General features: G+C 46.4%; 1 long non-coding RNA gene across 1 annotated transcript; it reads right to left on the bottom strand.

Annotated features, from left to right (window-relative positions):
- Nucleotides 1-27,854: 27,854 nt before the first annotated feature.
- On the bottom strand, nucleotides 27,855-56,537 carry LOC146870106 (uncharacterized). Its single transcript, XR_014958984.1, has 4 exons — nucleotides 56,388-56,537; nucleotides 55,343-55,538; nucleotides 31,791-31,893; nucleotides 27,855-28,341 (listed from the first exon to the last, which is right to left on the bottom strand). It is a non-coding gene; the product is annotated as an uncharacterized LOC146870106 (long non-coding RNA).
- Nucleotides 56,538-72,089: the final 15,552 nt, after the last annotated feature.

Here is a 72,089-nt window from a genome sequence, read left to right as displayed (position 1 = left end):
AACGTTTTATTGATAAATGCACCTTGTATACGATATTACACATTGACTTCGTGGGTTCCATCTTGGAGCAGTGGCCATCTTATGGTTGCCCTCACATAGGCTACACATTAAGGACAAGCACAGGCCTTCAGAACACATGTGCCTTCTATTGAATTCTCTGTGACCTATGCGATTTGGCTCCACCGCCCCAGGTCAGTTCAGTCCCACGAGCTCCCCGTCCTACGGCCACCTGTGATTAGCATCAGGGTTTGACACACCATAAAGCCTTTTCATCCCACACAAGCCTCCGGCTAATCTCTTTCACACCTAACTCTTCCTACTTTATGGCTTGTTTTACCAACAGGAGGTGCCTGTGTTTATTCGGGTCTGCTGATATCTGAGGAGGGATCTGAACCTCGCTGGGTAAATAATTGTGGGCTGGCTGAACTGGAATGTGGGATGGTCATCATGACTCTGCCTTTTTGTTTGTAATGTATACATATGAATGACCATATCGTAAAACGAGGAATGTGTGCCTGAAGCATGATATTTTGTATATAAGGAGAAGGCCGTTTCTGTAAGTTTAAGCAGTCTCCTGAGAACATACATTGTGTTGTACTTCTCGGATACCTGTAATTGGTCTGCAGCCAATAAATACGATCTTTGACTTCACCTAGAAGACTCTGTGTTTCTGTGGGTCTGAAACAGGAAGAACTCGAAGTCTTAGGGTGTGTTCCCCTGCACCGCTGGGTTTTAAAAACCCAGTACTTCAGTTGGCGCCCAATGTGGGGCGATTTCAGCGGTACCGGTCCAAGCCAGAGGTTCGTGAGGAGCTTCATGTGGAAATTCTGGAGGAAGGCCGCCACTTCATCGACCCCTGCATGTCGACGTGGTCCGAAAGTCTTTTCTGCGAGGTTCTCCGCATCCCGACGGCTACGAAGGACTGCTGCCCTGATTAATCGCCCTGTTTTGGACCCTTGATGATTTGGTAGAGCGAAACAATTGAGAGAGTCTTCTGGTGACGCCATCGATCATCGATACCTCAGTTAAGTATAAGTGGAGCGTCTCCCAGTTTGTTTGGTATCCTTCGGGATTTTTGGTATCCTTCGGGATCGCTTTGATTTGGAACTTGCAAGTGCCAAAGCCAGAGGACTCGTGTATTCACGAGATTATCGTATTCGATAATCCTTTGAAGTTTGAAACTAGACTAGTGAGCGAAGATGCCTGGTTCTAGTGTATTTGGAAGTTTGTTTTGTTTGGGTTGTAAAAGGGATTCCCAATTAGAGGATTCGTGTCCGGTTCCTCCAATTGGAACTCCAACTTATGAGCTTTATGTAAAACATGGCGTAGGCCCCATTGCATATAATGAAGTATGGATACGATACACCAGAAAGGATGGTGTTTTAAAATGGCCCCAAAATGGTAGTTTCGATACAGATATCTTAGATAATTTGGAAGTTAAATTATTTAAAAAGAAAGCCCGGCCGGCGATGTTTGATTCTTTCCGCCTATGGCGAAAGGACGCCAAACAGAAGGAAATTAAGCTAGCAAAAAGGAATAAGAGAGAAAAAGGTATGTCAATGATGCAAGCAGCTGTGCAATTTAAAGATAATGAGGAGGAACAAATGAATGAGCAGTTACATAGACAGCGCAAACTAGGGATCGATAAATGTTACCCAGTTTTGTCACCCCTTCCACAAGATGAGACGAAAGAGAAAGAGAAAGATTCCCTAATGTCCCATTTGCTAAGTTCGCCACCCCCGTATGCGCAAAATGCCACAGCGCCTCCACAGCTCGTAAATGTGCAGCCTCCAGTTAATGTGCCGCAAGCCTTCCCACAGCCGCCAGCTCCCCCTCAGCTGGCTCCTATCCCTACAGTGCAGCCCTCTCAAGGGCCGCCAATCTCGTTACCTGCGCTTCCTGCGACTTTGCCTAGTGCATCAGCTGCCTCCCTTGGCGCTCTTCCTAACACTGCCCCTGTACCTGTATCTGCACCCGCTTTTCTTCCCTCTGTCTTTCCCCCCATTTTCGCCTCAGCTTCTCCTTCTGCACGACAACGAATAGCTAGTGTGGTTACTAGTTTAATGTCGCCTCTCTTTGGGTCATCTAGTATGACCCCTGGTTTACAACGTAAGCAGTTGCGTAGTCAGCTGCCTGATTCTGAGGAAAAAGAGGTATTAGACCATATGGCACGTAGGTGGATCGTTTTTTCTTCCCTCTATGATGCGGAGTCAGTCATTAATGTTTTTCACCAATGGGATGCCCCGAAACAGAGGTATGTGTTTGAGAAAATGTGTGAAATCCTCTGTGAAGAGTTGGAAGATCATGGTTCAAACTCAAACCCGCAGGGGTTGTGTCGAGTGCGATTTGATTTTGGAACAGGTACAATTGTGGGTCCCGACGTAGATAAATCAGTTGCGACTTTACTGTCCTTCAGGAATGATGATTGTCAACAATCATTGTTCGAACAGGAATTCCCTGTGGGGAAAAAGGTAAAAGCGCGCCAATATCCAATGCGTGAGGTTCCTCCAGTTTGGAGACCTGGTGATGCTAATGCTGTTCCACCTGTTTTGCCACATTTTCAGCGTGTTTGGGTACATGTCCCATGGAAGCGTTCTGAGGTTTTAGCGCTTAAACAGACATTGCCTGACCCCCGTAAAAACCCTGCAGGATATTATAAGAAGTTATCACAGACTGCAGAATCGTGTGTCATGAATCTAGCTGACATAGATATGTTGTTCGGGAATGTGGTTCCGCAGCCTTTATGGGGATCCATTCGTAATGTAGATCACGCTGCAGAATTGGGTAACACATGGGCTAATATCGTTGCCGCAGACACTAGACAAGTTGGTGGTGCAAAACCTGAGCCCCTCGTAGCAGAACTCCCTGGTAGAATTATTACCTACATGAAAACTTTAATGCCCGCGATGCGTGTGAATTGGGATAAACTATCGGCATGCAAACAGAAGAAAGATGAAATGGTGTCTGATTTCTTCACTAGATTTGAAGAAACATTTATCGACCACAGTGGTCAAGACATGAGTACTGAAGGTGGCCAACGGTTATTTGTGGATAAATTTGTGCATAATTTGCTCCCCGAGTTGTGTAAGAAGTTAAAAGATTCAGAGAGTTCTTGGGCTGTTTCCTCTTCAGCGCAAATACTGGCTACTGCACAGTATTACAAAAATAGGGATAAAGATGAGAAGGATAGAGCAGACAAGAAAACGAAAGAATTGAAGACGAAGGTTCTGTTACAACAGGCCTACCCACCGCGTGGTGGTCAGAATAATTATCAGCAACCTCAACAGTTTCAGAGAAACATGCAAAGGTTCGAGTATTCCCAACAGCGTGTTCCTGTAGGTCCCAATCAATGTTCGTATTGTTAAGAAGAAGGTCATTTTAAGTATAGTTGTCCTAGATTGTTGCAGCGTACTAATAATGCGTATTGCGCAAGAGGTAGAGGTGGTCAGCAAGCTCCTAGAGGTAGAGGGCATGGAAATGTTCCCCAGAACGCGCGTCCTCTTCCGCCTCAAAATACGATAAATAGCTTTGATCAGCAAGGCAATGCAACTGGTAATACAGCTCAGTACTATAATAATGATTATTATGCAGAAGACGACAATATGGAAGGTAATGATTACTAGGACAGCCATAGACAGAGAGAGGGAGTTGTTTCAGTGCCAGTGGATCAGAGTGGACCGTATGTTAAGGTGACCACAGCAGGTGTGTCAGAACCCTTTTTGCTGGATACTGGTGCTGCAAAGAGTTCAATTATGCATTCAAAACTCCCTGGCGCGCCTTTGTCTGGCAAAATGAATGTTTCAGTAGGTTTTTCTGGCGCCCCAGTTAGGAACCCGATTTCTAGTCCTATGCCACTTTCTGTTGGACCTTGTGAGTTAAAAGCACCCCTCATCCTAACGACGGGTTGTGGTGAAAATCTGTTAGGGTTGGATTTGTTAAAAAGATTGCATGCAACGCTATATTGTTCTCCCTCAGGAGTACAACTTACATTGGGTAAGGAAGTGATTTCCCCGATGTACTTGTCAAAGAATACATTGCCACCTGAATTGTCATCCCTACCGGATGTCCTTTGGGCTACTGGTCCCAATGATGTGGGTCTCTTGGAAATACCGCCATATGTGGTCACTTTAAAGGCTAATGTCAGATTGCCACGCATTCCCCAGTACAAGATCTCCAATGAAGGTCAGAAAGCGTTGTTAGCAATTATCAGTGATTTGATTAAAAAGGGTGTAATCAAAGAGACAAGAGGCAACGTTTGCAATAGTCCTGTTTTACCTGTTTTAAAACGTACGGACCCTTCACAGCCACCTGTTTACAGATTTGTGACTGATCTTAGCGAGGTAAATAAGATTGTTGTGCCACAGTTTCCAGTTGTCCCTGATATAACTGCCTTGTTAACTATGATTCAAGCCTCCGCTGCATGGTTCTCAGTGATCGATTTAAAGAATGCTTTCTTTAGCATCCCAATTGCAGAGGAGAGAAGGGACATTTTGGCTTCAGTTTAGGAGGTCGAAGCTTCCGTTTTAAACGCGCTCCACAGGGCTACTGTGAAAGTCCATCAATATACAGTCAAGCTTTAAAAGCGCAGCTTGATGCACTTGTTTTACCTAGTGGTGCTACCCTCATTCAGTACATTGACGATTTACTAATCGCCGCGGATACTGAAAAGATTTGCAAAGAAGCTACATTGTCATTGTTGCGTCATTTGTCTGCCTCTCATCACAAAGTGTCTCTCTCAAAACTGCAATATTGTCGACAAGAGGTGACCTACTTAGGTCATCTCTTGTCGAAGGAGGGAAGGAAACTGACCCCAGAAAGAATTCAAGCCATTGCACAATTGAGCGTGCCAAGAACACAGAGAGAAGTGCGTGCTTTCTTGGGCATTACTTCATACTGTAGGCACTGGATCCCAAGTTTTTCTTTGCTGGCAAAACCTTTGTTAGCATTAACCTGTAAAAATACACCGAATCCTGTCCCATGGTCTGAAGAGTGTCAGAAAAGTTTTTGGGAATTACGTGATGCATTATGTTCAGCTCCTGTGTTGGGTACCCCTGACTACAGCAAGCCTTTTACATTGTATGTTCATGAAAAGGACGGTTGCGCATTATCAGTGTTAACACAGCCTTTTGGCGACAGACAGCGTCCATGCGCATATTTTTCGTCAACTTTGGACCCGGTAGCGAGGGCATTGCCAAGTTGTTTGAGAGCTACAGCCGCAGCAGCTGTGTCTATTCGACAGTCTGCTGGACTAGTGATGAATACCACATTGATTGTAATGGTTCCACATGCTGTGGACACATTGTTAAACCGGACCAAGACACAGCACTTAACTAGTGCTCGATTGTCAGGGTATGAATTGACACTGTTGGCAAACCATATACACATAAAGAGATGCAACACGTTGAATCCAGCTACATTATTGCCGATTCCAGCAGACATAGATGAGATTGAGCAGCATGATTGTCTGTTCAGAACAGATGAAGAGACGAAAGGGAGAGTGGATCTTAAAGATACTCCCCTAACTGAGTGTGATGGTACCTTATGGGTGGATGGTTCGTGCTTCAAGCTTCCGAATGGTGATACGACTGCTGCATATGCTATCACGACTTCGCACACGATTGTCGAGACTGCACGCATACCACATAATTCGGCTCAAGCAGCAGAATTAATTGCCCTTACAAGAGCATGCGTGTTGTCTGAAGGAATGAAAGTGAACATATATACTGACAGTCAGTACGCCTTTGGCATGGCCCATAGCTTTGGGCGATTATGGAAAGAACGTGGGTTCCTGACTTCGCATGGAGCTAAAATTCAGAATGGTCAGTTGGTGAATGATCTCCTTGAGTCACTGACCTTACCGTTACAAGTTGCAATCATGAAATGCAGTGCGCACAAGAAGGTCACTGATGATGTTGGTCGTGGTAATGCATTTGCTGACGAAATCGTGAAAGAAACAGCAAAAGATGTGAAGACTCGAATGTATGTCGCAGGCCCTGCAAGATGGGTTGGTGATGTTGGAATGTGTGAAGACACGATAGAGAGTGTGAAGTCCCTTCAAGCTGAAGCCACAGAGAAAGAATTGAGTATGTGGAGAGAAAGTAAGGGTAAATTGGATGAGAATGGTTGTTGGGTTGATTTGTCAGAACATCGGCGATGGTGGTTACCTGATGCATATGTGCTTCCAGTGGTTACTATGGCACATGGAATGGCACATATCAGTGTGAAAGGAATCTGTAAGTTGTTGGCTCCAGTATGGCAGAACGCTGGAATTCCCAAGTGTGCAGAGAATGTGGTCAAGAATTGTATGGTATGTTTGAAATACAATCCTGGTAGGGGAACCCCGACTCCAGCTGGTCATTTTGCGCCTCCATCATATCCATTTGAGGTTTTGCAGCTAGATTTTATCCACATGGAAAGGTGCAACAACTTGAAATATGTACTGGTTGTTGTTTGCGCTTTTTCAAAATGGATAGAAGCAGATCCCCTAAAAGACAACACTGCTTTATCAACAGCCAAAGCCCTTGTGAAAGAATTTTTACCTAGGTTTGTAATGCCGAGAATGGTGTGGAGTGATAATGGGAGTGAATTTGTGGGTCGAGTGATGAAGAATGTGTGTGAGGGATTGGGCATTAAGCAGAAGTTCCACGCTGCAAATCACCCCCAATCAGCTGGATTAGTAGAGTGCTACAATGGCACTCTGAAACTCAAACTGGCCAAAATCCAGGCGAGCTCCGGTCTTAAATGGCCTGACGCTCTGCCTTTAGCACTCCTATCAACAAGAATGACTGTGCATTCACGAGTGGGACTTAGCCCATATGAGATCATATTTGGCCGCCCGGCCAATGTATGGGGTGTGCCAAGACCTACAAAACTCAGTGAAATCGAACATCCAGTACTGCTTGACTATCTGTATGAATTGACGGCTAAATTGCGTGTTTTACACCAACAGGTGCACGATACTCTGCCCCAGGCCTCTGAAGCTCCAGGACACCCTATCGACCCTGGCTCGTGGGTGCTTGTGAAAAACTTTCAGCAAAAGAGCAACGATGAGCCCCGTTGGATTGGCCCTCACCTCGTACTTCTATCAACAAGATCAGCGGTTCGAGTGAAAGGGAAAAAGAATTGGATACACGGCGCCCACTGCAAACGGATCCCTTTGCCTCCACCATATGACCGGTGGGTCCAGGAGGGTATCGCTGATTCTGAAACTGACACTGTCCCCCGTTTTGTGCCATTTAGTGATGCACGTGTAAAGGGAACGACTTCAGAACGAGAAGGCGACGATATTTTGCAGGAAGCTGTGCCACCGTCAACTCGAATAGACACCACAGAGCCTGAACTCTTGTTTCAAGACCAGACAGTACCTGGCAGAAACCGCTATAACTTGAGACCAAGGCCTATGGACAAATAAAAATTCCCTTCCCTTACTATTTTTTGATATTATAGCTCTCCCATCTGAAGGACTTTTTGATTTTTATTTTTCGAACCACCATCCGGGTTCAGCCGCAGGGTCGCGGTGCCAAGACTTCGGGGTACAGGCCGAAGACGTTAGGTCAACGGTTGTGGTTGGTCTGGGGCGTTCCCTGGACTGACAGGCGTACTCCTTAGCAGAAGATACTCACCCGCCGCGAGCGGCACGATTAGAGGATGGAGTTTTTCAAGATGGAGAGACCCGCTGAGGAAATGAACTTTAAGACGAAAATATGTAGAATAACGAAGAGCAAACGTTTTGTATTATTATGTCTGTTTATATTATTTAGTATGATGGTGTTTACTTTAGGTTATGTATTCTTCTCCTCTCAAGTGCCATTTGCACCCACTGTACAGCCTATACCTCCTCCTACTGTCTCCTTACACTCTTTCCACCCTCTGCCTGAACACGAACAAGCTAGACGATCTGAGTTCGTAAACAACTCGTTTATTCAACTCCTGCACCAGCACCAGCTAGTTATGAATACAACCAATTGCTGGGTGTGTGGTTTAATGCCACATACCATTAATAAGGGTATCCCATATCTAGTGCTGCCGTTTAGCTATAATGGATCGTCCTGGGCATTTCAGACCATGTTTCTTTTTGCGTTAGATGCCTACTCCCCGCGACAACCGCGTTCCATCAGACCTAGCACAAACAATAAGGCCTTAATGAAAGGAGTTGCTAATATGAGCAGAGATATCGACGCATACTCATCTATTCCCAAAGATGAATTGCGAGCTTATGTAGGTTGGAACGCGACGGGGTATAGCATTAGTCTGGGTGAAAGGCAGCGGAAAATTTCATCCCCAATTTGGGTCGTACCCCACATAGGTCGGTTCTGTTTACAAGTTAATGGCCAGAATCCAAGAGCTCAACTGGGGAAAAGTGACTGTACTGAAACGTACACTTTTCCATCACAGTTTTCCCCTGCGTTTTTGGCTGCCAAGGGTACATATTTTGTTTGCAATGACCGAGTATATACATGGTTGCACCCTGATTTCTCGGGCACATGTTATATTCAAATTTGCTACCGCCGACATTTACTGCTGCCTCTGATTATCGCAAGACCAGAGTTGTGAGAGGCGTTTTTAGTCAGGAGGATACTGCCGGTCAGGAAGCGGGAGACTTCTTTTTGGGTTTCCTGCCGTTTTGGGGACCGATGGTCAATAGTAGGAACCTGAGACAACTGACTTGTGTGGTTGAATCTACTGTTAATGTAACGGCTGGTGCCCTTGGTAATTTGACAGCTGAGCTCCAAGCGGATCGCCTCATGACTTTGCAGAACCGTATGGTTCTAGACGTCATACTTGCAGACCGTGGTGGGGTATGTAAGGTCATCCAATCTAGCTGTTGCATTTTCATACCAGATAACGCTCCAACAGTTTATCAAGCCATCTCCAAACTGCATATAATCTCTGAATCTATTCGCGTGGATAAAGGAGATTGGTCACTGATGGGGTGGTTCTGGGAACTGATATCTGCCTGGGGTTGGAAGATTCTGATGGTCATTGGAATGATCTTAGCCATTCTTTTCCTGTTCTGTCTGTGTGTACAGTGTGCTCCCGCGATATGTGGCCTCTGTGCTACATTATGTGTAAGGAAACCTGTATCGAGGGACGAGCTAAGTAATAGGATGATGCTACAGCAACATCTCCATGACCTTATGAATATAGACCTGGACTCGGATTAATATGAGTATAGTTATTGCCTATGTAAGGGCAAAAGGAGGGTCTGTGGTACTTTAAAATTTGGGACCGCGTAGGAGGCAGGGCCCTACCCTGCCTATTCCGGTATCAGCGAACCGCGAATGGCCAATACAGTATGTACAAGGGTTTTGCGTAACGTTTTATCGATAAATGCACCTTGTATACGATATTACACATTGACTTCGTGGGTTCCATCTTGGAGCAGTGGCCATCTTATGGTTGCCCTCACATAGGCTACACATTAAGGACAAGCACAGGCCTTCAGAACACATGTGCCTTCTATTGACTTCTCTGTGACCTATGCGATTTGGCTCCACCGCCCCAGGTCAGTTCGGTCCCACGAGCTCCCCGTCCTACGGCCACCTGTGATTAGCATCAGGGTTTGACACACCATAAAGCCTTTTCATCCCACACAAGCCTCCGGCTAATCTCTTTCACACCTAACTCTTCCTACTTTATGGCTTGTTTTACCAACAGGAGGTGCCCGTGTTTATTCGGGTCTGCTGATATCTGAGGAGAGATCTGAACCTCGCTGGGTAAATAATTGTGGGCTGGCTGAACTGGAATGTGGGATGGTCATCATGACTCTGCCTTTTCGTTTGTAATGAGTACATATGAATGACCATATCGTAAAACGAGGAATGTGTGCCTGAAGCATGATATTTTGTATATAAGGAGAAGGCCGTTTCTGTAAGTTTAAGCAGTCTCCGGAGAACATACATTGTGTTGTACTTCTCGGATACCTGTAATTGGTCTGCAGCCAATAAATACGATCTTTGACTTCACCTAGAAGACTCTGTATTTCTGTGGGTCTGAAACAGGAAGAACTCGAAGTCTTAGGGTGTGTTCCCCTGCACCGCTGGGTTTTAAAAACCCAGTACTTCATCATTTACTTGATTAGTTCATGTTGGCTCTATTGTACACATGTCAGGTTGGGGGGCACTGCCAGCACAGAGTGGGTTTCTGCACATAGTATTGCAGGCAGGCTGTCCAGGGTCATCATGTGTGTTTTCATCCTATATGTGTGCCCAGTGGTGTATGTGTGTGGTCATCTTGTGATGGCCAGTCATCCTTATCCCATGGCTTACTTTCCATTTGTGCTCTTGGATTGCAAGGTAGTGTGCAGTGTGAATGAAGGGTGTGAGTTTGTGGGGAGTGTTGATGTGTGCATGCCTATGCAATGTCAACTACACACGTGTCACCCAGGAGTTGTGTGCCTGTTTTGATTGTTCATCCCTGTGGATGTGGTTGTGTGCCCATGTGTGAGTTGTATGTTGTGCAATGTGCAGTGTGTTGGTGTGTCCTTGCAGTTCTGTCTGACTCCTACTTGTTATTGTTGTCACTTGTGAGTATGCAGAGGGTGTTACTGGCAAGTCAGTGTTGTTTTGTTGCACATCCATGTGTCTGGTGGCTGTTTTTGGGGTCTGTGCAGACCTGCTGCTCCCCACTGCCATTGTGGTTGTGTTCTCTCATGCCTTGCTGTCCCATGGTGCCTTCTTGCCTCCAGTGTGGCATGTTGTGTGTGTTGTCATGCCCTCCCCTATATGTGCATTCAGCTGCATACCCATTGTGGGTCTGCACTCCCTCTCTTTGTGTAGGGTACACTCCTGCCATGTCCCCTACTGACATGCAGTACACTTCTCTTTGGTGTGAGCTGTCCTCTTGGTTTGTATGTGTGTGTGTGCCTCCCCATGACTTAATTTGTGCCACTGTGCTTTGTGGTACAGTTCTTTGTCCAGGGTCAATGTGTCACTCATTGCATTTCCCCAATGGGTCATGTGTGATGGTCTGGTGCTGTTTGTCAGTCATGGTTGCTCCTATGCAGTTCAACTGTGTATGCTGCCCAGTCCTGTGGTCAAGTTGTTTCCAGCTTTGTGTCCCAGAATTGTGCATTTATTGAGTGTTGTGTTGGATGTATGTGTGTTGTCTGTGTTATTGCTTCACTCCCTGGGTGTGCTGTTGTCTTTGTGTTGTCCTGTATGGTGTTGTGTGGGTTGCTGTTCTGTCACTGATGTCTGTGTGTGTCTGGTATGCTTGGTGTGCACACACAGCTTGTTGTGCATGCAGTGCTGTGTTTGTATGCTGCCTTGTGATTGCCTGGTGTGCATCCCCTGATGTCCTGCTGTGTTTGCTATGTGATTGTTCTGCCTATGCATCTGTTTGTTTGCTGTGGCTGTATTCTTCTGTGATGGTGCACTTCTTGTGTGTGTTGTGGTATGTTATCTGTGCATTGTTCCTGAGTGATGAGGGTGTGCACTCCTGTTGTGTCTGTGCTCCCATTGCCTTTCCCCAGTTAAGCTGCACAGGGCATGTATGTTGTTGTTGTGGCTCTGTGTGTGTTTCTGTTGGGTTGTGTGTTTGTCTGTTGTATTTGTTTCCACATTTGTGGTGTCATCCCTATGTGTGTGTGAGAGAGGTTTGTGGCTGTGCCCAGGGTGTGTGGTTGTTTGTGTGTGTATTGCCTGTCAGGTATTGCCAGCCTTCAGTGAGCTTGGCACTGGTGTTGTGTGCTGCTGGTGTGAGGCGGGTATGTGTGAAGATTCTTACTGGTGTTTGTCAGTCCTGAGGTGTGTAGATGATCCCTGTGTGTAGTGCTGCTGGTGTACTCCTGTGAAGTAGTTGTATGGATGTGTGGCTGTTCCCAGTTTGACTTCAGGGCCTTCCTTTCATCCTTGTGACGATACATGGTTTGCCTTGCTGTCTCCCTGTGTTGTTGCACTGAGCTGTCTGTGGTTTGATGTCACTGACTGTGCCAGCCATGTGCGCTTTGATGGTGTGAGGGTGTTGTGCTCTGTTCCTTGTGTTGATGTGATGTACACATGCTTGTTGTGTCTCCATGGCCTTCCATTTGTGTGCAGCCCACTTTTGTTTCCCTATTTGTTGTGTTCCATTGGTGTTGGCATGTGGGGTGTGTATGTGTGTCAGTCTGTGATATGTATGTGTGACTGTGCAGGCTGTGTGTCCATTTGGAGGTTGATTTCTTGTGTGTGTTCATTTGTTGCTTGTCCTCATTGCTTTTTCCCTCAGTGTGGTGGTGTGTGTGTTTCCCTGGCCCTGTGCTATTGTGCTGTGTGTTGTGTGTTCCTGTGCAGCCAATCCTGCATTGTGTGTCTCCATGATTGTCTGTTGTGTGGTGCAGGGTATGTATTGCCCTGGCTTGTTGTTATGCATGGGGTGCACAGGAGGGGCACACGGCATGTGCCTTCATGGGGTGTGCTAGTGTGTGGTGGGAGTGGGTGTGGCCCTGTGGTCTTTGTGCCCTGCCCATGCCTGGCACTGGCCCTGCCTTCTGCATTGTGCGCATGTATTTGCTTGTGTTCGTCGCTGCGGTGACGTGACCAGGACATTGCTGCATGGGGGCGGTAGCTGTGTGTCCAGGATGCAGCGCGGTGACTTTGTGGCAGGTGGGTGATGTGTGGGTGCCCTTGTGGATGTGTCCATGTCCCCATGTGGATTTGGACCCCGTGTCAGGCCGTGGGTTGTGTGTTGTGTTATTGCGTACCTGCGGCGGCGTCCACGGTGGTCAATCAGTTCCTGGTGATGTAGCAGGTACAGCACCGGAAAGACATGTAGAGCTGGGTCCATGGCGGTTGTGACTGGGACTCTGGTTTGGCGCTCCGCTGTCGAGCTTCAGCCGTCTCTGGTTGGGCGGTGTCTCCGCTGCAGTGCATCTGCTTGCTTGTGTCATCCTAATTTGTGGAGTGGGGCGGACGTCATTCCGCACGGCGGAGGTTCTCCATTGGCTCCCACCGCGGCGGTGCAGGCGCACTTTGATGGCGGTGTGCGTCGCACCGTGGCGGTCGGAAATTGGCCTATGTTTGACCATACTAATATGGCGGGCGTAATGTCCGCTGCTGGCGGAAAAAGGAATTTTTCCGCACTGCCAGCGCCGGTCCCACCGCCTACATCCTAATGGACTCCAAAGTATTTTCAATATATCCAAAAATGCAGAATACACATTTTGTAGTTTAAAAATGGGGGGTCATTATGTGTAAGCATATGTACCAGAAGAACTGTATAGGCGCTACAAATGACAGATTGCACTGTGTTTGTTTGTCCTTCATCAAAAACCCAAACATGTAAAATAAACGCATTATACATTTTACAGGTTGGGAGTGTTCAGGGGTTAATAAGTACGAGGAATGAGTTTAGGTCCTCTATACAACAGAAACTGAAGCACTGAATGGAGGAGATGAACCTTCAGGGAGCTATTGGAGAGTGGGAAAGCTGAAACAACACCCAGCACACCTGGAACCAATTTGCGGTGGAGGAATGGAATCACTGCACAAGGGGTAGCGGTTAGGGGTGCTGAGTTGAGGTTTATGAAGCACAGGTTTCTTTTGATGGTACAGGGAAAAAGGACATAGCATGAGTATACATGAGAGGTGAAAGATCAGATATATGTAAAGTGTACAATTTTTGTCAGATAGCCATCATGCCAGGAAGTTGAAGAAGGTGCATCTAATAAACCAGACGACTTTCACTGACTGTTTAGATACACACCGATCAGGTGCGTAGCTGGACGTTGGATTGGGTGAGATTCAGATTTCCAGACAATCACGCTTGCATATAATGTAGAAATACATTGTAAGACAAGCAGGGCGCTTGAGGGAGGCTTAACCCCTTCGCTGCTAGGCCTTTTCCCCCCTGTACTAAGCCTTTTTTTGGCTATTTGGGGTAGTGCGCGCTTAGGCCCCTGTAACTTTTTGACCACATAAGGTATCCACGCCAAATTTGCGTCCTTTTCTTCCAACATCATGGGGATTCTAAAGGTACCCAGGGTTTGTAGATTCCCCTGGAGGGGTCCCAGAAATTAGCCAAAAAACAGCAGCATTTTGGGTTTTTTGGGGGGAAAAATTGGAAAAACGGGCTGCAAATGAAAGTGTCTGGGTTTTGCTCTGCAAATGGTATCAAAAAAGGGTTTGTGGGGCTGAAATCACCGTTTTCCCAGCTTTTAGTGAATGATAGACTTTTGTCAGAAAACCAACATTTTTTACACAGTTTTGGCATTTTTCTGGGACATAGCCTATTTTTACTATATTTTGAGCTTTCAACCTCCTTCCAGTTAATGGTAGAAATGGGTGTGAAAGCAATAATGGATCCTGGAAAGCTAGACATTATATAAAAGTAGACATAATTCTGAATTCAGCAAGGGGTCATTTGTGTAGATCCAGCAAGGTTTCTTTATAGAAACTAACAGTTAAATATAGGATAAATTGAAAATTAGTTGAAAAAAACAGCCTTTTGTGTCAACGTTTTCACCTGTAACTTCTTCTAATTATGTCAGCTCTTTGAAACCAATATACCGTTACAGACTTGTAGGTTCACCAAGAACCCGACGAACCCAGAGTCAAAAACTGAGCAGCAATTTGCAATGGCTTTTTATTATGTACCGGGTATATAGCAATAATTGTGGGAAAATGCATACATGGAAAAATCGGTATGAAAGACATCTATGTATTTCTGAAATGGGAACAAATTATAGAGTTTAGAAATCAATCAATCAATCAATCACATTTATAAAGCGCGCTACTCACCCGTGAGGGTCTCAAGGCGCTGGGGGGGAGGGGGGGGGGGGGGGGGTCAGTGCTCAAAGAGCCAGGTCTTGAGCTGCCTCCTGAAGGAGAGGTGGGCAGGTATGGCGCGAAGGTTGCTGGGCAGAGAGTTCCAGGTCTTTGCTGCCAGGAAAGAGAAGGATCTTCCTCCGGCGGTGGCTTTGCGGATGCGAGGTACGGCTGCCAGGGCATGTCCGGTTGAGCGTAGGGTGCGCGGAGGAGTGTAGGAGACGCGGTGGTTGATGAGTTTTGGTCCGAGGTTGTGAAGGGCTTTGTGTGCGTGGGTGAGGAGTCTGAAGGTGATCCTCTTGTTGATTGGGAGCCAGTGAAGTTTCTTCAAGTGTCCGGAGATGTGGTGGTGGCTGGGTACGTTCAGGATGAGTCGTGCGGCAGCGTTCTGGATCCGTTGAAGTTTCCTCTGCAGCTTGATGGTGATGCCGGCGTACAGAGTGTTCCCGTAGTCCAAGCGACTGGTGATGAGGGCGTGGGTGACGGTCTTTCTGGTATCGGTGGGGATCCAGCGGAAGATCTTGCGGAGCATGCGGAGGGTGTTGAAGCATGCCGAGGTCACCGAGTTGACCTGTCTGGACATGGAGAGGGATGAGTCCAGGATGAAGCCGAGGTTGCGTGCGTGGTCGGTGGGTTGGGGAGTGCTGCCTAGGGCGGGAGGCCACCAGGAGTCATCCCAGGCGGAGGGTGTAGGGCCGAGGATGAGAACCTCCGTCTTCTCTGTGTTCAGTTTCAGCCTGCTGTCTGTCATCCAGTTCGCTACTTCCTTCATGCCTTCGTGTAGTCTGGTCCTTGCTGAGGTGGGGTTGTTGGTGAGGGATAAGATGAGCTGGGTGTCGTCGGCGTAGGATATGAGGTCGAGTCCGTGTTTTCGTGCGATGTTCGCCAGGGGGGTCATGTAAATGTTGAAGAGGGTGGGGCTGAGGGAGGATCCTTGGGGGACGCCGCAGATGATCTCCGTGGCTGTAGATCTGAAGGGGGGGAGGCGGACTCTCTGAGTTCTTCCGGAGAGGAAGGAGATGATCCATTCCAGGGCCTTGCCTCTGATGCCGGCGTTGCTGAGGCGGTGTATCAGGGTACGGTGGCAGACCGTGTCGAAGGCTGCAGAGAGGTCCAGGAGTATGAGGGCCACGGTTTCTCCCTTGTCGGTCAGGGATCTGATGTCGTCCGTGGCTGCGATGAGGGCGGTTTCGGTGCTGTGGTTAGCTCTGAAGCCGAACTGTGTGGGGTCGAGTGAGTCGTTGGTTTCCAAGGCGGTGGTGAGTTGAGCGTTGACGATTTTCTCAATCACTTTGGCGGGGAACGGTAGGAGAGAGATGGGCCGGAAGTTTTTGAGTTCGGTGGGGTCTGCTGTTGGTTTCTTTAAGAGGGCGTTGAGCTCTGCGTGTTTCCAGCTCTCTGGGAAGGTGGCGGAGGTGAGAGATGCGTTGATGACGTCTCGGAGGTGGGGTGCGACGATGTTGTCGGCTTTGTTGTAGATGTGGTGTAGGCAGGGGTCGGATGGAGATCCAGAGTGGAGCGAGTTCATGACGCGGGTGGTTTCCTCGGTGGTGGTTGGGTTCCAAGTGAGGATGGTGGTGATGTCGGTGGCGGGTTCTGGGGGTGGGTTCGTGTTGGTAGTGGTGAAGCTGTTGTATATGTCGGTGATTTTGTGGTGGAAGAAGGCTGCGAGGGAGTCGTAGAGGTCCTGTGAGGGAGGGATGGAGTTGTTTTCTGCGTCGGGGTTGGAGAGCTCTTTGACGATGCCAAAGAGTTCCTTGCTGTTGTGGGCGTTGTTGTCTAGTCTGTTCTGGTAGGCTGATTTTCGTGCGGCGCGGAGGCGCTGGTGGTGTTGGCGGGTGGCGTTCTTGAGGGCTGACATGTTCTACTCGGTCTGGTTGAGGCGCCAAGTCTTCTCGAGGGTGCGGCATTCTTTTTTGGAGTCCTTGAGGTCGGTGGTGAACCAGGAGTTTTTCTTGTGGTTGTTGGTGTTAGCTTGGGTCTTCAGGGGGGCCAGGAGGTTGGCGCAGTCTGAGATCCAGCTCGTGAGGTTGTTGGCGGCTTCGTTGGGGTTAGTGGTGCTGGTGGGTTGGTTCTGGGAGAGGGTCGATGTGAGCTGTTCTGTGGTGACTCGATTCCAGTGTCTTCTGGGTGGTTGCTGGGTGTGGTGGTGCATGGTGGTCTTCTGGAAGTGGACACAGCTGTGGTCCGACCAGGTGAGTTCGGTGGTGTGGCTGAAGGAGATGTGTTTGCTGGAGGAGAAGATGGGGTCGAGCGTGTGTCCGGCGTGGTGGGTGGGGGTGTTGACTAGCTGTTTCAGTCCTAGGTTGGCGAGGTAGTCCAGTAAGGCTGTGGTGTTGTTGTCGGTGTGGTTCTCCAGGTGAAAGTTGAGGTCCCCTAGGAGGATGTAGTTGGTGGACGAGAGTGCATGAGGGTTGATGAAGTCTGCGATGTCTTCGCTGAACTTGGTGCGTGGTCCTGGTGGTCTGTACATGAGGGTGCCTCTGAGGGTGGTCTTGGGGTCGCTGTGGATCGCGAAGTGGAGGCATTCGGCGTTGGGTTTTGAGTCGTCGATGTGGGTCAAGATACGGATGGAGCTTTTGTGTGCGATGGCGACGCCTCCTCCGATGCGGTTGGTGCGGTCTTTTCGGATGATTTTGTAGCCGTCGGGGATGGCTATGGCGATGTCGGGTGCCGAGGAGGGGTTCATCCAGGTCTTGGTGAGGAAGGCGATGTCCGGGTTTGTTGAGTTGATGAGGTTCCATAGTTCGATGGCGTGTCTGTGGACGGATCGGGTGTTGACCAGGATGCAGTGGAGATTGCTTCCGGGGGAGTCGGTCTTGACGGGAGCGGTGTCAGTCCGTAGGCAGGTAAAGCGGCAGCTGCTGCAGGTGAAGGGTCCGTGGGTTCGTTTCGGGGTGGTGCGGTAGCAGCCGGCGTGCGGCCGGGGTTGATGGTGGTGAGGGTGGTGGGGTCGTAGGTCTGGCGGGGGTAGGGGGGGCCAGGGGTTCGGGCGCTGGGCGCGGTCCTGGCACGGACGGGCGCAGACGGGCTTGCCTTAGACGCGCCTTCGACGCGCCAGCGGCGCGGTCGCGCAGCGGCCGCCATTTAAGGCTAGCTGGGAGGAGGGGTCAGCTGGGAGGCGGGTGGAGGGAGGGTAGGGGCCAATGGGATGCGGGCAAAAACAGCGAGAAAAGCGGGAGAGGGAATGGAGCGGCGAGGGCCGCAAAAGGCGGGAAAAAACGAGGAAAAAGCGATCGAGAAAACGAGGCAGAAAAAAGGCGACGGGCACGGCGAGGGGGGTACACACAGGCAAACAGGGGTACAAAAGGCAAAAAAGGAGAACACTCGCTCAACAGCCAGGGGTAAAGAAGGCAAAAAAGGAAAACACTCGCACAGACAACCAGGGGTACAGAAGGCAAAAAAGGAAAACACTCGCACAGACAACCAGGGGTACAGAAGGCAAAAGGAAAGCACTCGCTCAGGCAACAAGGGCACACTCACGCTCAGGGGCAGCAGTAACCAGGGGGCCGGGGGCAGAGGTGGCGCTCGCTGTCGCGGCGTGGGGAGCGACCTACCCGGAGGTCAAGGGTCGCTTACCTGCGTCGCGCAGCGGCCGCCATTTAAGGCTAGCTGGGAGGAGGGGTCAGCTGGGAGGCAGTTGGCGGGAGGGCAGGGGCCACTGGGATGCGGGCAAAAACGGCGAGAAAAGCGGGAGAGGGAATGGAGCGGCGAGGGCCGCAAAAGGCGGGAAAAAACGACGAAAAAGCGATCGAGAAAACGAGGCAGAAAAAAGGCGACGGGCACGGCGAGGGGGGTACACACAGGCAAACAGGGGTACAAAAGGCAAAAAAGGAGAACACTCGCTCAACAGCCAGGGGTACAGAAGGCAAAAAAGGAAAACACTCGCACAGACAACCAGGGGTACAGAAGGCAAAAAAGGAAAACACTCGCACAGACAACCAGGGGTACAGAAGGCAAAAGGAAAGCACTCGCTCAGGCAACAAGGGCACACTCACGCTCAGGGGCAGCAGTAACCAGGGGGGCCGGGGGCAGAGGTGGCGCTCGCTGTCGCGGCGTGGGAAGCGACCTACCCGGAGGTCAAGGGTCGCTTACCTGCGTCGCGCAGCGGCCGCCATTTAAGGCTAGCTGGGAGGAGGGGTCAGCTGGGAGGTGGGTGGCAGGAGGGTAGGGGCCAATGGGATGCGGGCAAAAACGGCGAGAAAAGCGGGAGAGGGAATGCAGCGGCGAGGGCCGCAAAAGGCGGGAAAAAACGAGGAAAAAGCGATCGAGAAAACGAGGCAGAAAAAAGGCGACAGGCACGGCGAGGGGGGTACACACAGGCAAACAGGGGTACAAAAGGCAAATAAGGAGAACACTCGCTCAACTGCCAGCGGTACAGAAGGCAAATAAGGAAAACACTCGCACAGACAACCAGGGGTACAGAAGGCAAAAAAGGAAAACACTCGCACAGACAACCAGGGGTACAGAAGGCAAAAGGAAAGCACTCGCTCAGGCAACAAGGGCACACTCACGCTCAGGGGCAGCAGTAACCAGGGGGGCCGGGGGCAGAGGTGGCGCTCGCTGTCGCGGAGTGGGGAGCGACCTACCCAGAGGTCAAGGGTCGCTTACCTGCGTCGCGCAGCGGCCGCCATTTAAGGCCAGCTGGGAGGAGGGGTCAGCTGGGAGGCGGGTGGCGGGAGGGTAGGGGCCAATGGGATGTGGGCAAAAACGGCAAGAAAAGCGGGAGAGGGAATGGAGCGGCGAGGGCCGCAAAAGGCGGGAAAAAAACGAGGAAAAAGCGATCGAGAAAACGAGGCAGAAAAAAGGCGACGGGCACGGCGAGGGGGGTACACACAGGCAAACAGGGGTACAAAAGGCAAAAAAGGAGAACACTCGCTCAACAGCCAGAGGTACAGAAGGCAAAAAAGGAAAACACTCGCACAGACAACCAGGGGTACAGAAGGCAAAAAAGGAAAACACTCGCACAGACAACCAGGGGTACAGAAGGCAAAAGGAAAGCACTCGCTCAGGCAACAAGGGCACACTCACGCTCAGGGGCAGTAACCAGGGGGGCCGGGGGCAGAGGTGGCGCTCGCTGGCGCGGCGTGGGGAGCGACCTACCCGGAGGTCAAGGGTCGCTTACCTACGTCGCGCAGCGGCCGCCATTTAAGGCTAGCTGGGAGGAGGGGTCAGCTGGGAGGCGGGTGGCGGGAGGGTAGGGGCCAATGGGATGCGGGCAAAAACGGCGAGAAAAGCGGGAGAGGGAATGGAGCGGCAAGGGCCGCAAAAGGCGGGAAAAAACAAGGAAAAAGCGATCGAGAAAACGAGGCAGAAAAAAGGCGACGGGCACGGCGAGGGGGGTACACACAGGCAAACAGGGGTACAAAAGGCAAAAAAGGAGAACACTCGCTCAACAGCCAGGGGTACAGAAGGCAAAAAAGGAAAACACTCGCACAGACAACCAGGGGTACAGAAGGCAAAAAAGGAAAACACTCGCACAGACAACCAGGGGTACAGAAGGCAAAAGGAAAGCACTTGCTCAGGCAACAAGGGCACACTCACGCTCAGGGGCAGCAGTAACCAGGGGGGCCGGGGGCAGAGGTGGCACTCGCTGTCGCGGCGTGGGGAGCGACCTACCCGGAAACAATACATATTTGCACATTTTCGAAATTGGGAATACTCATACTAGCATGAGAATTATCGGTCATTTTTCAAAATGACTTCTTTTTTACGCAATGTCTTTCATTTGGAATTCAGAAATGCATCACAAATCAATCGGTAATAACAGTTGCTTTACAAACCTGAACTACCCTAAGTCTCCCGATAAAAATGGTACCTCACTTGTGTGGTTAGGCATAGTGCCCATGACAGGAAATGGCTCAAAACCCAACGTGAACACACCACATTTTCAGAAGGAAAATTTACCCTTTTTTTGCAAAGTGCCTAGCTGTAGTTTTTTAACACTAGTTCTGCCGGCACCTAGGGAAACCTAGCAAACCTATAAATATTTTTAAACTAGACACCGAGGGGAATACAGGATGGGGTGACTTGACTGCCTCCCACCAGGTTCTGCTACCCAGAATCCTTTGCAAACCTAAACAATTGTCCAAAGAAAACACATTTTCCCCACATTTCTGTGGTGGAAAGTTCTGGAATCTGCGTGGATCCACAAATTTCTACCCACCCCGCGTTCCCAAAAGTCTTCCCAGAAAAATGGTACCTCACTTGTGTGGGTCAGCCTAGTGCCCGCGACAGGAAACGGGGCAAAACGCAACGTGGTCACACCACAGGTTCGCAGTGAAAAATGACCCTTTTTTGGCAAAGTGCCTAGCTTTAGTTTTTGAACCCTAGCTCTGCCGGCACCTAGGGAAACCTAGCAAACCTATTCATTTTTGAAACCTAGACACCCAGGGGAATCCAAGATTGGGGTGACTTGACTGCCTCCCAACAGGTTCGGTTACCCAGAATCCCTTGCAAACCTAAAAGATCATTAAAAAAAAGAACATTTTCCCAACATTTCTGTGGTGGAAAGTTCTGGAATCTGCGTAGATCCACAAATATCACCCCCCCCGCGTTCCCCAAAGTCTTCCGAGAAAAATGGTACCTCACTTGTGTGGGTCGGCCTAGTGCCCGCGACAGGAAACTGCGCAAAACGCAACGTGGTCACACCTCAATTTCGCAGTGAAAAATTACCCTTTTTTGGCAAAGTGCCTAGCTGTAGTTTTTTAACCCTAGCTCTGCCGGTACCTAGGGAAACCTACCAAACCCACACATTTCTTAAAACTAGACTCCCGGGGACTTCCAGGGAGGTATGGCTTGCGTGTATCCCCCAACGTTTCCTTACCCAGAATCCCTTGCAAACCTCAATTTTAGCTGAAAAAAATCACTTTTTCACACATTTGGGCAAGGGCCCAAAACGTTTTGAGGCAACATCAACATTGTCTATCAAAAAAAGGTTTTGGGCCCTTCCAGGTCGCGGGTACTTGGGCCTCCCACACAAGTGAGGCACCATTTTTATTGGGAGACCTGGGGGAATGCTGGGTGGTAGGAAATTTGTGTGAGCCCGGTGATGCCACACTTTCCCACACAAACATGTGTGAAAAAATTGATTTGTTCAGCTAAAATTGAGGTTTGCAAGGGATTCTGGGTAAGGAAACGTTGGGGGATACACGCAAGTAATACCTCCATTGAGGCCCCCGCGTATCTAATTTTTAGAAAGGTGTGGGTTTGGTAGGTTTCCCTAGATGGCCGCCGAGCACAGGGCCAAAAACCCAGGTGACCCCCCTTGGAAAACCAGGTGGTTTTGAGATAGGCAATTTTGATGTCGCATCATTAGCTTTTGGGCCCTTGCCTGTCGCGGGTACTTGGGCCTCCCACACAAGCGAGGCACCATTTTTATCGGGAGACCTGGGCGAATGCTGGGTGGTAGGAAATGTGTGTGAGCCCAGTGATGCCACACTTTCCCACACAAAAATGTGTGAAAAAAAGGGCCAAAAACGCAGTGAGGCGACATCAACATTGGCTATCAAAAAATGTTTTGGGCCCTTGCCTGTCGCGTGTACTTGGGCCTCCCAGACAAGTGAGGCACCATTTTTACCGGGAGTCCTGGGGGAACGCTGGGTGGTGGGAAATTTGTCTGAGCCCGGTGATGCCACAACTTTCCCACACAAAAATGTGTGAAAAAGGTGATTGTTGTCAGCTAAAATTGAGGTTTGCAAGGGATTCTGGGTAAGGAAACGTTGGGGGAACCACGAAAGCCATACCTTCCTGGAGGCCCCCGGGTGTCTAGTTTTTAGAAATGTGTGGGTTTGGTAGGTTTCCCTAGATGGCCGCCGCGCACGGGTCCAAAAACCCAGGTGACCCCCTTTGCAAAAGCAAATCGTTTTGACATAATTAGTTGTTTATTTCTGCAGCGTGAGAATTTTGGCACAATATTGCAAGGAAAATGTGACAGACTTTTGAGGTTTGCAGGAAATTGTGGGTAAAATTACTTTTTGGAATTCACAAGAGAGACGTCACCATGTACTCCTCCCATGGGTTTACAACAATATCTACAGTTGGTAGGTTAAACTTAGATGGAATGTGCACCTTGGCAGAGATTAAAAAGAGAAAGATTCCTGCACAGCCATCTACTCCTCAAAACACACACACATACATACTGGTTGGATTTGGCACGAGGGCGAGTGATGGTTCAGTATATAAAATGTTATTAACAAGAGATTTCACAAAAATGAAATGCACTGTCAATAATTAAATGGACAAAAAAATGAACCAGTGACTCGCAGCTCGTGAGCTGTAAAGCCAAGGCAAGGCACCAACCGCTTTACAGGCCATTCACACACCTTTCATATGTGATACACACGCGACATTCACACCACCAGGCACGAAACCAACACATTACAACATTCACAAAAAGGGACAAGGTACACCCTGCTTCAGAAAGACAAAAAAGACAAACATTACTGCACAGCCATCTAATCCTCAAGCACACACACATACTGGTTGGATTTGGCACGAGGGTGAGTGATGGTTCAGTATGTACAATTCTATTAGCAAGTGATTTCACAAAAATGAAATGCACTGTTAATAATTGAAAGGAAGAGAAACTGAACCACTGACTCACAGCTCGTGAGCTGTAAAGCCACGACAAGGCACCAACCTCTTTACAGGCCATTCATACACCTTTCATACCTGTGACACATACAAAACCATTCACACTGCCAGCCGCGGGCCCATCACATTACAACACTCACACCAGCAGACAGCGCCATTCAAGGGCCCATCACTTTCACACGCCCACATTCCTGACACAGCAACCACACAAGCTAATGGATTGCGTGGAGTGGCGCTCAGCTAGCAGTGTGTGTAGTGACCAGCAGCAAGTCACTACTCACACACCACCAGCCAAGCGCCAGTCCACGCACACCGCCAGCCAAGCGCCAGTGCACGCACAATGCCAGTCAAACGCCAATCCACGCACACCGCCAGCCAAGCATCAGTCCACGCACATCGCAAACCAAGCGCAAGTCCACGCACAATGCCAGCCAAATGCCAATCCACGCACACTGCCAGCCAAGCACCAATCCACGCACACCGCCAGCCAAGCACCAGTCAACGCACACCGCCAGCCAAGCACCAGTCAACGCACACCGCCAGCCAAGCGCCAGTTAACACACACCACCAGCCAAGCACCAGTCCACGAACACCGCCAGCCAAGCACCAGTCCAGGCACACCGCCAGCCAAGCACCAGTCAACGCACACCGCCAGCCAAGCGCCAGTTAACACACACCACCAGCCAAGCACCAGTCCACGAACACCGCCAGCCAAGCACCAGTCCACGAACACCGCCAGCCAAGCGCTAGTCCAAGCACACCGCCAGCCAAGAACCAGTCAACACACACCGGCAGCCAAGAACCAGTCATACACCGGCAGCCAAGCGCCAGTCCACGCACAACGCCAGCCAAACGCCAGCCTACACACACCGCCATCACATTTAGGATTTTTTTTAAACAAAAAAAAAACACAAACAAATTGCAAATAGATACAAATCTACTAGCACAAAATCTGAAACTAGAGGATGTGGGAGGAATGTAATCAGGAAAGTGGCGATCTTTCAATTGAGCCACATCCTCCACCACTCCAACTCTAGGAACACTTGCCTGTTCCACAACAACAAGGCTGCCTATGACAGAGTGCTGAAACTGAACAAATGTCAACTTTGACCCAGGAGAACACTCCTTGAACACAACAAAAGCATTGAAAGTTGCTAAGTTGAAGAGATGAATGGCCAACTTCTTATACCAAACATAAGCTTTACGAATAGCAGTGTAAGGTTCCAACCTCTGATCTACTCGGTCAACACCGCCCATGTGCTTCTTGTAGTCTAGAATGCACACAGGTTTGCGCACTTCAGCAACTTGACCCCAAACAGGCACAGGTGAAGTACTCTCATCATGGATGGTAGTCAGCATGTACACATCCCTCCTGTCCACAAATTTCACAGCTCATAGTTCATCACTACGCAAGGAACTGCACTGTCCCCTCTGAAGTTTGTTGCAAACAAGCTCTTTTGGATAACCTTTACGGTTAGAGCGGATTGTGCCACATGCAAAAGTGTCCACTTTAAACAATTCCTTAAACAATTGCACAGCAGTGTAGAGGTTATCAAGGTAAAAATGGTGGCCTTTGTTAAACAGTCTTCTAACAAGATCCCACACAATTGTCTCTGAAACTCCAAAAGTGGACGGACAACCTAGGGGGTCAATAGTAGAATCTCTACCAGTGTACACACAGAAATTAAAAACATATCCTGTCCTACTCTCAGACAACATATACAGCTTAATTCCATAGCATGCCCTCTTGCCGGGGATGTACTGCCTAAAAACCAAAAGGCCCTTGAACAAGACCAAAGACTCATCAATAGATATTTCTTTGCCTGACCATAGATCTCTGAAAATCGATCTACAAAGTGATCGAGAACAGGCCGAATCTTAAAAAGACGGTCACAGTCAGGGTGAAAACGTGGCAACGCCAAAGAATTATCAACAAAATGCAACATACGTAGCAAAAGTAGATACCGATCCGGAGTCATAACTGCAGGACATATGGCTGTTGCCATCAAGGGACTGGTAGACCAATATGAAGCCAGGGACGGCTACCTTATCAAACCCATCAATAAAGTCAAACCCAAAAACGTCATCTCTTCCAGATTTGTGGGAGTCTACCGGGTAGCTCTAGAGTGGGGCCTAAGTTTGTCACTGTTGTCCCTCAAAAACTGTTCAGCATACAAATTAGTCTGCTCAACAATCTCACCCAAAAATACATCATCCATAAACAACTGAAAAAACTGAAAAAACAGTATAGGCAAAAAATGTTCACAATCCACTCTACACCCTGCATCACCACTAAAGGCAGGCAGCACCGGCTGCACCCTGTTTGGATCAACCCAGAGTCCAGCACTTCCAGTAGGAAGCCTAACAGCCTCAGCCTGCAATCCAGATGCCTCTTGCACCATCGACACAGCAGTATCCTCCTCTAAATCAGGCACTTCATCGGCACTGCGAGTTGCTTCATCCACACCAAGAGTACCTTCTTCTGCACTGGGAGAAACTTCATCATCCGATGATTCCATTTGGAGAGAAAACTCACTGCCAGAATCTTCCCCTCCCTCCTCTCCCTTGGACGCTGTCAGTCTCATAATCCTGCTCAGAGGAAGATTCAAGAAGCATACCAACCACCTGTTGAGCAGTCATTCTACGGCTAGCCATAATGCTTACTAATAAAGGTAACTTGTCAAACAAGTCAACAACAACAAACACTTTGTAAAATAAGAAATAAACAAAAAGCACCTTTATCAAAAACATATATATATACTCCAAAACGATACCACTCACTTGCCAGAGGCAGCTAAACTCACCACCACCTACTCTGCACAGACACAGTATGGATCAACAATATCCCACTAAAAAAGAAAGAGAAAAGAAATTACACATAAGACCATGCAAAACACATCGCAAAGAATTTCATGCTCAAAACATGAACTAAATATGCTGCCATTATGACACCACTTACAAAAAAATTGCAGAACAACCACTGTCGAAACCGCAAACGGGAATCAAAAGCTTTACACTAGAATAAAGAGAAAAAAACATTACAATCTCATATGCAAATAATGCACCAGTCCACACACAATCCACCAGCCAAGATAAGGGGTAGGTGGACCTAAGAGTATAAATTAAATATTCACCCCCGTAAAAGGGGAGCAACCCTTGCGGCCACTCCCCAACACAACATTTTAAAAAACCCTGGTGTCTAGTGGCTTCTGAGATGGGCCTAAAAACATACTGCCACCCAAAGAGGGCAGAAATGGCCACAATCATCCTCCCATAAAGGGGAGTGACCCATGTCCAAGGGGCCGCTCCCAAACATTAAAAAAAACCCTGGTGGCCTAGTGGCCCTACAAAAAAAAAAAAGAAATCAGGCGATCTGCCCCTCAGGGTGATATCAAAGGGGATGATGGACGGAGCGTTTGAGCAAATCAAACACTCACCCGCAGTCAACTGATCTGGGTTTAAACAATCATCATTCTTTAGCTCACTCCACCACCCGAGTTCAGATATGGCCATATGCAAATCAGTCTGACCCTGTGCGCTTTGTTCGCCCCAAGTTGGCAGGGTATGCCCAGACGTGGGTCCCTTGCTCACTTTGCCACTGAACTAAAGCTAGCATGGCTGATGACGGCTAATTAGCCAGAAACCGATCCCAGGATGGTTGTTTACGGTCCAGGGAAGACATGGCTTGGCAGTTCGGATGGCCATGTCTGAACTGGGGTGGTGGAGTGAGCTAAAGATTGATGATGGATTAAACCCAGATCAGTTGACTGGGGGGTGAGTGTTTGATTTACTCAAGCGCTCCATCCATCATCCCCTTTGGTACTGCCCCTCAGGGTGGCAAAAACGGGCAAATTAATGCTCCCCAAAGGGGAGCAACCCTTGCCCAAGGGGCCACTCCCCACTACATTTATTCCATTGACCCAGTGTGCTGATTACCTGTTGCCTGCTCCATTGCGCGAAAACACCCAGGGGGAGACCGGCTCGTGCCAAGCACCCCCTGGGTCCCCCCTTGCACAATAAATCACAGCCCAGTACTTCTTTATTTTAGCAAAAAAGGTCACAGCTGCATTTCATAACTTTTATGTAAGCAGCATTAACAAATCAAAATACTAATAACTTAAAATACCTAAATCCTCAAATTAGCTCAACATAGCTTCAAGAACAAAACCCCATGGTCATCGAGCATCCTCAAAAGAACAGCACTCATGTCATTGCAAGCCCCCTCATTTTTCTTCCCATCCCCTGTGTCCTGTCCTCCCCCCTCCCCCCGAGGGATGGGTAAGCCGGCTCCAGACTGTCCACCCCTCCCCCAAAAAACCCACCACCCAAGAAAACCGAAGAGTTATCCTGTCCCCACCCCATATCGATGAATATAGCATCTTTATAAAATTTTGCTGGAGCAGCATAAATTTTCTTTCCATAGTTTTGCCAACAAATCTTTTAATTCCAATAAATAATATGCTAGTCCCATTTGAGAGAAATGAACGCCATCATCACAAATTAGATGCTCCTCAGTTCTTTTTATATTGCCATGAGACAGTACTGTAATCCCCATAGTGCCGCAGAAATCTTTCATTGCCCTGTTGAGTTTACATCTTGCTTTTTCGATTGCTCATGGCTTCTCGCTCCCCTCCAATGTTGATGAGTTATAATTTCAGTCCAAATTATACATGTACCACCCCAGTTATTCTTTATAACAGCCAAATCCAATTTCATTTGTTTTATTAATGACAGACCCGATAAATTTACTAAATCATTTTCACCTAAGTGAATAACTAACACATCAGGACAACCCCTTTTTGAGCACATTTCGGTCAATGTATTAAATAAGCCCCCCAACGCATTCCGCCTTTCCTCCTCCATACCACCTCATGCCTGCTACTAGGGAGTCCAAGAGATCTGCCATAAATTTGCCGTTCAGCGTGTATAGCTGCCCATTTTATAAAGGAATGTCACACTATCCAAGTGTTCATTTTTCCGGAGACCGGCCCTTGCACACAACCTAAAGAGAAAAACAAATGATAGCAACAGGAAATATATAGATACAATTATTTTCTAACATATCTTTCACAGCATTTTGGTTTCCGTTTTTCAATGCTGCGAATATCAGACTATGACCATCCCAGTCGTGCAGCCTCCATAGCTGCCCCAATACGGAATGAATGAGTGCCAAAACACATATGATCTTTTCCCAACCTGCTAAAAGCCTTTCTCAATACTGCTAATAACTGTGCTTTAGTGATCCTTCTCCCATTTGCATGACAAAAAATTTCCCCTGCTTTGAAAAATCCAAAACTTTGAAAATTTCCCCATTCCTCCACGGGGCAACAACCCACCACCCCACTTTTGCTCAAAGATACCCATTTCCCCCTGCCTATTTGATCCGTCTTGAATGCCCTAAACCAGATCCTTATTCTTTGCTGTTCCAGAAATATCTCATCACTACGGATGCCCGCCTGACTTCTTAAACCCAACAACTCAGAGGCCCTAAATGCACCAAAAAACAACCACAGCATGGCTAACCTAAACTTGAAAAATTCAAATTCGTCATAGCAACAAAAAGGCAACTGTAATAACATTTGTTGTTGTAAATCAAAAGTCACTGGTTCTCTGAACCGTTTTTTGATACTTTGTTCCCTGCTTAGACCTTTTAAAATGTTCTTCACCAGTACTCCCTCCACTGGATCCTGACCTCACCACAACTACCCATAAGAGGAAATTCCATCTAATTTTCCTGCAATCGTGGTGTGTGATAACCCCTTGTTGATCAAATGCAGCACAAAACCTAATAAGAGTTGTTCCCTTTCCACTACAATCCCACGCCCAGCATCGATGTTACCATAACTTAGGAATTCTTTCCATGCTTGCCGATAACTTGTTCTTGTTGATGAGGCTGTTGATTTTTCCACGAGCTCGACTATCCTCAATCCCCCCAGGCCCAAACTTTTTGTGGGATCTGACTCTTGTTGGTGTCCGCCCCTGGCACCAGATTGCGAAATTTCTGCCACTGAAATCGAGACAGAGAGTCTGCTATACTGTTATTAGTACCAGGAATGTGCCTAGCCTTAAATACAATGTTAAGTTGTAAACATTTGAGCATAAAAGCACGTAAGAGACGCAGATCTCTCAGGTCCTTCGCTTTCTGTTTGTTAATTAAATCAACGACAGCCATGTTGTCCACATTGAAAAGAACTGATCTGTTTCTGAATTCGTCCCCCCAGACAAACAATGCTACAATCAATGGGAAGAACTCTAGAAAGGCTATGCTGCGCCCCTGCTTCAACCACTGTACAGGCTAACTTTCAGCGCACCAACGACCTTCCTAAAACAAACCAAAACCTTTTGCACCTGACGTGTCAGAGAATATTTGTATCTGCCAGATCATGTCTTCTTCGACAAAGTACAAAGATACTCCGTTAAAATTCGCAAGAAACTTCAGCCAAATGTGCAGGTTAGCCCGAATACCCATGGATATGCTTACTCTGTGATGAGGGAGACAGGCACCGGACATGAACATGCCCAAACGCCTACAAAAAGTTCTGCCCACCCTGACCACTCTACACCAAAATTCAAGTAATCCATTAATCTCTGTACCTTTCTGTGTCCCACTTTCTTTTCCTCGACTACTGACAACAAGAAAGACCTTATCTCTGTGACCTTCTCAACCGGTAGCCTGGCTAACATGTCCACCGTACCTCTTTCGATTCACAGGAAAGTGAACCTTGTGCTTGGACCTTCAGTTTTATCTGGGGCCAACGGTACACCAAGCTCTTGAGCCATGTCCTGAAAATTCTGTAATGCCTTCCTGCAATGGTCAGTGTTCCTTTCACCTAGGAACATGAAATCAGCTAGATAGTGATAAACCAGATTGTGCCCAATAAACTGTGTAAAGCACCATTGTAAAAAAAGTGCTAAATGTCTCAACTAGGGCGCAGGATATTGAGCAACCCATAGGGAGTACTTTATCTGCATAAAATGAACAATTGAAATGCATGCCTAATAATTCAAAATCAGAAGGATGTATGGGCAGAAGTCTAAATGCTGACTGGTTATCGCTTTTACCAATTCCGCTGTTTCCCAGCTGACCTGACCAATTTCAATGCATCATCCACCGATGCATAAGACACACTTGAATCCGATTGGGAAATAAAATCATTAACCGATAGGCCTTATGATGTATTAGACGATATTCCCCAACAGCTTTCTTGGGTACAACTCCCAGAGAAGAAATGATCAGATTAACAAGCGGACACCGTAAAAAATGGGCCAGCTATTCTACCTGCTGCTACTTCTGAGTTTAGCTTCGGCTGAACTACTTGTGGAAGATCTTTAGCAGGTTTTAAGTTGTTTGACCAACGCTTCTGCCTAGGCCCCTAATAACCAATTTTACAACCCTCTTTGAAGCCCTAAAACAATCTGGATGCCGTCTCTATGTCTGGATAGAGCTTCAACCAGTTTGACAATACTTCAAGTATAATTGGGATATGGGCCCTTTGCTGTAAATTGAAATGACTGACCTCTCCCTCGTTGCCCTCTCCCTTGCTCACCAAACCTTGAGCCCGCGAAACATTCGGTGAGCGGGTATTTTTCCCCACATTGCGAGCACTCATTTTTGTAATGGCAGAGTTGCCTGTTGCAAAAACCTCTGTTATAATTCCAGCATGCTCCTGCAACTGGTGTCTGACGTCTCCCATATAACCCCGCCCCACACTGGGCGGGGCGATACTGAAAGGGCTGGTAAGTGACCGGTAAACTACTTGCTGTATGTGTCGTAGCTGGAGGGTGAGAGGAAGACATCCATTGTAACCATAATTCAGAGGCAATGTCACCCCATGGTTAATCTTTAAAGATACTAATCCTCGCTCTAAACTCCTCTTCATAACTTAACCAAGCATAGCCACCAAAATGCATTTGTGCCTTTCGTATTATGTCTATGTACTTAAACATAGCTACTGCTCTGTCTTGATGACGTTCACAATAAATGCTCGCATAAATAAGGAAAGCAGATGTCCAATTTTCTATTGTTCCGGGAACTCTAGGTCTTTTAGCTAATTCCCACTCTTCCTCCTTGGAGCCTTCTTTTGCCTGAATATCCCTATATAGTTTAAAGACATTAACAAACTCATGTCTCCATATTCTATTCTTAGTCTTCTTCGATAAGTGAGAACCTAGGGGCATTGCAATACCCATATACAGGAGTTTTTAAGTAAATATTTGTATCTTCCTCCTCTTCATCCTGATCATCTTTTGCAACCTCAACCCCTTTCTTTTGTTTACTCCTGCTCCCTTCTTCTTGCACGTTACCCTTAACTTTACTTTAAACAACAACCTCAGATTGCACTTCACCCTGCTTGATAGTGACAAAATCATTACCCAAATCACCCCCACCAACACCAATAGATCTTGTTGAAATGTTCCGCACATTATCAGATTTTTGCCACGCTGCCTTACCTTTGGGCAATTGTGATGAGTGCCTTTGAAATTTCTTGACGTCGTCTTTGTGTTGTCTGGTCTGTGTGTCTTCTTGTTCAATTGCACAGTCCGCTTTTGACATCTGCAATATATTAAAAACACTGGTTTGTCCAGACAAATCCCTCTGATCCCCATCCCTCTGCAATTGCACTTTGTCATGTTCCCCACAGTCCCCATCTCTCAGCTCACCCTCCTCTAATTCCTCACTATCATATTCATAATCCAATTGTTCTTCCTAACCGCTCACACAAGTCTCACTCACACCTGTTTTTTCCCCATCTCCCACTCCACCATCATATAACCTACATTGAGGTGCCGACATGTGTTTAAACTGTTTGGACGGTGAAGGAAAAGCTGCTCGAGATCTTCCCATTTCTTCGGGCCAACGTACAAGAGCCGCCTCGTGCTCTGTTGAAATCCTCTTGTGCCAGCCAATTCCGCCAACTTTTTAACTGACGCCTTTCTTTTGAAGTCGCTCTGACCTGATTGCTCCCCTATGCCCAAGCCCCTCTTGTTAACCAACTTGCTACTCTTACCCTCCGCTGAAACCTTATTTGTGATTCCACCCATACCCACTGTCCTAACCGCCCACTTGATTCTTTAACAGGGTCCCTAGTAGTTTGAGAATCCACTGTTGATCCCGAGCGCCGACCCATCTTAACAACACAGCCCTTATTGATCTGTTCACCTTGCCCATCCACCCCCATGTACTGAACTTGCTGACCCAATAAGGCTTCATTACACGGCCGCAAACCTTGCCTAAAAAACTATTGGTATTCAGCTGCCTTGCCAGAAAACCTTCCATCCACTACAGATGCATCAACAGAAAATTCCTTTTCAGCCAAAATTGTGACTTGTGAAACCATGTCGCTGTCACTTGGCTCATAATGCATGAAAACATCCCCACAGCGTGTGTGGGCTGCCTCATAATCAATGCAGGCGTTGCAGAGAATAATTCCCTTGCAGGCAGGTCCCCCTCCTCCCCGCCAGACACCTGGACTGCAGGCACTGATGACAAGCGCACACACTTAAAACTCGGTTCGGCCTCCATTAAATATGCCCGACCGGGAGAATGGGAAACATTTTCACTGCCAGCCAAGACAAAACTTAAGCACTGCCGCAGGAGTGGGGCCCGCCTCTTTTAGCATTCAAAGCTTGAGTTCCCTAGCGACCGCGCTCCTGGCCCGCCTCCCTTTTCCACGAGGTAGATGCGTTGCCAGCTCCGCCCAACTGACACCTCCCTTCCCTCTTGCCGTGCCTCCAACAGAATGCCCCCGGCGAGTGGCTGGGGCAGCACGCTGAATTCGCGCTGCGCTCTCCTCCTCCCGCAGAGTCAAAGCTGAGACCGGAGACGGTGAGAGCTGCCTCAGGTACATTCTTTGTCCGGCAAAATATTCACTGTTGCCTCACTCAAAGACACACTTTTTGCTTTGCCCGACGCGACAAACAAGCAGCTACCGCAACTCAAGGCCACGCGCTGCCTTCTTTTTGGCCCCTCCAACCCCACCCATGCTTCATCTGGCTTCTGTAAGTCCTCCCTACCCACCTCACAAAGGACACTTATTGCTTTGCGAATTTCCTCATTACTCGTCATATTACCTGACTAAGGCCGAAAAAACTAACCTCATAAACTCTCACAATGTTACCTGACTGGATAATATGTCAGCTAAAAACTCCCACCACCCTAACGACCACCACTGCGAGTGTCTTTCCCGCCCAAAAACACCCCTATATATAACCTACCTTTTAAATTATGTAAACTACTAGTAAATGTGAAATGTATTCACCTACATGTTTTATAGTGTGATGGCCAGATACCTTTACTTTTTAAGCCATTTTGAAGCCACTTCACTCATTCAGATAACCTCTTTTCAAGTACTGCCTTTGTAAAATCTGTACAGCAATCTATGAACAGGTGAACTGGTTTCATCAATAAAGGCATCTCTCCTTAAGAATGGATACCCCTAAGACATGTCATCTGCCCTGCTGGCCAGCAGCCTACTAAACACGCCACCCCAGCCCCCTGGCATTAATATCATATTTTAAATGTAATAACAGTGATAAAGCTTAATTACTAGTACATTCTTGTCAAGTTGGTTACACCCACATATTGAGAGTTGTCCACCCCTTATATAACACGTTTCTAGATTACAGTGGTACCTTAAGGGTAGTACCCCTCTCACAATGTTATGTTATGTTACTTAACCCCTTCGCTTCTAGGCCTTTTCCCCCCCCTGTGCTAAGCCTTTTTTGGGCTATTTGGGGTAGTGCGTGCTTAGGCCCCTGTAACTTTTTGACCACATAAGGTATCCAGGCCAAATTTGCGTCCTTTTCTTCCAACATTATGGGAATTCTAAAGGTACCCAGGGTTTGTGGATTCCCCTGGAGGGGTCCCAGAAATTAGCCAAAATACAGCAAATTTCTTTTGGGGGGGGGAATGGGAAAAACAGGCTGCAAATGAAAGCGTCTGGATTTTTCTCTGCAAATGGCATCAAAATAGGGTTTGTGTGGCTGAAATCACAGTTTCCCCAGCTTTTAGGGAATGATAGAATTTTGTCAGAAAACCAACATTTTTTTTTACACAGTTTTGGCATTTTTCTGGGACATAGCCTATTTTTACTATATTTTGTGCTTTCAACCTCCTTCCAGTTAATGGTAGAAATGGGTGTGAAAGCAATAATGGATCCTGGAAAGCTAGACATTTTAGAAAAGTAGACAAAATTCTGAATTCAGCAAGGGGTCATTTGTGTAGATCCATCAAGGTTTCTTTATAGAAACTAACAGATAAATATAGGAAAAATTGAAAATTAGTTGAAAAAAACCAGCCTTTTGTGTCAACGTTTTTACCTGTAACTTTTTCTAATTATGACAGCTCTTTGAATGCAATATACCGTTACATCTGCTGGACCTTCCTGGTTGTGGGGATATATAGGACTTGTAGGTTCACCACGAACCCGACGTACCCAGAGTCAAAAATTGAGCAGCAATTTGCAATGGTTTTTTATTATGTTCCGGGTATATAGCAATTATTGCGGGAAAATGTATACATGGAAAAATCGGTATGAAAGACACCTATGTACTTCTGAAATGGGAACAAATTATAGAGTTTAGAAAGAGTACATATTTGCACATTTTCGAATTTGGGAATACTCATACTAGCATGAGAATTATTGGTCATTTTTCAAAAAGACTTCTTTTTTACACAGTGTCTTTCTATGGAAGGCAGAAATGAATCAAAAATCAATAGGTAATAACAGTTGCTTTACAAATCTGAATTACCCTAAGTCTCCCGATAAAAATGGTACCTCACTTGTGTGGGTAGGCATAGTGCCCACGACAGGAAATGGCTCAAAACCCAACGTGAACACAACACATTTTCACAATGAAAATGTAACCTTTTTTTGCGATGTGTCTAACTGTAGTTTTTTTAACACTAGCTCTGCCGGCACCTAGGGAAACGTAGCTAAACTATACATTTTTGAAAACTACACACCCAGGGGAATCCAGGATGGGGTGACTTAGCTGCCTCCCACCAGGTTCTATTACCCAGAATCCCTTGCAAACCTAAAAAAGTGTACAAAAAAAACACATTTTCCCCACATTTCTGTGGTGGAAAGTTCTGGAATCTGCGTGGAACCCCAATTTTCCACCCACCACGCGTTCCCCAAAGTCTTACGAGAAAAATCGTACCTCACTTGTGCAGGTCGGCCTAGTGCCCACGACAGTAAACGGCGCAAAATGCAACGTGGTCACACCTCAATTTTGCAGTGGAAAATGACCCTTTTTTGGCAAAGTGCCTAGCTGTAGCTTTTTAACCCTAGCTCTGCGGGCACCTTGGGAGACCTAGCAAACCTATACATTTTTGAAAACTAGACACCCAGGGGAATCCAGGCTGGGGTGACTTGACTGCCTCCCACCAGGGTCTGTTACCCAGAATCCCTTGCAAACCTAAAAATTGTCAAAAGAACCACATTTCCCCCACATTTCTGTGGTGTAAAGTTATGGAATCTGCGTGGATCCACAATTTTCCACCCACCCGCGTTCCCCAAAGTCTTACGAGAAAAATGGTACCTCACTTGTGCGGGTCGGCCTAGTGCCCGCGACAGGAAAAGGCGCAAAACGCACACTTCTATTTCGCAGTGAAAACTGACCCTTTTTTGGCAAAGCGCCTAGCTGTAGTTTGTGAACCCTAGCTCTGCTGGCACCTAGGGAAACCTACCAAGCCCACACATTTCTGAAAACTAGACACCCGGGGGCTTCCAGGGAGGTATGGCTTGTGTGGATCCCCCAAAGTTTCCTTACCCAGAATCCCCTGCAAACCTCAATTTTAGCTGACAACAATCACCTTTTTCACACATTTTTGTGTGGGAAAGTTGTGGCATCACTGGGCTCAGACAAATTTCCCACCACCCAGCGTTCCCCCAGGACTCCCGGTAAAAATGGTGCCTCACTTGTCTGGGAGGCCCAAGTACCCGCGACAGGCAAGGGCCCAAAACATTTTTTGATAGCCAATGTTGATGTCGCCTCACTACGTTTTTGTCCCTTGCCTGTCGCGGGTACTTGGGCTTCCCACACAAGTGAGGCACCATTTTTACCGGGAGACCTGGGGGAACGCTGGGTGGTGGGAAATGTGAGTGAGCCCAGTGATGCCACAACTTTCCCACACAAAAATATGTGAAACAAGTGATTTTTTCAGTTAAAAATGAGGTTTGCAGGGGATTCTGGGTAAGGAAACGTTGGGGGATCCACACAAGCCTTACCTCCCTGGAAGCCCCCGGGTGTCTAGTTTTCAGAAATGTGTGGGTTTGGTAGGTTTCCCTAGATGGCCGCCGAGCACAGGGCCAAAAACACAGGTGACCCCCCTTGCAAAACCAGATCGTTTTGACATAATTAGTTGTTTGTTTCTACAGCGTGAGAATTTCGGCACAATATTGCAAGGAAAAGGAGACAGACATTTTGAGGTTTGCAGGACATTGTGGATAAAATAACTTTTTGGAATTCACAAGAGAGACATCACCATGAACTCCCATGGGTGTACGACAATATCTACAGGTGGTAGGTTATTCTTAGATGGAATGTACACCTTGGCAGAGAAACTAAAAAGACAGATTCCTGCACAGCCATCTATTCCTCAAACACGAGGGCGAGTGATGGTTCAGTATATAAAATGTTATTAACAAGAGATTTCACAAAAATGAAATGCACTGTCAATAATTAAATGGACAGAAAACCAAACCAATGACTCGCAGCTTGTGAGCTGTAAAGCCACAGCAAGGCACCAACCGCTTTACAGGCCATTCACACACCTTTCATACGTGATACACACAAGACCATTCACACAACCAGGCACAAAAACAACACATTACAACATTCACAAAAAGGGACAAGGTACACCCTGCTTCAGAAAGACAAATATTACTGCACAGCCATCTAATCCTCAAGCACACACACATACTGGTTGGATTTGGCACGAGGGTGAGTGATGGTTCAGTATATACAATTGTATTAACAAGTGATTTCACAAAAATGAAAGGCACTGTTAATAATTGAAAGGGCGAGAAACTGAACCATTGACTCACAGCTCGTGAGCTGTAAAGCCATGACAAGGCACCAACCTCTTTACAGGCCATTCATACACCTTTCATACGTGTGACACATACAAAACCATTCACACCGCCAGCCGCGGGCCCATCACATTACAACACTCCACCAGCAGACAGCGCCATTCAAGGGCCCATCACTTTCACACGCCAACATTCCTGACACAGCAACCACACAAGCTGATGGATTATGTGGAGTGGCACTCAGTTAGCAGTGTGTTTAGTGACCAGCAGCAAGTCACTACTCACACACCGCCAGCCGAGCACCAGTCCATGCACACCGCCAGCCAAGCGCCAGTCCACGCACACCGCCAGCCAAGCACCAATCCACGCACACCGCCAGCCAAGCACCAGTCAACACACACCGCCAGCCAAACACCAGTCAACACACACCACCAGCCAAGCGCCAGTGCACGCACACCACCAACCAAGCGTCAATCCACGCACACCGCCAGCCAAGCGCCAGTCAACGCACACCGCCAGCCAAGCGCCAGTCAACACACACCGCCAGCCAAGCGCCAGTCAACACACACCGCCAGCCAAGCGCCAGTCAACACACACCGCCAGCCAAGCGCCAGTCCACGCACACCGCCAGCCAAGCGCCAGTCCACGCACACCGCCAGCCAAGCGCCAGTCCACGCACAACGCCAGCCTACACACACCGCCATCACATTTAGGATTTTTTTTTAAACAAAAAAAACACACAAATTGTAAATAGATACAAATCTACCAACACAAAATCTGAAACTAAATACATTGCACTAATGCCATCCTTGAAACAGAATACTTTTTTTTAAACAATACAGACCAGGCAGTTCACTTTACCACTCAAGGATGCTCCCAAAAAGTATTTTGAGTGTGGTACGCTCTAAAACAAGCAGGCACACACAGCCCAGGGTTACGACACTCGGGCAGAAAAGACGAGTCTCCTTCCGCACACCTCTTCGCCAACAGACTCTACATCTCCTAGTGGGAAAGTCTTTAGAGGATGTGGGAGGAATGTAATCAGGAAAGTGGCGATCTTTCAATCGAGCCACATCCTCCACCACTCCAACTCTAGGAACACTTGCCTGTTCCACAACAACAAGGCTGCCTATCACAAAGTGCTGAAACTGAACAAATGTCAACTTTGATCCAGGAGAACACTCCTTGAACACAACAAAAGCATTGAAAGTTGCTAAGTTGAAGAGATGAATGACCAATTTCTCATACCAAACATAAGCCTTACGAATAACAGTGTAAAGTTCCAACCTCTGATCTACTCTGTCAACACCACCCATGTGCTTATTGTAGTCTAGAATGCACACTGGTTTGCGCACTTCAGGCACAAACAGGCACAGGTGAAGTACTCTCATCATGGATGTAGTCAGCATGTACACATCCCTCCTGTCTACAAATTTCACAGCTAGTAGTTCATCACTACGCAAGGAACTACACTGTCCCCTCTGAAGTTTTTTGCAAACAAGCTCTTTTGGATAACCTTTACGGTTAGAGCGGATTGTGCCACATGCAAAAGTGTCCACTTTAAACAATTCCTTAAACAATTGCACAGCAGTGTAAGAGTTAAAGGTACAAATGGTGGCCTCTGTTAAACAGTCTTCTAACAAGATCCCACACAATTTTCTCAGAAACTCCAAAAGTGGACGGACAACAATAGTGGAATCTCTATCAGTGTACACACGGAAATTAATAACATATCCTGTCCTACTCTCAGACAACATATACAGCTTAATTCCATAGCGTGCCCTCTTGCTGGGGATGTACTGCCTAAAAACCAAACAGCCCTTGAACAAGACCAAAGACTCATCAATAGATATTTCTTTCCCTGGAGTATAGATCTCTGAAAATCGATCTACAAAGTGATCGAGAACAGGTTGAATCTTAAAAGGACGGTCACAGTCAGGGTGAATACGTGGCAGCACCAAAGAATTATCAACAAAATGCAGCATATGTAGCAAAAGTAGATACTGATCACGAGTCATAACTGCAGGAAATATGGCTGTGGCCATCAAGGGACTGGTAGACCAATATGAGGCCAGGGATGGCTTCCTTATCAAACCCATCAATAAAGTCAAACCCAAAAACTTCATCTCTTCCAGATTTGTGGGAGTCCACCGGGTAGCTCTAGAGTGGGGCCTAAGGTTGTCACTGTTGTCCCTCAAAAACTGTTCAGCATACAAATTAGTCTGCTCAACAATCTCACCCAAAAAGACATCATCCATAAACAACTGAAAAAACTGTATAGGCAAAAAATATTCACAATCCACTCTACACCCTGCATCACCGCTAAAGGCAGGCAACACCAGCTGCACCATGTTTGGATCAACCCAGAGTCCAGCACTTCCAGTAGGAAGCCTAGCAGCCTCAAGCTGCAATCCAGATGCCTCTTGCACCATCAGCACAGCAGTATCCTCCTCTAAAACAGGCACTTCATCCGCACTGAGAGTTACTTCATCCACACCAAGAGTACCTTCTTCTGCACTGTGAGAACCTTCATCATCTGATGATTCCATTTGGAGAGAAAACTCACTGCCAGAATCTTCCCCTCCCTCCTCTCCCTCAGACGCACTGTCAGTCTCATAATCCTGCTCAGAGGAAGATTCAAGAAGCATACCAACCACCTGTTGAGCAGTCATTCTACGGCTAGCCATAATGCTTACTAATAAAGGTAACTTGTCAAACAAGTCAACAACAACAAACACTATGTAAAATAAGAAATAAACAAAAAGCACCTTTATCAAAAACACATATATACTCCAAAACGATACCACTCACTTGCCAGAGGCAGCTAAACTCACCACCACCTACTCTGCACAGACACAGTATGGCTCAACAATATCTCACTAAAAAAGAAAGAGAAAAGAAATTACACATAAGACAATGCAAAACACATCGCAAAGAATTTCATGCTCAAAACACTAACTAAATATGCTGCCATTATGACACCACTTACAAAACAATTCATTCATACATTACAATATTACTCATTTGGAATAAATAGAACAAAAATGTTTTTCTTACCAAAAAAAATGCAACTACGCAAAACTGCAGAATAACCACTGTCGAAACCGCAAACAGGAATCAAAAACTTTACACTAGAATAAAAAGGAGAAAAAAACATTACAATCACATATGCAAATAATGCACCGGTCTACCCACAACCCACCAGCCAAGATAACGGGTAGGTGGGCCTAAGAGTATAAATTAAACATTCACCCCCGTAAAAGGGCAGCAACCCTTGCGGCCACTCCCCCAACACAAGCATTTTAAAAACCCTGGTGTCTAGTGGCTTCTGCTCCCCCAAACACCAAAAACAACACTCACACTAGAAATCTGCCCCCCCAGGGGGTAGACACTAACTAAAATATTGTGGCCATAAGGGGAGCGACCCTTGCCTATGGGGCCACTCCCCCAAAAAACAAAACGCACAATACAAATCTGCCTCCCCCACCCCCCAGGGGGCAGACACTACCTAAAGTTTTGGGGCCATAAGGGGAGCGACCCTTGCCTAAGGGGCCGCTCCCCCAAACACCCAAAAAAAACACGCACAATAAAAATCTGCCCCTCCAGGGGGGCAGACACTACCTAAAGTTTTAGGGCCATAAGGAGAGCGACCCTTGCCTAAGGGGCCGCTCCCCCAAACATCACACACAAATTATCCATTTTTAATTTAAAAAAAAATCCCTGGCGCTAGTGGTCATTCCTGCAGGAATGCATAAAAGAGGCATCGGTGAAAGGAAAACCCTTTCCTTTCCCCCGATGCCTCTTTCATTTAAATCCCCCCCCTCCCCAGCCCCAAAACGTACCCGTTTCTTCTCCGATGCGCAGGAAGCAAATGACTTCCTGCGCGTCGGAGAACAAAGAGGAACCTCCAATGACGTTTACAGGGAGAGGGGGGGGGGGCGGCGGGAGGCAGGGGAATAGCTTCCCCTGCCTTCCACCGAGAAAAAAACAAGATCGAAGTCCCACCGGGGGAGCGCCAGCGCTTCCCCGGGGGTGGGTGTCATGACGGGCTGGACTCGTCATGAGCACACGGCCACTGTGTGCCATGACGAGTCAAGCTCGTCATGAGCACCCAAAGGGTTAAGCTTGTATAGCGCACATACACCAAACGGTCTCTTGGTGCTAGGTAACTGTCCCAGCACGGCTCAGGAAACTTATTACACAACAATACACACATCACATCTGTGTTATTACACTTTTTAAGGTCTTTATTCAGTGAGCAGTCTCTAGGTGCTGATCACACCCACCATTATACATTTATGATTAGTCAGCTCCCATATCAAAATGTCCCCATGCTTCATAATTAATTTCACATTTGTTGTCCACCATTCCCAAGACACATATACATGGCTCACATCATGAAAGTTGACATCTAACAATGATGTACGTATTACATGGGTCACACGCCAACTTGAGAACTGGAGAGTCCCATGATACACCTTTTACACTGGTGTCACAAAAATGTCGAGTCACACCCCCCCCCCCCCAATAATGCATATACTGGAGGACTAAAACATGTCATAGACGTATTATATAGGCCTAGTGACAAGTTTAAAGGCTTTGCTCTAAGACTTTCTATCCCAGGTTAGGTTGCATGGCCAGAACGGTTGTGGGGGTCAAACAATTTAAGTAATTCAACAGGTATGTTTATAGATACTGGTTGCCTTTTCTTCCAACCTGTTGCAGTATATGTATCAAGAGTCAACAGACTCAAGTGCAGTTTTAGTAAAGATAGCAGTTTTGTGACATTTCACCAGCAAAATCAACAGGTCACTAGACGGAGAAACATTTGCTACAAATCACATGATCCTTTGTCCCATATAGAAGTGAACCTGGAGATGTGTTGAAGTCTTTGCAGTGATCGAACAACACCAGCAAGGCAGTAGAATGTATAGTTATCTCCCATTGGCAAAAATTACTGCCCTGTAACTACACAAACTACTACCTCAGCCAGTGAAATGCCCAACATCCCGTCCAGGGGAGAACGATGATCTTGATGAAACATGGGTATGCAGAGTTTCACATATATCTAATCTACATCAAATTAATTTCAATACAGTTTCCTCCTCATCAGATGCCAGTGCTCAAAGTTACAAAGCAACACACAGTGGCAGACGTGTTCATTTCCCACTAGACTTGTGCCAGTGCAGGTCTGCTATGGCTGAGCGAGGCCAATCATGAGTCTGAATGAGACTGACTCTCTGTCCCAAGTAGCCTTGAGAAGACAGGCCTGCACACCACTCGGAATACACAATTTAAGTGCCCATCCCATCCAGGGAGTCATTGCTCTGTCGACAAGAAATGTCGGGTAATCTGGTTACCAGAAACCTTTTCCTCTCCAGAGCATCACAAACATCTCCCAAAATTACTAGGTGTGATGATAATGCCGTATTGCACCACATTGATTTCCAGGATTGTCCATGGCACTCGAAGCAACCTCTTCCTACCAGAGAGGATAAGCATTAATAGTAAGTGTCTACCTTTTATTAAATTTGCAAAAATACATGCGTATGAACTTATTACTAGACATGCCATTTCTGCCATTTTATATGGACCAATGTATAGTGTGCAATATCCCTCTCAGAAAAGTCTGCACATGCAGCGTTCGAAAAATATGCACATAAACTCACTCCCCATACGACAATTACCAGTACAAAGACTATTTCCTTGCCATGCAACATAGTTGTGTAAAACTGAAAATATAAACCACACGGACTAGTTAATTTCATCCCTGTTAAATCCAGAGTCTGTCACATACCTTCCCAGAGACACAAGTGTAAAAAGTCACTCATTGAACAGAATGACACTTAAATTCTAGCAACTTAAAGTAGGTATGCTAATTTTGACTTTTAAGACATTACACACAGAATTCTAATTGTGTAATTGGTGGCAAATTATGGCATTCTCGCTTGTCATCCTCATCTTCTAAATGGTTATTAATGTAATAAGCACAGGCAAAGTAAGTCTTGTCTTGACAGGTCTACCATGTTTTTAGGTCTGGCTTGACAGTGTAGCAGTTTGCAAGATCTACTGTTACGAATTCTTTAAAATGCAAAGAGAGTGAGCTTTTATTCCACCCAGAGAAGTATTACTATCTCACCTCATATTATAGGAGGTTTGGTATATCATTCCACCTCCCAAGGTGTGTGTGTATTGCAATGCACATGGGACTATTTTTACAGTGCAAAAGAACTGTGAAGTCTCACTTCAAGGTATACAATTAGGTTTCTTTTAAATGCATTATATAAAAAAAGCAATTTTTTTTCAGGTCTCATCTACAAAAGGCTGCACCTATCCATCAGAGATCTCATGTTATAAATACAGTACAAAAATGTATACATACAGTACAGGCGGTGAGCTTTTGGTAAGGCCCCTACATACATTGGCTATAGTCATTGTTTTTAGGACCTGCAACTGGCCGAATGGGCTGTCCTTAAAGAAATGGCAGTTTGTGGAAGATAACTGTTGAACTGAGATTCTCTCCCCAAACCTCCCTTTCCCCGACTGCCTCTGTCTCACCCTTTTCCATCCCAACGTACAAAATGGGGCCCACCATCATCTGCACGTTGCCTGCCACCATCAAGCTCATTATTATAGCTTTGCCAATGTCTGAGTTGCACCCATTGGCAAAGCCAATAGCATAGTCCAGCCATCTTGAATGAAGAAAAATATTCCAGAATGTCCATTGTGCATGCATGTGCATGCACAGTGGTCATCTTGCAATGTATTTATTTTTTATTTTTTTTTTAAACAATTTTTATTAACGTTAATATTGTACCTTTCATCATACAGAGTTCATTCTCAAGACACATTTTGTAATCATATCTGTTGACTTTAACATTGGTGATAGCACTCTTTAGTGGCCATACGTCATCTTTGCATACAACACAGGTAGCCTCCTGAAAGCATTCCCATACGTGGACCCTGTCCCCTCTAATAGTGAAGTGTACCCTCTGTATTATTCGCTGAGGTCGGACTCTGATCCCGACAGCGGGGGTTCGCATATATGATCCCTGAATGTGTTCCATTTTCTCCATATCCGCTGCCATCGCCGGGGGCAACCCCTATTACCACATACCACCTTCTCCGCTACCATGGCGCCATCTAAGTCGCGACACCACCATGCGTGCGAGTGGGTTGATTGCGCCCCCCAGTGTCGTGCAATATTCCTCTTTGCCAATACCAGTCCTATGGTCACCCAGGTTTGTTCGGCGTGGTTGAGGTCAGTATCATCCCATACATTCAATAAACACATCCGAGGCTCCGGGGGAACATCATGACCGGTTACTCGGGAGACCGTTGCCATAACCTCCCTCCAATATCCAGCAATGGCAGGGCAGTCCCAAATAGTATGAAAAAAGGTACACTGGAGGCCGCATCTCCGCAGGCAAAGCGGATCATCCTCCCTCCCTATATTATGTAGTGTGGATCTAGTGTAGTATATCCTGTGCAGTATTTTAAGGTGCACCAATTTTAGTGTGGATGAAACCGCCACCTCCCGCGGGGACGCCATCGCCTCCTGCCATTCGTGCTCATCCATGTCTCCCATGTCTACCTCCCACTTCCTTTTGAGAAGTTCTGTGGGGTCTTTTTGATGGTTCACCAACTTACGATACGTCAATGATATAGCTTTCTTGGTCAGATAATCTGTGAGAAAGCGATCCTCGAGTGGGGAGCACTCAGGTGGGGTGGTCCCACTAGGTATGGCGCCCCTTAATGCATGAAACTTTCCGCCCGTTTCATCTGATATTCTATCTGCAGTTGCTCAAACAGGAACACCTCACCCCGTTTCCAGAGGTCACCGACCTTGGAGATGCCTATCAGTTCCCACCCCGCAAATTCCTTACTTAAATGCATCATGCCTATCGCGGGGGAGACCCATAACTGCGTTTGTCGAGTGATCACCCCCTCCCAACCAAGCCTGCGCTGCGCCGTGTGCCATATGTGTATGGTGTGTTTTGTAGGGCCCGTTAGTGTATTTTTCAGGGATTTATCGTACAAGGCACAAAGTACTCCTGTTACCCCCATCTTATGCCTATCCATGCGAAGGGCCGGATCATCTTGCGGCGCATGCAGCCATTGATTGATTACCGTGAGCTGGGAGGCCCAGTAATATAAACGTATGTTGGGTAGAGCGATTCCCCCGTCGTACCAACTCCTCATCAGTTTGCAGAGAGCTATGTGGTGGCGCCCGCCTTCCCACAGCAGACTACCCACCTCCGCCTCCACCAATTTAAAGTAGGAGTCTGGTATCGGCATGGGCGTATTTTGCAGCACATACAGGAAGTGCAGGAGGGCCATCATCTTGAACAGGGCTGCTCTCCCCAGCAAAGTCAACGGAAGGGAATGCCAGTGTTTGACATAGCTCCGGAGTCTTCGAAGGGGCGGAAGTAGGTTGCATTAAAAAAATAGGGCTGGGTCAGGAGTGACGTCAATGCCGAGGTATCGGAACCCATTCTCCGCCACCGAAAGTGTTACTCCTCTAGGGAGTCCATGTAGGACGTAAAGTACTGAATTCGCCCAGTTGATCAAATAACCGGATAATCTACCATACGATTCACAGATGTCTAGCAGGCTACTGATAGACCATTTGGGGCGCGTCAGATATACCAAGATATCATCTGCGTAGAGTGAGACGCGGTCGTCCCAGCTCTGTCCATTTCAGTCCTGTTATAACTGGGTCCTGCCTAATCCATGCCGCCAATGGCTCTAGCACTAGGGCGAACAGTAGTGGGGAGAGAGGACACCCTTGCCTAGTTCCTCGCCCCAGCGGAAAGTCCTCCGATAGCCGTCCGTTCACCGCCACCTGTGCCAGAGGCGTGCTATACAACAAACGCACCCATGCACAAAATATGGGCCCAAAACGCGCAAGCACCGCAAAGAGGAAGGGCCACTCCACGCGGTCAAACGCCATGCTGGCATCTAGCGATATAATAACTGCATCCTCCTGAATGCAGGGCCCACCGGCCAGTATGCCATGCAACCGTCTAATATTCATCGCTGTGTTGCGCCCCGGCATGAAGCCGGATTGATCAGGGTGTATGAGCGTCCGCAAATGAGGCTGCAGACGTGTCGCTAACACCTTCGCTAGAATCTTTGCTTCCACGTTGAGGAGTGAGATAGGCCTGTAGGAGGTGCAGTCCTGAGGAGGCTTCCCAGATTTCAGAATCGCCACCAGTGTTGCGACTCTGGTCTCGGGGGAGTATGCCCTCCTTTAGACTGGCTTCATACATTTTCCGCAGGTGCGGAACTACCGTGTCTGTCTCACTCTTATACAACTCTATCGGAATCCCATTCGGCCCCAAAGCTTTCCCAGACTGGAGGCCCCGAACGGCCAGGGCGATCTCTTCTATGGAGAGGTCAGCCTCTAATGCACCCGCGTCCTCCTCAGTCAATCGCGGAAGACGTATGTCCCGCAGGGATGCTAGGTTGTCCTCAACGGTGGCCGTTACCACAGAGGTGTACACTTTTTCGTAGTGTGTTGCAAAGGCCCTCACTATTTCGTCAGGATGCGTCACAACCTCTCCAGTGGTCAGACGTATCTGCGTTACCCATCTGCTGGCCCTCTCTTTTTTATCTAGCCACGCTAGTAGTTTGCCCGCCTTGTCTCCCACTTCATATATTGTATGTTGCGTTTTTGTAAGACGCAACCGGGCTGCCTCCCATAAGTGGTCTCTGTATGTTTGTTTAGCGAGGTTCAGTGCATGTGTGCTCGTATCGGTGGGATCTCGGGCGTGCTCCCTTTCTGCCTCGGTCACTGCCTCCTCAAGCTCCATCATCTGTTGCGCCGAGTTACGTTTGTGGGCTGCAAATGGCCGCGATGGCCTGTCCACGCAGCACTGCCTTGTAGGCCTCCCAGAGGATAATGGGTGAGGCAACCGACTGCGTGTTGTCTTGGAAGTAATGTTTCGTGGTTTTATGTAGGGTCTTGCGCAGGTCAGGGATTTTTAGATAGCCGGGGTGTATCGGAAAAGTGCGTCTCCGCCCTAGCAGACCCGAGGAGCAAGATAGCAACACTGGCGAGTGATCAGATATACCCCTGGGGAGGTGCTTGACCTCCTGTAGTTTCTCAATGCATGCCGGGGAGGTAAGGAGGTAGTCGATACGTGAAAGACTATTGTGCGCGCTAGAGTGATGTGTGTATTGACGCTCCGTGGGGTGGTGTATGCGCCAGGTATCCTGCAATCCCATCGCGTCTATGAAGTCGCGCAAGGGCAATGAAGCTGCGCTCCGCCCTCTCGAGGGGTGCCTGTCCCACTCATCGTCTACTGTGGTATTGAAGTCGCCCCCTAGTATCAGTTGTCCAGGGGCCAAGCCTAGCAGAAAGCTCCCCAGAGTCGGGAAAGCAAACAAGTGCAATGCCGGGGGGATGTACACTGTGACAAAATTAAAGTTGCGCCCTTCCCACTGCCCAGCTATCGCAGCAAAGCGTCCCTGGTCGTCTGTCCACTTCCCTTTCACCACCAGGGGGCCACTTTTTCCCAGATGAGGATCCCAGCACCTCTGGAACCAGCGCTAAATTCTGAATGTGCTATCATTGTAAAACCCCATCTATCGAGCACCTTAACGGCCGTTCCCACTAGGTGGGTCTCCTGTAGGAGAACCACTGACGGAGTATGCCTCTTAAGGTGTTGCAGCACTAGCCCCCGTTTAATTTTGTTGCCCAGGCCATTCACATTCCACGACATCACCGTCAATGGGCCACCCGGGGTCTGGCAATCAGCCCGTTGCAGATTCGTAGCTGGCATTATAATGGTTGCTATTCATGTGTGAGTCGACCCGTGTCAAGATCAAATCCTGCAATGTCTCTACCCTGTCTGTTATAGTCTTAGTCGATGAACGTGTCTTGCGTATGTGAATTCCCATGACCCACTTAAGGTGACAGACGAACCAGAAAACGAAAAAAGAAAACATAAAAATCCAACAACCCCTTAATGAAACCCCCCCCTCATCTACCCACCTCCCTGCTTCCCTGCCAGACGGATCCCGAACTACCCGCCACCCCAACATAGCAGAGTGCTTGAATCCCATCAACAGTACTTGTGTGTAGAGGGGAAGGAAGTCCGAGAGCCGGCACCGCTCCCCCAGCCTCCACGATTGTCTCGTAACCATTCAAACTGTGCACCATCCCGATTCCCCTTGTTACTCGTATGCACAGGGAGCATCTCTCGTAAGGAAGGAGCCCAACAACTAACAGTCCCCGTGCCACCCATTTCTGGTCCCCCTTTGCGGTGGGTTCATCTCCTCCTCCCCATGTCGCCGGTCTCATGGCAGGCGCCAGCAGTTCAGTCTTCCGAGTCTGTACTTTTTGGACATGGCTCCGTCCCCTCCTATCGAGACGGTTGGGAATTCTTGTTTACTTCTGTGTCATGTCGCTGCCGCCTCCTCGATCTGTCGGTACCACCCACATGCTGCCATCCCTCAATCCAGTCGTGGGCCTCCTCTGGCGTTTCAAAGAACCATGTCTTGCCCTGCGCCACCACTCTCAATTTAGCCGGAAACAGCATCGAGTATGAAAGTTCCTTGCGGCGAAGTTCTTTTTTTACCTCTATAAAACTTCTGCGCCGTTTGGCCACCGCCGCTGTCCGGGAAAAAGGAGATCAGGGAATTCTGAACACGCAAGGGCGGCGTCACCCGCGCTGCTTGCAGTATTGCGTCTCGGTCCCTAAAATTAAAGATACGGGCCACTACTGGTCGAGGGGGCGCTCCGGGCTGGGGCCTACCTCCTGGCACTCTGTGCGCCCGCTCCACCGAGAAGAGGGTGGACAGTCCGCGGGGCTGAAGTTTGGATTGTATGAGTTCTTCAACATAGAGGTCCATGGCGGGGCCCCCTTCGTTTTCGGGAACCCCCGTAATTCTGACGTTGTTCCGTCGGGAGCGCCCCTCCTGATCGTCCAATTTTGACGCCATGAGCCTGTTATCAGCCTCCAATCGACTGACCCTATGAAGCAGTGAGGCAGTGTCCGCAGTGAGGGATTTTGTCACCTTCTCCACTTCTTTCACCCTGTCAGTCATTTTTGAAAAATCTGCTCGTAGGAGGGAAACATCCGTGGAGATCGAACCCACCGTAGTCTGCACTTTAGTGAGGGCCGCCATGATATCCTCCAATGTCACCTTGGGTGCCGCTCCGGAGTCCAAGGCCTCCCCCGACAGCCCTCCGCGTACAATGTATTTTTAAAAAAGGCAAAGGATAATTCATCCCAAGATGTCTGCTCTTTATGCACACATGTATGGTGATCATCTAGTAATAGATTTTCAAAAATCATTAGAAAATCCACCACAAGTTGGCTTTGTGCATGCGAGCACATGGGGTCTATAATATCAAGAGATCAGAAGCTGTACTTGGTGGTTTGATTGTGACTAGTAAGTTCTGGTGTGAGGATTGCAGATTCATGGAAGTTGTGCAGCAGGTCATAATGTCAGTGTGGGAAAGAACCATGAATCACTGTCAACAGCTTGTAGGGGGGCCATGTTCTTAACTGAGAGTCACCCAGCTTGGCGATGAAAAGATTGGGTAGGTATGTGTTTGGGCAAGTTCAAAAAGGTCTTTATTGCACAATTAAGCACTCTGTCCAGCAGCCAGGTATCAATTTGCGCCTTAGTGATATGGAATGAAAGGTACGGGTGTATTTTTCATATATTTATAACAGTATTGTGGTGCTGTAATACAGTTAATCATGTAGACTTCCATGCTCATCTTGAATTAAGCAGTTTGCCTAGATTTCTAGGTGAGGGGCAAAGGTCACACAGACAAGGATAATTGGTGGAGGTTATGAAGTGGTGAGAGTAGAGAAGGAGAAAAAGAAGAGGGGTACCATCCTGGATGAATTCAGGTAATGTGATCGAAGGGCCGCCGATTAGTGAATTGCCGTAAGACAATCTGATATTTATTATTATAGTAAAGGTAGAGCGAGAGAAGAAGAGTTCTGTATCATTGGTGTATGGATGATAGTAGAATGCAAAGTAAGAGATGATGTCCCAAAGTTTAGTTTTGTAGAGAATAGTAGAGGACCTGTAAGTGATCCTTTGAGAATCCCACCAGGAGAGAAGTGATGATGAGTACCTTCTGAAGTCCCATACTACTGGGAATGAGCTGTCAGATGAGGATGAAAACCACTGAAGAGGCGTACTGTTGATAGCAATACTTCAGAGATAGGAAAGTAATATGTTGTGATCGACAGTGTCAAAAGCTGCATAGTATGTAAGAAGAATCAGGATAGATGACTGTGCTAAGCAGAGGAAATTAAGCTGGAGAGGGCTCTTTCTGGTAAATAAAGGTCAATGTTGTTGCATGAGAGATATGTAGTGAGTCAGCTGAAGGCAAGGCACTCTAGTATCTTAGAGAAGAAAAGGAAAAGTGCTACTGTACGATATTTGAAGGGGGAAAGGTTAGCACTGGTAAAGCCACAGCTGATTTAAAACAATGGGAATAGATCCCAAACAACTGGAAGTGAAGAGTGGAGCGCTTTACAGGAAGGAGTTAAGAGGTTAGTGGTTAGAGGTCATAAAAGGCCCTAAAAGGCTTGGATGGTGCATATGACTGGCTGTTCTGATAATGGGGATACATTCTATGGGGAAGTTAGGTGAGAAGTGTCAGAGAGTAGTGGCATGACAAGTGTGGGGGAAAAGTGTATGGTGAGGTTAGCAAGTAGGGTAGGGAGGGCATTCCTGACTATGGTGATCTTGAATGGAAATTATTTTGTAATGTCTGTGGCTGAGAGAGTGGAGTGTGTGAAGGAAGGACTTGGTATAGACAATAAGTTACTAATTGTATGCTAGAGACTTTGGGGATGTGGGCGTACAATGGTAGTTTGAAAGTAAGAGGCTTTGACTTTGTTAAGGGTTATAGATGGTGTACTGTGTCCAGGGTAAGGTTGTGCGTATTGAGGTCTTGGGGTCTTAGGTCTGTGCCACTTACGTAGGAGTTGCCTTACCTTAGTTTGTAGTGTGCAAATGTCAGTTGTTATCCAAGGCTGTGGATTTAGAATAGTTGGAGGGCATGTACATAGGTAATAATCCATGTGAAAAGCTTTTTCTATTCTTTTAATGAATGTATCAACAGATGTGGTGTGCTGGAGTGGACTAAGTTTATTTTTAGTTGAGTTTTAAAAAAGGCAGCAGAGAGTATGAGGCATGATTTCTTTTTTAGACAGCAGAGGGGGTGATAGTCTCCACAGTATGTATTAGTAGATGGTCACAGGGAGAAGGATCAATATTTTGCAGAGGGTAGGTAGTATGTTAGATAAAAAGATGAGATCCAGTGACTTGCCTTTTATGTGGATAGGTGTGAAGTGTGTGTTCAGTAGTAAGTGATCTAAATGTAGTTTGAAGAATATGTTTTTCTGTTCATGTATGGTAGTGTAAAGATTAAAATCACCACGAATTATAATGGGGTGAAAGATTTGAATAGGTCAATAGCTGTGTCAAGGTCCTCAAAAAAGGAGCTAGCTGTGCCTAATGGAATGTTCAGCCCTGCCAATTGTCACACATCTCGCGTTACACTAACTCATTTTAAGATACAATAAAACATTACCGCATGTAAAACAATTGTCACGCAAATCAGTTTACTTGAAAGCTGAACCTATTACCGGTTTTCATGGTTTGTAGAGTCCCATATTTTGGAAGGTTACAGAAACACAAAGCAGGTGGCGCACAGCAGCCAATGAGAGTTCTGCTATGCTTTGATGGAACCAGGCTGGTTCACCCCGATTGGACAGTGTTATACATGTGTTATATAGGTAGGCTGACCTGCTTACCTACCCCGGCACTAATTGGCCAGTATAGAATGCACGTGTATGCAGCCATATGGCCAATAGAGCGGAGTTTTTTACTGCCAGGTGGTTTGTGCACTGTTTGTTCTGCTAAAGTAAGAAGTTCAGCAGCCGCCTCATGTGGACAGACAGTGACAGAGACTGAAAGGCCCCAGTCGGCACAGGCAGGATGTTTTCAATTTCAAATTCCAGCTGCAGCCAGCACAGCTCACCAGGAATGACTGCTACCGGTATTAAATTAAAGGACAAGGGAGTCCTCATCGACACCTGCTGCTTTCCCCTGCGAGGGGGGTTCGAGGTGTTCTCCGGGGAGCTTTGTCCAGTCATTGTAAGAGGAAGTGCCAAGGGTCTAAAGGCTATGAAGACAGCGCGCCAGGCCATGCCCTCTTCATATGCGATGAGTATTGTACACTTAATTTCTGATCACTGTTTGAGTTAATTTAAGTACCAAAACTTAGTGCTATAATGCATTGCTCCCCCATCACCTGTAAATTTTGCCTAAAGAAAGAGCCATTCTAAATTGAAATTGTCGATCCGGTGTTGATTTATTACAGTTTGTGCAAAAATGGATTCTGGTTTAAACAAAGACCAATCGATAACGGAGATTCTTGTAAAGGATCAGAACATACATTCCCAATTCCGCTTTCACTGTTACAGATGCCTATAGGAATTGTGATCAGCTACTATAGTTATTAGAAAATGAGATCGGGTTGGCTGAGATTCAAGGTTGTTCCTTTACAATGATATTTAAAAAAAAGTTGAATAGTACAAGAGACACACAGGCATACATGGGGAAAAATAAGCTGCGAGGCACTGTACTATTCTCCCTAATTATTCGGGTCTGAAGAGGCAGAGTAATGCTTAACCGTGAATGATCTACACCTTTAAACTGATGTAGAAAATTCTGACCCTTCTCTGTTCCTTCAAAGCTAGCTTTACAAATTCACAATCTAATGCTGCAGATTAGATTCAACACGGTACTCACGGAATACAGACAGGAGCCTCAGAATCAATTAGGTCACTGTGCTAGCCTGGGGTTTAATGTTCCTTCTGGGGAGAGATCGTAGATTTGTCCAGTGCAAGTTGACTCACCAGTAATGCAGACGGTTAATGTGCCTGCTGCAAAAAACGTGCATCATGCCTATCACAGAACCTAATGTTGCTAAAAGGGATTAGTTTGGGTAGAAATGTATTCTTATTAGCAAAACCAACCCCAACCATTGTGGTACGTTTTAAATCCTCAGTCTGTGCTCCTCCAGATCAAACACTTAAAATATACTGTACAGTTACACAATTGTTTTAAAGTACGATCAGCTTACAAGGACACAATGTGAGTGTCCTTCCATTTCAGGTGCTTTCAAGATCTTAGAGTACCTCGTTGCTCAAATGGGTGCAATTTCTGTTTTATATGTTTCCCTTGTCTTCATTGCTTGATTGTGCTCGTGAGAAGGTGTCACTCATAGTCGTTGACTGTCACTCATAATTACACTGAAATTACGAAAATGTAACACAGAGGCAATCTGAAACCTTGGCAGCTATGAATGTTAGCTCTCAAAGGGGCAATGAAAAAGGTGGAATGCTTTTCATAGGATGTAGGAGGTTTGGTAGGTGAAGGACTTTGGTTATGTGTTTTTATTTATTTTTTACTATAAAGCCAAATCTGCCACCTTTCGTGTAGATTTGTAGTGTGTGAGTGAATGTGGTAAGTGGTATAGTTGATGTGGAGGGAGGCACGAGTGATGGTGTCATTAGAGTCGATCCGACGGCTCAGTGACGATGGTGAACTTTAAATGCGGAATGTGCTTATTGAAATAATACGCAATAAAGCATGTTTCATGTGCCATCGGTGGCTAGAAAAATGCAGACGCAGAGAGTTCTCTGGGATTCTGGATTAAGTATTCGGAGGTCTGCTTGGTGTTCAGCCTGGGTGGGTAGATAAAGTGATGTTTGTAGGGTTTTCAGGGGTGGCCAGTGAGTTGGATGTGGTCTGGCACACAGTGGCTAGGTAGCTGTATTAGAAGCAGCAGAGGGTGTTGAAGGTACTGAACTAAGCTCAGTTCTTTGGCTATTGTGAGGTGGAAGAAAAAGAGGCCTGCGTGATGAAATGATGCCGCATTATAAATATATGCACTGCATGAGATAAATATTTTGAACGGTCGCAAATTAGAAGAGGAAATCCTCCACTGCGAGACGTCAACGGAAAGCTTGGAACGTGGACCTCTTCGGGGTTATGCTTCAGCCAGTAATCTTTTTAAACTGTCCCTTTTAAACAGAGGACCTGCGGCTTTGACACGAAATTACCTAAATCCCATTTCACTAGAGGAGCCGGCCTTGCTGTAAATTTAATGCAGATTATTTCAGATCAGGAAAAAGAACTAATCCAATCGCCCAAAACAACTGACCCTCACACATCTTTGTATAGTAGAAAGGCCACTTTATTTAGAACAGGTAAACTCTCAAATAACTCGGCAATTTATTTATTTCTCTTTACAATTTAGAATACTGAGCCAAAACCATTTCTAAAATCACATTTTCCCATTTCAAAACTTTAAACCAACCTTCAAACTTCTCTGTGTTACCTTTACCTTGTCATTCTTTTCTTCCCCTTTTCCCTACCCGTCTTCCTGGGATGCAGGGTAAGACCGCTCCTGCCTCACCCACTCCAAACCTTGCCACCCAGGAAAACCGAAGCATTTTCCTGTCCCCACCAACCATTGCAGCCATAACTTCTCTTCAGCGATCGTTGCTGTTACACCACAGGTCTACGGCCAATTCCATTGACAAACAATCCCTGATTTCCAAAATGTAACATGACAGGCCCAACTCTGACAAATTAACCCCATCTGCTCTAAATAACTGTCCCTCTTTACTGGTGATGTTTTCGTGTGACAGATACCTTATCCCCATTCCCGCACAATAGTATTTCATTTCTTCATTCAGCTTTTTGCGTGCTCTGTCCATTGCCACTTGGTCTCTCGCTTGCCTCCAATGTTGCCGATAAACAAATTCAGTCCATACAACCGTCGTTCCCAACCAGTTGTCCTTGATCACCGCTAGATCTAATTTCATGTTTTTTAACAGTGTTAGACCTGAAAGCAATACGAGATCATGCTCTCCTAAATGTATCAACAGCAAATTTGGCGGCCGTCTATCATACCTCAATCTTCTGAAAGTTGGGAACAGGTCCTCCCATTTCATGCCGCCTTTTCCATGCCAAAGCAACTCATGTCCTGCACTTGGGAGTCCGAGGCTGCAGCCATAAATCTGTCTTTCAGCGAAGAGGCCTGCCCATTTGACAAATGAATGTCCGATGATCCATACGTGGCATTTCCCGGACAAAGTGCGGATACCACCTAATATAAAATAAAAAGAATTAGCACGCCTTCCCAACATTTACTAAATCTACTTGCGTACATACCGTGTACAACACCTGGATTTCCACCTGCCTATTCTCTGAATGGCATCCCACCCTAACCCCAACTTCGCAGCGTCCGTCGCTGCTCCTATTCTGAATGAATGAGTCGCATACTCTAAAGGTGATTCTCCCACTAACAACAAAACATTTCTCCGCACCCCCAACAGCTGTGTACTGGTAACATGGTGGCCTGACTTATGCACGAAAATATAAGCTGCTGTGGTGGTAATGGATTTGTCCTGAAACCCCTCCCACTCTAAAACTGGGCAACACTCCACCAGGCCACTTTTATTCAGAAAAACCCAAACACCCCTCCCCAATTGGTCAGTTTTTGAACTTCGTAACCAAATCCGAAGCCTCTGCTGTTCGCAAATCACTTCGTCGTAACATATGCCTCCTTTCCCTCTGCCCCCCAATATCTCTGACACTCGAAACGCTCCGAAAAAGAGCCAAATCATTGCCAGCCTGAACAATGCTGTCTCATGAGCGCTATAACAACAATGTGGTAACTGTTGCACCAGTCTCTGCAGCTGCTGAAAAGAAATGGGGGCTCTAGGCAGCCGCCTTGTTACCCTCCTTTTACTCAAACCTTCCAACATTCTTCGCACCAGAATGCCGTTAACAGGGTCAAAGCCCCAGTGTAACTGTCCATAAAAGGATACCCCAGCCAGTTTACCCGCTATGGTATTAGATGACAACCCTTGTTTCGCCAGCCATAGAACAAAGTGCAAGATAATGTAAGTAAACTGTTGCTTCTTCCACCCCTTGCTGTTACATTGTACATAACTCGTAAATTGTAACCACGCTTGTCTGTAAGATTTCCTTGTGGAGTCCGCTACTGAATTTTCCACGAGCTTTTCAATTGTCAGTTCCCGAACGCCCAGATGCTGTCTGACAGAAGGGTTTTGCTGTCGTCCGCCCCTGGCACCAGTTCGCGAAAAAGCTGCCAATTAAAACGTGAAAGGGCGTCAGCAATGCAGTTATTTACCCCTGGTATGTGTTTGGCTCTGAACATAATATTCCATTGTAAACTCACCAACATAAACTCCCGTAACAAGCGTAACACTCTCACATCTTTGGCTTTTTGGTGATTGAGTAGATTCACCACAGACATATTATCAATATTGAACAACACAGATCTATTTTGAAGCTCTTTGCCCCATGTGACCAGCGCTACCAAAACCGGAAAAAGTTCTAAAAAGGCGATGATGCGCCCTTGTGTCATCCAGTGCGCTGGCCACTGCTCCGAACACCACCGACCGTCCCAAAAGATACCAAAACCTTTGGAACCAGCCGCGTCCGAATATATCTGTACTTGCCAGATGAAACGGTCTTCAATGAATTGTAACGGCACTCCATGGAAATCCTCCAAGAAAACCAACCATACTCTCAAATCTTCCTTCACCATTTTGGATATGCGGACTCTATGATGTGGCCACCAGGCTCCCGACAGCGCCATGCCTAAGGCCCGACAAAACGTCCTACCTGCCCTTACTACTCTGCAAGCGAACGTCAAATAGCCCAATAGGCGCTGTACCTGCCTAAGCTCCAGTTTCGTTTTTTCCAATGTTTCCTCCACACATTCTTGAATTTCACGTACTTTTCCTGCTGGCAGCCTGGCTATTTGTGCTACTGTGTCTATTTCAATGCCAAGAAATGTTAAACAGGTCCGTGGCCCTACTGTTTTGTCCGGCGCCAATGGCACTCCCAGCTCCTTCATCAATTTACAAAAAACATCCAAGGCTGCCTGGCACTGCCTAGAACCTGCCTGACCCATGAAGAGGAAATCATCCAAATAGTGGCAGGAAGCTCCTTGCTGGTAACTCTGCGAAAAAACCCAGTGCAGGAAGGTGCTAAATCGCTCAAAGAGGGCGCAAGACACCGCACACCCCATAGGTAACACTTTGTCAACATAATAGTGCCCCTCAAAATACATTCGCAACAACTAAAAATCGGTTGGATGAATCGGGAGGAGCCTAAACGCCGACTTGATATCACATTTAGCGAGCTGCGCACCTTCACCTACAAAATTCACCTGCTTCAGGGCCTCGTCAACTGACGTGTAAGACACTGCCGTGTCTGCTGGGGCAATAAAATCATTAATAGAATAGCCTTCTGGCCAAGACAGGTGCTGGATCATTCGAAATTCCCCAGCTGCCTTTTTAGGGATGACCCCAATAGGCGAAATGATCAAATTTGGCAAGGGACACATCTCGAACGGGCCGGCTACTCTGCCCAATGACACTTCTTCAGACAGCTTAGCTCGAACTATGTGAGGGAAATCCGTTGCGGATTTCAAATTATCTGCCCACCGACCTTCTCTGGGCCCTTGATAACTAATCTTGAAACCCTCCAAAAAACCCCAAAACAATGTGCTAGCCGCTGTCTTATCATGATATGCTTCCAACCATGGTATCATCGCCTCCAAATTAATTGGCGTAGCCGCCTTTTGGCATAAATTGTAATGGTGCTCCTCTACCCCTGGCCCCCATCCCTCCTCGGGCCCTCTCTGCCCACCAGCTGCATTAAATGTGGTGAAGCACTGGGTAATTGCATGTCGCCCCCCACATTGTGAACATTCATGTCGAAAGCGACACGCCTGCCTGGTGCATAATCTCCTATTAAAATTCCAGCAGGCTCCAATCCCAGCCGCCTGCCCCTCCCTGTGACACCCGCCCCTGATAGAGCGGGACGTGGTAGAAAGGGCTTATATGTAACCGGCAGACCTCTGGCAGTATGAGTAGTCGCCAAAGAATGAGCTGAAGCCATCCATTGGAGCCACAATTCTGTGTCTACCTCACCCCATGGTTTATTTGCTGCCATGCTCATCCTGGCCCTAAATTCCTCATCATAATTGAGCCAGCAATAACCCCCAAACTGCAGCTGAGCTTTTCGTACCACATCCATATATTTAAAAATGGACACTGCTCTCTCAGGGTATTTCTCCGTATATATGCTGGCAAAAATTAGAAATCCAGACGTCCAGTGTTCCACATTACGTGGAACCTTTGGCCGCCTCGCCAGCTCCCACTCTTCTTCCTTGGAACCTTCTTTTGCCTGGACCTCCCTGTGTAGTAATTTAAAGATGTCGACAAACTCATGGTCCCAAATTTTCTGTTTCGTCTTTAAAGATAAATGTGTACCCAGGGGCATCGCTAAACGCATGTAAGGTAAACGTTTAGCTACCTTACCCACTGCCTGCGTCGTGTCCCCCCCTGTCTTCTGCACCGTCGTACTCCCTACTTTGTCCTTGCTTTGTTCAACAACTGAGGCCTCTTCCCCCCAACCTTACTCGACAGTACCTTTGGCTGACTCGAGCCGCTGTGTATATCCCTCACCTGTGGTAAGTCTAAATGTGTAACCGAAGGGGCCCACACCTCCCACCATGGTGTCGTACCTCTAGGAAGATGTTCTGCTCTGTCCCTCATGCCCACTGGCACACACGCTCAACGTCTTTTCTTTTGAGACTCCTCAACTGGCAGGTCCGCACGTGACTTCTGTAAGGTAGAAACATAGGCAGTTGACCCCTTCCCTCCCTCCCCTACCCTTTTTTCCGTTCTGATTTGCTGCAGGACTGTACTGTCTTCCTCTCTAACTTCATCCCAAATCACCTCTTCATCCCCACCCTCTTCTCCATACCCCACATTTTGTCTACTACTGCTAGGCAGGTCTCCATCTCCTATCCCTCCATCAAAAAGGCGCCAATCTTGAACACAAATCTGCGCTTGAGCTCTGCGTCTTTGTGAAAAATCCGCACTGAACTTCTCTTGCTGAGGCACTAAATCGCTAGCCACCGCTACCTGTGGCGCTTGTCAAGACCGCTGCTCGCCTTGAGCTACAGTCCGCCCAGAAACAGCTTTTGACCTCCGGGTGCTCTTCCCGCCGGTAGGCTGCTCCGCAACTGGTACTCTCGCAAAGGGTGATTTTCTAGCAGCTTCCCTCTCCTGCGCCTCGCCTCTTTGCCCTGAGTGTGGCACCCACACCCACTGCCCTTCATCACACCCTATCTCTGCTAAATCCCCTGGCGCTATTTGACCTGGTGGTAACCTAAGCTCCGGAAAAATACTTTCCTCCATGTCGGGCTCTGACCTATGAGAGGGCCAATTATCGCCGTGCCACAAACTCTCACCCAGCTGGTCTACGCCATATACCCATTCATCCTGTTCTGCACTGGACTCACCACCTGTCTCTACCACCTGCGCCACAAACTCCACACCTTCCTCCCCTACACCAAAACATTCACCCCTCACTTGCTGGAACCTTTTTCCCTTGCTACCAGTACCCCCACCAGGCCTTTGCCTATTCCTTTTCTGCGCTGGCCGCAACATGCCCACAACCTCTTCTTGGTCCCTGTCACTCCCTGTGTCTAAAGAATAATCCACTGACGGAAAACCTTGTTCCCCCCTAGTGTGCAAAGTCATACCCAGAGGTTCTGTCATATCACTAACCTGTTGGTCCTCCGTTCCCACCTTCGCAACGCTACCTTGCTGCTCCCCGCTGAGGAGGCATGTACCCCTCCCCCCACCCCTCCTGCCCCTCACTCTACTTCTTCTGGAAATGAGCCCCTTAAACATTGCCAATGGGGCCCCCCTCATGCTAACCTCCCGCCCTGCTATGGCACCTTCTAAAACTCCCTGAGGCATTGCTATCACCGGGCGCTGTGCAAGGCGTTTTGCCATACCTCTGTCCTCACTGCCATGTGCACCTCCGCTCCTGAGGCGCGTGGCTCTTCGTGTTCTACCAGCCTGCTGCAGGCCGCTATTGCCCTCTGCACTCCGCTTGCAGCACGACGCCTCATTGACCTTCCCCTGGGCACGGACGCAGCCCTCGCCTCAGCTGACAGCAGGTCTTCTCTCCCTGCCTTCTTCAATAATTCCAATGCTGCCCTCACTTGCTCGTCGTCCTCCATGCCTCTCCTGCTCCTCCCCGTCGATTCCGGTCCGTTTTCACCTCAGGGAAAACCTTTTCACTCAGCTCTGACTTCGTTTCCTCCTTTCACCCACGCTCGCGCTTCCCTAATCTTCACGCACCTGACTGAATGAACTTCGCGCGCGCCTCTCCCGGACGTCCCTAACGTGGCCCGTTCCATTCCGGCGAACAGCCCCAGGGGGAGACTGTTTCTCCGCTCCCCCTGAGGCCCCCTTGTGCGGCGAAGTAAATTAATTTCAGATCAGAAAACAGCGCAGCGTTCTGCTGTTTGGGCATAACTATTATTATGAGCTGAGGCTTGTTTCGTGCGTCCTGCCAGGCACTCGTGCTCTGCCCAGGAAAGTAGGCTCTCAGGGCAGAGAGTAAGAGCTCCAACTTTATATAGGGAGGAAAAAATAGTCTGGCGGCAGCTCCGCCCACTGCACACTCACCGTACTGATAGTGTTAACAATGCAATGTCTCCAGCTAAGAAGCCAGGCGTCACTGCAGGCGGAAAGGTTGTCAGTAAAGTTGTTCTCTTTGCATAGGTCGGGTGGTGCAAGCACAGGTCAGAGCAAAACTGCACCACTCTAGTGGAAAGTTATAGTCTTATAGCCCACTGCCGAGGGCTAAGGCGGTTGCGAAACGCCTAGACCTGAGTCGTAGGCTATTAGAACATTCCACAAGTGTAGATGTTCTAAATTAGAAAAGAAGAAACAAAGACACACTGGAATGTTGGGAGAAAAGGGTTTTTTCCAGTCATTATGAACCCAAAGCTACTCTATCATCTGCAGTATAGCTCACAACATTCCAATGTTCTAATATCATTTTTGTCCCCTGCTCCACGTGTTTTAGATGCCCACTGTGGCACAGTGTCTCTCTTTGGACGGTGGGGTACTAGATACAGCCTGAGGCAGATTTCTGGAGTGCATCAGCAATAGCCTGAAGCACAGAACCTTTGCCCGGAAGAATGAGAGGTTGGTGAGCTTGTGAGTGCTGTGCCAGTCCATTAGTCTCTCAGGATTTGTTTGGCAGCACTATGAAGGGAACCGAGGCAGAGTTGAATAACTAGAGCCTGCTTTCCAGGCCCACCGCTGCCTGTGAACCAGTACCTAACAGATGGCAGGCAGGACCATCTATCTCACAGGATACCACTGCTACATAAGGTGGCTGATCACTGGTCTTATGCAAAGTTCTGCGGGGCATAAGGTGCCGTTCTCACATTTAACGCTTCAAGGAGAAGGGTGAAGGACGGAGAGTAGGGAAAAGCTGAACATCAGCTCAGCTCTTCAGCCTTAGCCACCAACACCTACCCCAGAGCATACACAACTTGTAAGCATTGTCCTTAATATGAGAAATGCACAATATTTACTGTATCGGCATACCTTGGAACTTTTCAGGGCATTCTAGTAAGTCTCAGGGCAGCAGAAAATCTTCTCACGCAGGACTCCACTTGAGGCTCTCGAGTTAAGACGAATGGCAGGGACAACTTTTTCAGACAATGATTTCATTACAAGACCGGAGGCTAACATTATGCAAATACTTTCATTTGCTGCCCAACATGCAGCCCTTTAAAGAATGTAAATACATCACAATGAATAGAACATTCACAACATAACTAGTAGTCAATGTATACTCCAATCTTCCTCTTTTGTTCGCTGCTCTGACACAGCTAAGTACTCTCTCCATTTATGGTTCTTAACTTTGTCTATATATGTTTACTTGAATTGATAATTATCTAATGGTTTTTAATACTTTAAGCCATCATGTCTAGGGAGTTCCTGACCTCTCTTTTTACTTGTACTGTTGTACTAATGGTTATTTCAAAGCGTTGATTTGCCATCTGTTTTTTTAACCAAACCTTTCTTTTCAGCTTTCCTCTTGTTCAATTTATGGCGGGGAGCGACGTTTAATCTAGCAAGAGCAACGATCGCTTCGCGATCCTGATATCTTTCAAATTAACGAAGTAAGTATTTATTGAATTTGACCGCTGATACGAATGAACACTTTGCGCGCTGTTCGCTTTAATTGTAAAGAAAAACAATTCACGCGATGCACTAATTTAATCTACTAAAAGGAAATGTTTACCGGCATTTCAGGCTCCGGTGTTGGTATTCGACTCCCGCGTCTCTTAGCAACCTGCTGGGAGACGCTGGAGCGTGCCTGCTAATTTGTCATTTCCTCTCCGGCTCTGCTTACGGTTACCTTAGTTACGAGCTTCATAACGGTACCCTTGCGAGCCGAAGCCTCAACAACAAAAACTGAGCTTTTTAAAATAATCGGAGCCTCTTAAAGATTGTTTTTTGAACCGCAAGCGCCACCTTCTGGCCTAATTTATTAGTACCACACACTAAACTATTCTCTTTATGAGAAATTCAAAGCGTTTCTTCCAAACGCTTGAAAAGTCATATTTATAGAGAATTTTAAAGAAGAGCAAAGAAGCGAGGAGATTATCTACTGTAAGTAATCCTTACAAAGGATGTTTACTTTGATATATATTTATTTATAATATTATAATGACCAATGAAAATAATAACCCAACACAATCCCCTAAAGAACTCATGGATGATAACTTGAAAAGATTTATTGGGGAAGAACTGAAGTATTCTCTCAGAGAAGCGGTTGATGCCGCACTAACTAAAAGAAAGAGGACGTCACCCAGTGAGGAAATGTACTTCTCTCTCTCGGATGGAGACTCCCCCTCGATATCAGACCCTAAAAAAAGACGGAAAGTTGCGCAAAAAAGGAAACATATGATTGAGGCACCTACCCATGCATTTGATATTGGTAGCCCTCGCGCTACAACATATCTAGGTACTCACAGCAGCACAAAAGAGATCCCACTACCTTGGGACAGAGAGAAGAGTTGTCCATAGCAACATGATAAATCAAGGTAACCTTTACGGTACAAACGAAATATATGACGATCCTGAATCCCCAATTTACGAAGATCAAATTAAATCGATGAATTCATTTTCGATCCCCAGGACAACAGGGAGGATCTGGATGAGGATATTGATAAACCATCCACCTCATCATGTATTGTTAAAGACCCCATCGGTGGGGAAATGTTTAATCCGAATTCTATACGTCACCCCCGCAGTTCTGAACGGTGGCCAATGGACCACATCAGGAAATACCTTTCCCAGAGAGTAAAGAAACCCTTAGATAGAGATACACACAATCTCATGCGAAACAAGTGCCCTCGCCCCTCCTTGGAGGACAAGAGTTGCAACACTCCTATTTGGACCCCGAGATCATCACATTCCTCTTTAAATTCGGAAGGGATCCTAGAAAAGGAATAGAAAAATGCCTCAAACAGTGCCAGGACAAAATACTCGACGTTCTCGGCCCATTAACAAAGATTCTTGATATGACCGAGGAGGCTAGGATCAATAATACCCCTATAGATATTGAACTATTAAGAGGTTGGTCCCAACGAGCAATATGCTTTGTTGGTAACGCTAATTCTAACCTCATTACCGAACGCAGAAAGGCTGTCCTATTAAGAATGTATCCCAAGCTCGCAGATCTTTCTACCAAAGAAGACATGTGCGATGCTAAAGGGTTATTGTTTGGGGAAAATTTCATCCATTCTCTTGGAAAGTATGTATACACCTTTAACCCTTTTAGTAGAGCCCAATCTAACATGCGAAGAGCGTTTGGTGGCCGCGCAATTTTTGGAAGGGCTGATAGGAGGGGAGTCTATCAGCCGAGATTTCTACAGGTCCCATTTCTATCCCCAAGACGAAAGAGGCTCTTTCCGCTCCAATAGAGGCTACCGCTCATACTCAAATTTTCACCCCTCAAGAGGAAGGGGCTCAAGATCTAGGAGCGGCAGACCCAGATCCACCAATCAAAATTACCAAGGTAAGCCAGAAATCCTCTCTCCCCTTAAAGGTGACAGAAAGATTGAATCACTTTGCCCACAATTGGACACAAATTATTCTAGACACTTGGATATTAGAAACAATAGTTGGGTTCAAAATAGATTTTTTGGAAGTATCTTTTCAGGAAAAAATCCCAAGAGAAATGACCTTAGACATGGAGAACTCAAAACTTATAGAATTGGAGATTTCTCAAATGTTAGAAAAGGGAGCCATTATAAAGATTCCTCTATCAGAGATTCAGAAAAGCTTCCTAAGTACCATATTTCTAGTAAAAAAAAAAAAAAGGACGAAGGATGGCATCCCGTTATAAATCTATAATATTTGAACAACTTCCTAACAAACAGACACTTCAAGATGAAAGGTATCCATCTTTTAGGAGAAATTTTACAAGCAAAGGACTGGCTAGTAAATCTAGACCTCAAGGACGCATACTTTACGATACCCATGGACGAGGAATTTCGCAAGTACCTCCGTTTTACATGGAAAGGGACTCTTTATCAGTTCCAATGTCTCCCCTCGGACTTTCCTCAGCACCTTGGTGTTTCACGAAGGTCCTACAACCAGTGGTCTCTTATCTCAGAGAGAGAGGAGTTCGCCTGATAATTTGCCTAGACGACATCCTCATTATGTCCCAAGACTTTTTGACTATCCAGGAACATCTAAAAATGACAATAGACCTACTTCAGAACCTGGGCTTCATCGTAAATTTAGAGAAATCCATCATGACCCCTACACAGGAGTTAGAATTCCTTGGTTTTCAAGTAAATACCGTTCTTTCAATTTTAATACTTCCACAGAAAAAGGTTACAAAAATAAAGAAATATATTTCCTTTATCCTTTCGAAAGATTTAATCCACCTCAAAGACCTAGCCAGGGTTCTAGGTCTTCTTTCCTCCTCCATCCAAGCTATTTCACCCGGTCCTCTCCATTAGAGGTTTACAAAGACTAAAAGCTCTAGCCTTAAGGAAAGGTCTTTGGTACGAAGACTAAGTTCCCCTCTCGGAGGACGCTCGAGAAGATCTTCATTGGTGGTTAAAAAACCTTCAAGCTTAGAACGGAAAAGCTATTTTTGGAAATGTTCCAGACTTCACTCTAGAATCGGATGCGAGCACTCGGGGATGGGGTGCTCGCCTAAACAATTTAGAGACTGGAGGGAGGTGGTCCCTACTGGAACAATCCCTTCAAATAAACTCTCTGGAAATGTTAGCAGCTCTGAATGCGCTTATGAGCTTCAAAGAACTTCTAAAGAATTCCAATACCTTAAGCCATTTAGACAATTTTTCTGCCATTTCTTACATAAATCGCCTGGGGGGTGCGCGATCCAAGAATCTTTCAGATATTGCCAAACAGATCTGGTATTTTTGCTGGGATCACAAGATTATTCTCAGAGCAGAATTCATCCCCGGAATTCAGAATCTGAGAGCGGCCTGGAATTCCCGTTATCTCCACGATTCCAGCAATTGGAAATTGAATCCAGAGATTTTCTCATTGATTCAAGAATTATGGGGTCCCTTCCAGATAGATCTTTTCGCCAGCAGATTAACCCATCAAGTTCAGACGTATTTCAGTTGGAGACCGGACCCCAATGCATTAGGGGTAGATGCCTTTCTCCAATCCTGGACCGGAATAAAAGCTTACGCTTTTCCCCCCTTTTCAATGATCCAGAGATTGTTATGGAAAGTAAGACTCGAGCGTTGCTCAATCATCCTCATAACACCCTTTTGGAAATCCCAAGTTTGGTTCCCAGGAGTTATGGAGTTGGCAGTGGACTTTCCACGCTTAATCCCATCACTAGGCCTCCTCCAGGGCCCAGACGGAGAAGAACATCCTTTGATTCTAGAAGGGAAATTGAACCTTCTTGTCTGGAAGATATCAGGAATATATTCTGAACTTTCAGGAGAAGCTAAGAGCCTTTTGGAAGACTCATGGGCACCTGGAACTAGGAAGAGGTACTCAGGTGTATGGAGAAAGTGGTCTTGTTGGTGCTTGGAAAGGGATCTGGATCCCGTACAAGCCTCTTTACAGCAGATAGCCAACTACCTTGGTTGTCTTTTTGATTCAGGCCTCTCCTATAGAGCGATCAATTGCTACAGATCAGCAATTTCTTCAGGACACTCATTGATCAATAATCTCTCTATTGGGAGCAACCCTTTAATCAAGAGAGTTATGAAAGGTATTAGATTGAGGAGACCTCCTAAAGCCCGCTACGAATCCCTTTGGGATGTTAACCTCATCTTTAATTTATTTATTTCCAGGCCTACCAACAATCTACTCTCTCTTAGACGAATCTCCATGAAATTGGCGACCCTTTTGGGTCTGATTTCCTTTAGAAGGGTATCAGACATTAAATCTTTGGAACTTTCCAATAGATTTTATTCGTCTGAAGGTGTTCACTTTGACATCTGGAGAAGAACTAAAACAATGTCGGAATCTGTCTTTTATCCTTTCTTTCATGAATGTGAAAAACTCTGTGTTGTAAACTGTATGAAATGTTATGACAATAAAATTTCTACATTTAGACCCGTTAACAGCGATCAACTTCTCTTGTCTTATGTTAAACCTTTTAGACCTGTCTCTTCAGCCACATTAGCCAGGTGGGTACGTCTGATTATGCACGAAGCTGGTGTAGATCTCGAGATTTGGAGCTCACTCTTCACGAGGAGCTATGGCTAGCAAAGTATTTTGGGGCGGAGGTTCCCTACCCGAAATACTTAGAGCCGCAGATTGGCTTAATGCAGATACCTTCTCAAAATTCTATTTGAGACCAAGAGTATGTTAGCAATGCAGCTTTACATGGCTTTAAACATGCATAATGGTAGCCTCCGGTCTTGTAAGGAAATGACGATTCTCCAATTATTATGCAGAGAGAATCTTGATTTCATTAAAGACATACGGAGGCTAACATTATCCCACCCTCCTCTCCCTGAGGTTTGGGTTTGTTTTTGTACATCTTTAATATAATATGAAATCTAATATAGCGATATGAATTTCTGATGTATTACTCTTTGTCATATTATGTTTCATCAGTTCATACTTCATTCACTATACATTGTATATTTGATTTATTCCCTCAGATAACAACGCTTAAGAATAACTGTTTCTCCTCATCTTACGCCTGTGTCATCCCCGCCATAAATTGGACAAGAGGAAAGCTGAAAAGAAAGGTTTGGTTAAAAAAACAGATGGCAAATCAACGCTTTGAAATAACCATTAGTACAACAGTACAAGTAAAAAGAGAGGTCAGGAACTCCCTAGACATGATGGCTTAAAGTATTAAAAACCATTAGATAATTATAAAGTAAACATATATAGACAAAGTTAAGAACCATAAATGGAGAGAGTACTTAGCTGTGTCAGAGCAGCGAACAAAAGAGGAAGATTGGAGTATACATTGACTACTAGTTATGTTGTGAATGTTCTATTCATTGTGATGTATTTACATTCTTTAAAGGGCTGCATGTTGGGCAGCAAATAAAAGTATTTGCATAATGTTAGCCTCCGTATGTCTTTAATGAAATCAAGATTCTCTCTGCATAATAATTGGAGCATCGTCATTCTCCTTTAAAAATCCCAATTTAACATTACAACAGTAAAAAAACACAACACGTGCTTGCGAAAATTATATTTATAGAAGAGTGAGACGTTCTCAAGGTCAGGGGAACGCCGGAGATGTCAACGTGATGATGCTAACTTACAAGTGATATGATTATGCCTAGTATTTAAAGTAGGGAGCAAAACCAAAGGGGATGATGGACGGAGTGTTGAACATTGCAAGCACTCACCCCCAGTCAACTGATCTGGGTTTAATCCATCATACAAAAATGTACCGAAGAAATATCCCTAACAAGGATTCGCAGTAGGGGAGGGGAGGGAGGGGGGAGAAGGTACCAGTTTTTATTTCAAATTGCTTTGTTTCTTGCCTGGGGGGAAACTGGTTAGATAGCACAAATGGCTAACACATTTGCTGCAGAATTCTCTGACCTAGACTTCCATTCTTCCGAGGTCAATAAATTGAGCGTCGTTCAGTAGGGTAACGTTGGGTAACCTGATAGCTACAGTTCTACGAAGCTGCAGAACTGAACTATGTTAAAGGCAACCTTTAATTGTTATTCTAGGACTATCTAAATTCTTCATGAAGAAGATCTCAAAATGACAAATATCCGGGAACTGAGAACCTGCAAGCTAAAGCAGTTATCCCAAGATCACATTGTGTTCATAGCAAAAGAGGAAGGGGGTTTGAGTCCCAATTCATCACACTGTGGAGCAAGCCACGATCAGAAAGAGCAGGTAAATCGTCTTTTACTGGGTGGGGTTTCCTTGATTTGTTGGATGAGGTCTACTTTGCTGTCCCAATTGTTATTGCCAGCCCTCTTACCGAAGCTCCATACCATTATAGTCTCCCTGAAGAAGTAAGAAATGTCCCCAAATGCAAACACAATTAGCTATAATTACCCAAACCAGCACTAACAAGTACTGACTCAATAATGTCATGTTTCATGTCAAGAATCTCCTATTCCACCAGTGCAGAAATACACACACATTGTAGATTTAAGCACTTGGTGAAAGCACATTTTTTTTTCTCAGTGGGGTAAAACATTTTTCCCACTTGAAAAAGCCTGTCCCCTAAAACCCCAACAAATCTGTTGCTGATCCGTTCCACTTCCCATCCTAGAAGAGGAGGCCTTTCCTTAGGTACATTTCCAATAGTTCCCAGGTTGCGGAGGGGCACTTTAGAGTTTGTGAATGTCCACAAATGTAAGTAAGTTTGTCAGCGCTCACAAACTTACAAGGCAAACACCACATGTAGAAAAACGTCCTATTTGCAGGAGTAAATACGTTTATGCCTGCCAGGAATCCTTTTGTGAATTCCTGGCAAGGTTAAATGAGGTTAATTATTTTCAGCCATACGTTTTCATTTACTGTCAATAACACCTTTGTGAACCTAGCCCAATATATATCTCTATAATAAGCTTGCTCCTTACATAGCACTGTAAATAAACGAGTTAATATTAGTACCCACCTCAAAATGATTGAAGGCTATGAGGGTCTTTGTGGAAATCGGATCTACGATTTGCACATGGGTCTCATCGGGGTATATTTAACTCAGTGGTTAGTTTGCCGTAGAATGCATCTGTGAAGCAAGTAAAGCCACCAGATAAAAGTTTACCAGTCATTTCTGAGCACATGTAGCCAGCATTTCAGAGTGCAACATCAGGACGACCATTGGGATCTGGGTAGACTTTTACTGTCTGCCATTAGAAGTTACCTTTATTCCGACATCGATGAAAAGTCGATCAAGGTTTTCAGTGTACAAAACATCATGGAAACCACTTTGACATGACCATATAGCTACTGTTAAAATCCTCCCAGGGTATGTATGCACTGTATTGTTTATTATGCAGTATGAATAAGATGAACTGGTTTCCAGGTTTCTTAACTTTCTACTATAACCAAAAGGCTTCATGTCACAAGTGACACCAGAACTCAAACATGGCGTTTTAGCCAGCACACTGCTACACCGGTCTTCACAGCCTTTAAAATAAATGAACCAATGAGAATGACCATTGCTTTGCTGCAAAGTTCTCCACGCTCAAAGGGGCAGACATGGTATAATTACTTCCATTACGTGTCATGGCTACATGAAATGGAAGGATGAGTCTTCCTGTATTACGTTTTTCAATCATAAGAGCAAAATGAAAGAAAAAACAGCCAACAAGATTTATAAGCATCATAATATCCAGCCTGTGAGTGAACAGTCACTCTGGTAGAGGTTGTAGACAAATTCTGGATATCAGCCAGTTTTAGTAGACTGCTGTGGTCCCAAATATATGACATATTTTAAGCACAGTGCTATTTAAGAATGTCTGAGACTTTCTAACTTGCATTTCCTGATTAGCATTTTTGGTGATTTGTTTTTCTCGACTTGAAACTTTCAGAAACAATTTGCATTGAGCACTGCCTTTAGTCTCATAACTTTGTGGCCGTCACTGACTCAGTTGCTATGCCGTGCTCTCCTGCTTCACAGCAGCACGCTAAACATTACAATTCTGAAGTAGTAGTGCATGAAGGAATGTACATTAAGCTGTACAGTGCTGCCAAGCAGTTCACGCCCGACCTTCCACACATGAACTTGTAGGAGGACTATGCTCTTGAAATTATAACTACTTTCCCAGGCATAGCTGTTCCATTTGTGACACCTTCGGGTACTTCTGGTTTCCTAGACAACAGTGTATTACATTCCGTTATTTGTAGCTTCACTTTTACGAGTTAGTGTGGGCTAAAAAAAAATCCAAGGATGCAAGTGCTGTTAGCTGGAAAGCCACGATTGGATAATGGTGGCACACCTGGGATGCTGCTGAATTAAAATGGGTGACATATAAACGGACTAATAGATTGAGGGGGAAAGTTGCCAAGTGACAGTTTGTCATTAGACATTATTAGGCTTTTTTAGTAGAGGTGGGCAAGCGAATGAAGGCTCCACCCGGGCCCAAGCGAAATACCTCGCTCTGGCGCAGCTCGAGGTGCACCTCAGTCCTCAGCCCTCACACCCAAAACGAAACACGCTGTTATGGTGCATTTGACTACCACCTAATCTCTAAACTCATAGATCATAACTTAGAAAAAAATAATTAACTTTCACGTAAAACAGGAGAGGAAAAGACATACTCATCTAGTGGCGGATTTGCACATGAAATAAGAAAACATGGGATCAATTCAGCCTCCCTCCTTGACCAAAATGAGTGATCGTAGCAAATATTTTATTTCACCATGCCGCCTTTTTCTTCATTATTACATTTGAGAGCAGCTTGAAATATAGGAGTTAAGGATGTGATCTGTACAAAAGCATTTTGTTTAAAAGACTTTAATGGTGCTCCACGTATTATCAGCATCTTGGCCAAACATAACTGACTTGGGGGCATATCAACAACAACCGGCGATAATTATCTCTAAGCGCACTTAGCACTAGGATAATTATCGCCGGCTAGCGTGAATTTTTATCGCTGAGATAGCGTGCTATTAGCAACGCTTATCTCAATAGCGATAAAAATCCTCACGCTAACAGGCTAACGTGAGATTATCGCTGGAAACCCAGCGATAATCTCACGTTACCTTGTTGATAGGGACAGGCAAATTTAGCCATGATATCCTCCTTCCATAGGATATCATGGCTAAGTCTGAAAAATACCAGACGTAAAAAAGCAGCGTTAACCGTGGTTAGCGCTGCTTTTTTTGTCTCTAACAGGGTTAGCGACATTCTTGATAATAGGGAAAATGTCGCTTAGCGACATTTCTCCTATTATTTTACTCTGGAACGCCCCCTTTGCATCTCATTAGAGATGCAAGGAGAAGCGTAGAGTAAAAGGGTGCTAACATGCAAATTTGCATGTTAGCACCCTGTTGCTGATAGGGCGCTAGTTTTATCTCTGCTTTTTTGGCTTTTAAAGCCAAAAAAGCAGAGATAAAGCCCTTGTTGATATGCCCCTTGGTTCTTAGTTCACTAAGGCCATTGTCATCAGGGCGGGCTAGAAGGGCATTAATAAATGTCTCTCAATGTAATGATATAGCCTGATGTATTGTAGGGATATAATTGCATGTTAAAGAAATTCACTTTTTATTATAGGGGTGAGTAACAAAGTAAATACACAAAGTTTGGCGAAATTAAGTCTATCAATTGAAATGCAAATCCATCA

This window comes from Triturus cristatus, chromosome 1_1 (genome assembly GCF_964204655.1).
Source record: "Triturus cristatus chromosome 1_1, aTriCri1.1, whole genome shotgun sequence".
NCBI lineage: Eukaryota > Metazoa > Chordata > Amphibia > Caudata > Salamandridae > Triturus > Triturus cristatus.
The sequence above is the reverse complement of the archived record's forward strand: the minus strand, read 5'-3'. Positions and strand labels throughout refer to the sequence as shown.